General features: G+C 48.3%; 1 protein-coding gene across 1 annotated transcript; it reads left to right on the forward strand.

Moving 5' to 3' along the window:
* The first annotated feature begins 36,381 nt into the window (after positions 1-36,381).
* LOC119436391 (zinc finger protein Noc) lies at positions 36,382-54,573 on the forward strand. The gene is made up of 2 exons (XM_037703231.2): positions 36,382-36,738; positions 50,015-54,573. Exons 1-2 carry the CDS (start codon positions 36,679-36,681, stop codon positions 51,401-51,403), a joined length of 1,449 nt encoding a protein of 482 aa, XP_037559159.1. The 5' UTR covers positions 36,382-36,678; the 3' UTR covers positions 51,404-54,573.
* Positions 54,574-72,089: the final 17,516 nt, after the last annotated feature.

The raw sequence follows: 72,089 nt of genomic DNA on the forward strand, positions 1-72,089 counted from the left end.
GCGAATCGTCGAAAGCGACTTGAGCTTCAATAGTTTATATTCAGTGGCACTCGTACCAGCATGGGTAGGAGGTTCGATACGGTGCGTTTGATGCAGATTGTATTGCCATGTTCTGTGTCACAAAGGAAGCCCTTGAGCAGCTTCCTGATCCACAGGTGAATGAGCCGAAGCTCTCTATGGCGGTATTAGTATAGAAAGGTTTCTCACGAAGGGGGTTGGGGTAGAGAGGGGAGGGTGGCAGGATGTAGAACTTCATCGATAAACGCGTTTGGACTGCTGCGCTCATGCTGCGTGCTGAAATGCAATGACAGCAGCACGCGTGTGTGGGCAGCTGACGATTGTATGCACAAGATAACTGGGCATATCAGTTCCTTTTCTTTATGCGTTTCGGGCGTCTGTAGCACGTACATGCGTTATTTAAATGCGGAAATACAAGGCGTCTCATTCAAAGCCGTTTGTATGCGCGTTTCGTCGGGCACACGGGAGCCTCAAGTTGAGTGATGCAACGCCCGCTTAGCGTACAGAAATGATAATCGGGGATTAGGCGCAACGCGCCGTCACGCTGGCATTCTGAGCACCTTGACGCTGGAAACTTATACAAATCGCAGAATAGTCAGTCCTATCTACGTTCCGTCTACTTTATTTCATTGGTCTCGCGAGCACGCACGCAACCGGCTTTATAGGGAACGATCTGCAACTGATAGCGAATATACGGTGGCGGATACCTTTCTATACTATATTGTCTCCCAGCAGGCTAACCTCGATAACGTATTCCTCTCGCGTACGTACTCCACTTATAGTCTATGTGTGTGCAGGGCCCAGCGCACTGCGCACGCGATTGACATTTCTTTTTTCTTACCCTGGCTTGGTTGCCGTGGGTTGCGTCCAAACAGATATCGCTTTGTGCAGCTGCACGTGCAGTGGTACCATATAGAAGGAATCGACAAGCCAGAGTGCTCGCATGTTTGTATAGCTCAGTAAATAATGGTTCTCAACGCTCGCTTCTACAGAATATGTGCTCCGTGGAGGACGCTATATGTACAGAACACATAGGCACGGATGTGGTGATATGGTAAAATTTCAGATTTTGAATAAAAAGCTCCGAATGGTGAATGAAATACGCTTCAGACATGCCCAAAAACTATTGCTTGCCTGCCAAAAAAGCAGTGCTGATTCCGGAAAACGACAGAATTTACTGAGCAAAACAATCTCGCTCTCACTCACTTTTATATGTGACACATATTTTTAATGTGACACAAGGATTAAAGTAACAGTGAAATCTATTTACAGCTGATATTACAAGAGACAGGACAACGCAGGCAAGTCCCTAACGTTGTTGTCTTCCTACACCAGCTCGTGCCCTTCTTCTTCCACCTTGTCCCCAGCGTTGTAACATATATATATATATATATATATATATATATATATATATATATATATGCATACACAATATATATATGCATACACACGCACACACACAAACACGCACGCATGCATGCACCACACACACAGGGTTTTGCAAATGTTCCCGCATTATTCCAAAATCAATTGTAAAGAAAAGTCAGTCTTGATTATTTCGTACTGTTCTTAAATTGCTGTTTGTATATGTGCTTTCTTTTTTTCCCACTCTTGATATGCGAGGGCACATTTTTTTTGCTCTTAGTATGGCTTAGAAGATGCAAAGACCTGCTCAAACACTTGGGCAGTGCGGTATATGCCGCCGCAGCATTCTCTTCACAGACGAGAAAGGGTTCAATATCGACAGCTTTGTAAACCACCAAAACGATAGGGTATTGACAGGAAGCCTCAAAGAAACCGACGTCAGTGGAAGGATTGCCTCGAGAGTCTCTCACCCTCAATCAGTTATGGTTTTCGGGGCAATCACTTCTGATGGAAAGATGCCGCTGGTTTTCTTGTAGCAGGGAGCGAAAGTGAACAGCGCCAACTATCTGGAAGATGTCCTGAAGAAGGAGGTCCTGCCTTAGGCCGAATCACACTTCGGAAACCGTCAGTGGACGTATCAGCAGGATTCCACTCCTTCTCACAAAACGAAGGCGATGCAATAATGACGCACGGAATACTTCCCTGATTTGATTTCCACTTTAGGAAGACCCCCAATCTACCTGGATCTAAATCCTCTTGACTATTCAGTCTGGTGTGTGTTCAAAGCACAGCCCGCTCTACGTCTTACCGCAATTTGGCTTATTGTCGTCAGGCAATGGAAAAAGCATGGAGTGAATTATACGAAGACTACATCCGTGCCGCCATCGATGCATTTTCGAAGCGACATGAAGCTTGCATACGCGCTAATGGTGAGCTTTTCAAAAAGTAGATTTGGATTTATATATCTGGACTACATGGCTCATTAAGTTAACATTAAAAGTAATTTGGTTGCAGTGCATCACAACCACATTTATGGCTTTTTATTTGTGGGCGAACACCTTTGCGGCACCTAGTATATACAAGGTGTCCCAGTTATCATGCATCGCGTTTTTATTTAAAAGAGGGGCCATTCTACGCGAAGATAACCAACTGCATATTGTTCACAGTCCAGTAGAGTATCCGCCAGTAATTTTGTTGTTGATGCCACTGATTTCTTTAATTAATTACAATTAGCAATTTTTTTGAATTACTGCTCTGAATGGCGTGCTGTCAATGAAAAATTCGTAGAAAGCTGAAAGAAACTTAAAACAGGCGTGCTTTCAGCTAGATACTTCTTGCCCCTTTATTTTTTCCTGCTGATAAAGAAAGCCCGCGAGAAATGAAAAATATCGCGTGACTAACCGTCCCCTCGTATCAAAAAGCAGCGCCCTTAAACACGCTCCACAGGAGTTAGTGAGCACACTCTTTCCACGACGCATCAACCAGCAGTTATCCTCGGGCTTCCTTTTTCAGCTGGAAAAATAGACCACCAAAGTCTTACCTTGCTAAATACATTCCAGTTCGATGTTTCTTTATAACTGTTTACACCTTATTAATTAGTGGCTCGTCAATTAGGACAGTAAGTAACAAGTTAGATAATTATTTGTAATTACCTAATTGAGTATCATCAATAAAAAATTACTGGCGGCTTCTCAACGCTACTGTGAACAATATGTGCTTAGTATTGCCCGCGTCAAACGATAAATGTATTTTTTTTAGACACTCTGTCTATGTTAGCTGGGACCCCCGGTATATAGCAGACTCTATGGCGAGAGTTTCATCAGAAGCCGATTTGGGCACGACAGAAGTAACCATTCTCACTTTGAAATATTTACTGGCCTGTTGCAGCGCTTGAGAAAGGAGAAGCAGCTGCGCAAATACTGCCGCAAACATGAAATATCGCTCTACGTACAGCACAGCATCTCAAGCACAGCGTGAGCCACGACCGCTGCATTGCGAAAAGAGATGTGTTTTTGTATTCCACGTGCCAGGCCAGAAAGCTGCTTTTTTATGGTTCATGAAGTCGTAATACGATAAAAGTAAGCGCCTATGTTTTATGTTTCTTCCCTGCTACAAATAGGAGGTGAGCTTCCTTGTATTCAGCGAAATGAATCATTCTTTTCATCGAAGGTTTTGTCTGAGGAAATTCGCTTTTGTGGTTTATTTCCAGTTTAAGCATAGGACAGCCATGCCTCGATCAACTGGGGAGTCTTCGTCTTCAGTGCGAGATGCGTCATTGTTCGGAACACCTCAGGGGAACGGTAGCAGATATTTGTAATTGGCGGTCTGGCTATCACTCCAGGTGCGCGCTGTCAAAAGCCCAATTGTCTTCGTCGTCTCTCAATTAGAGCACGAGAAAAACATCACTATAAATAAAATGGCTGCCTTCCAACATGTGAAAGCTTTTTACCTTCAAGAGTCGCGCACCAGCGCAGAGGTCCCTTCCGCGTATCCGCTTATCGTTTTACTTTGGTGCTATAGCTTGCCAGTTCGCTATCACAGCTGCACACGGCGAAGGAACCCGGATGCTAGTTGGCTTTCAGCGTGCGTGTGACTACTTGCTCTGCAGTGGGCACCGATTGGAACGAAAAAAGAAGTACATTTTGGTGATGGCCACCTTGTGTGCCGGCAAATTCTTATCGTAAGCCGAATTTCGAAAAGAAACCGGAAGCGTGACTTGAGTGTCATTTGCGTGGGGAACTGCTTAAGAAGTTTAGATAATGACTTACTACCCAGGGCGCGTTGTAGAAGTGCGGTCATTTTAAAAGTCGCATTCGCATTGACGGATCTGAAGTGCAATGTTATGTTTGCCGGGCTTTCATGACTATCGGATGTCCTACAAGCTGAAAATTTGCGAGTAATTATACGTAGGCGCAATAGAGAGTTTTAGATTAAGGGGACGCAAGCTTTGGGGCCCCCTAGCGATAGGGGATACAGCACTGCGCATGCGCAGAAGTGTCAGTGCATGCGCAGTACCGTAGCCCCAAGCGCTAGCGGGCCCCAACGCTTGCGTCCCCCTATTCTAAAACACTCTAATGAATTCAGCGAACCAGGCGTTTGCGCGCATCGAGAAGTCTGAGACTAGCTGGCCCATAAAGGACAAGAGGGAGAGCGGAGCTGACCACTGCCGGGCACTGGACCTCCAGCCCTATAGTTTCACTTCGGCAGCCCTGGTTTTGTGTCGCCTAATAGGTACTCTATATTGTTTCATGAGGACATCTATCTTCCCGTTCTTTGCGGTTTTAATACATGTGGCATCAATTGGAACTCGCTCAGATCTTCTCATTACAATTATTACATACAAGTGCTGCCTGTTTGACATTCAGGCCTTGAATTCCATTCAATAGCATAATTTGACCACCAATTGCTGTGGTAACGCCTTAGACATTTGCCTGCCAAACGCTCAAGTTGTAGATGTCTCACGTTCTGATAGTTCTCTTGTGGCCTCCCGACAAGTTTCATCCGTCAGTGAAGATGACGGCCTCTATGTCGTCCCAGGAGCAGAGCTCCTGCAGGGGCATTGACAAATCGCCTCGCTTTGCTTTCAAGCGTGATGACTACGTTGGTTTGTACAGTTTATTGTCCACCATCGAGTGGTCACTGGTTACCAATAAAGCCGATGCGGATGACCAATTTCACGAAACGTATTTTTTTAGCAGTATATGCGCAAATGCATTTCTCAGTACAGGCCTAAACAATCTGAATATCTTAATTGGTTCTCATCTGAACTTATAACTGGCTTAAGGCATAAATGTAGTATACACACCGAAAAGCTAGAACTCCTGTGCCTAATGAGCGGAGCGAGAAATTCCGCTTTTTACAGCGTAAGCTGTTCTGGGCTGATTACAATAGCCGTTTCGGTTGGCCATGGTGTCCGCCACCGCCCCCGCCCAGCCGCCACCACCGCCGGTGTCCGTCGCAGCTATCGCAAGGCTCCTACCCGCTAAAGGGGATCGGCCAAGAAATGGTTGGATTGTCTTGAGGAAGAAAAACAAGATTGAGAAGATGTACAAAAATTGCTAGAATGAGAAGCATGTATGGCATACCTGATTAAATCAAGCAGGCTAGGGGACTGTTTGTCAACGCCCCATTTGAAAGGGGATGCCAATAAATCATCATCATCATCATCAACAGCATCGTATCGAGCCACGGGTCAAGGGATGCCAAATGTGTGCCGCGTTTTCTCGATACCTGTGCTTATAGGTACACTTCATAGCGCCTCTTCGCAAAGTACGAACCGCTGCTGAAGAAGCGAATCGTAGAGTAAGCGCGGCTACCACCAGGCAACTTCGGGCTTGGCAGACCGCTGTGCAGAGAGCAGCACAAGCCGTACCTCACCGTCGACGCCGGGCGGGCAATTGAAATCGTTATCGTGAAAACGACGCGAAGAGACTTCGCCGCGAAGACCCTATAGTGCGTGCTGCCGAAAATGGAACTCCTATGGAGCCGCTCCTCCAGCTTCCGCTGTGACTGTGCTGGGTGTGCCGCGCCGGCCGGCCTGTGACTTTATTGGGGAGGGGGACTCGCTGCGAGCGCCTCTGTAAGCGGGATCAAGACTCATATATATATATATATATATATCGCACTCTTAGCGAAGAACACCTATCACCGGCCGACAGACTTTTCGGAGTATATCAGCAAGCGCTCCAATAAATGCGGAAAGTGCTTTCGCCTGCTCGACTCAAGCGAAATAGCAATCCGAGCAGTTGCCGACAGTGTTGCCATTTCAGCGATATTGTCGCTAGATTATGCGACTTTCTTGTCCGTTTAACGACAAAATGTTTCTATTTGGTGGCTGGCGACATTGTTAAGCGGCATGACAGAACGATCGTCCACATTTCAGCGACTTCGAAGCATAGTTTCTTCGAAAATGACTTTCTAGTACGTATATACTTCCTTATTTAAAAAAGCTACAAATAAGCGGCATAAATCGGTTTTATGACGCGTGGGCTCTGTGACCATGACGAAGCAACGATTGTCTTCAGATCAGTGGCGTTCACATCGTCAACAAGGGAGGCGATGTGTGCTTCTTTTACATCTTCACCTAAATGAGTTCAGTGCAGAGAAACACGAGGACAAAAGATGGTACGTTGGACCATCTTTTGTTGGACCAAAGTGGGCCGAGCGGCCAGTTTCGCGGCAATTTTTTGTGAATTCGCGGGCTTCTTTCACGCTCGGAAAAACACTTTTTTGTAGCACGTATTGCGCAACAGAACACTGTATCGGGAGCTTTTCGCGTGGCTCTACAATTTTCTCATTGACGCTTTTCATCTAGTTATAATATTCGAGAAGTTGATTAATTGATTAAGGCTAATTGTGTAACTAGGTGGAATGCAAAAAAAAAATAAACTGAGCATCGCAAAGCGACGGCAAACAACATTACCTTGGTTCTGTCCAGCTACGTGATATTGGCATATTTTTAAATCTTAGTGCATGATAGTTGGGACACCCTGTATACGAAATTTTAATGAGTAAGAGCCTCATAAACGCTACTGCATTAAAATGTAGTATATATATATATATATATATATATATATATATATATATATATAGGCTACTATTAATAAATATCGGGCCCCTCGGTTCTCTTTCTTCTCGTTCCTTACATAACGAGGGCTCGAATTCGGCAACATTGATGCATTCAGGTAGCATATGTGGGTTTATTGACCAGTTGCCTTCACCCAAAAAGATCACGTACTCGTGACGCCTGCGCAGAAAGGATGTTCCACATCCGCCGTCTAGGTTTGTTAGTCGTGGCGCTGGCTAACACTCCCAGGGCTAGTTGTAGTATAGTGAAAATCATATTATAAGAAGGAAACAAACAAAGAAACCAAGAACAACATAGGGAAAATTACTTGTACATACTAAATGAATTAAAGAAACCATAGATTAATGGAAATGAAAATGGATGAAAAAACAACTTGCCGCAGGTGGGGAACGAATCCACGTCTGCGCATTACGCGTGCGATGCTCTTAGCAATTGAGCTACCGCGGAGCCGTTTTCCCATCCACTTTTTGAAGTATTTATGTGTTGCTGCTAGAACTAACCCTGGGAGTGTTAGCCAGCGCCACTATGTATATATATATAGTTCGGCAGCGGTGCACGCATTGCACGGGGCTAATTCTTGGCTCTCTGCTTTCGCAGATATACGAATCTACGCAGACGGTTCACGCACCATTGGGACATCAAGACCCATAGTGCGGAAACAACGCCACGAGTGTCGCACATTCTTGGACCGTGCCTGAGCGGGATCATCACGTGGTCGAGACGTCACCAAACTGGCGGGGCAGCAAAGGACATAAAGAGCAGCTTCGTCGTCGGACCTACCAGTTCGGCAGCGGTGCACGCATTGCACGGGGCTAATTCTTGGCTCTCTGCTTTCGCAGATATACGAATCTACGCAGACGGTTCACGCACCATTGGGACATCAAGACCCATAGTGCGGAAACAACGCCACGAGTGTCGCACATTCTTGGACCGTGCCTGAGCGGGATCATCACGTGGTCGAGACGTCACCAAACTGGCGGGGCAGCAAAGGACATAAAGAGCAGCTTCGTCGTCGGACCTACCAGTTCGGCAGCGGTGCACGCATTGCACGGGGCTAATTCTTGGCTCTCTGCTTTCGCAGGTGAGAGGCTTCGGCCTGAGTTACTGTATCAATTTTCCTGAAACTCATGTGCACTGCTGCCGAACTTGGTTCATAACATTGTGTGTATCTCGACTGCTTTGATTGTTTTGGAAATGGCGGGAAAGGATGCTGGAAAGCAAGATACAAGCTTGAAAGAACTGCGCGACTTAGCCAAAGCACTTGAGACTTTCCGGCGTGATATTAGAGCAGAGACGCGGGAGATTAAAGATGGTATTTCAGAGCTGAAGGATGGCGTGTCCTACTGCACTGATATCTGCAACGACGTGAAAGATACGGCCGCCGAGATAAAAAACTTGAGGATGGAAATGCAGCAACTGTTGAAACAAAACATGGATTTGAAGGCCGAAAACGCAAAGCTAACCCAAAGGTGCGAGGAACTCGAGCAATATCAGCGCCTAAACAATCTCGAGGTGAAAGGAGCCCCTACTGGCAGCAACCCACTGACCGTGATAAAAAAAATAGGCGAGAGCGTGGGTGAATGTGTCGAAGATGACGATATTGACAAGTGTCACTGGGTTCGCACGCCGAAACCGGGCGTCCAGAATATAATTGTGCGCTTTGTTAGAAGAAGCAAGCGCAATGCTCTGCTGTCTAAAAGTAAGAAGCAAAGGCTCAACGGCTCACTGTTTGGTATGGAAGAACGGCAACCGATCTTTGTAAATGAGCACTTGACACCTAAAAATAAAAACTTGCTTGCGGCTGCGATTCACAAAAAGAAGGAAGCGCACTGGAAATTTGTATGGACGTCTGGAGGCAGGGTGCTTGCACGAAAAAATGAGGAATCCCCTGTTATCCACATCGCTGATACGCCAGATTTGGATAAAATCCACAGCGAGTAGGAATAGTCTTGCCTTCTTTTTTTTCCATCTTTTTGTTCGTTTGTGGTATTTATATTACGCATGGCTGAACTGATCGACAACTGCAGATATTATACTGTCAATGAATTCAACAGCGAACTATCCACAAAAGAAAAAGGGTTTACAATAATACACATAAATTGCAGAAGTATAAAGAGAAAGGCAGATGATATTGCAGTTTTACTCTCGTCCATATCTTCTGATATTGACATTTTAATCTTTACGGAAACTTGGATAACAGATAAAGCACACGCACCACACTTTTCAGGCTACCGTTCAGAATACCTCTGTCGTGAAGGGAAAAGAGGTGGCGGAATAGCCATTTATTTCAAGGTTACTTTGTCTCATGAGATCCTTGAACACGTATCAGTTATGACCGCAGACACTGAGTGTCTAAGTATGCGCATTAGCAAACTGTTAATTATTGCGGTTTATCGTCCACCCCAGGGGCATAAAAATAAATTCTTAGAATTTCTGGACACATTACTTGAGACCACTAGTTCTCCTAATACTACTTGTGTCGTTATGGGTGACACCAACATAGATTTCATTTCAGCTGACCCATATGCGAAAAAGTTAGAACTTGTTTTTTCCACTTACGGCTTAACAAACTACATAACAAAACCAACCAGGATTACTACGCACAGTGCAACAGTACTAGATATTTGTGCTTCGAATGTAAACCCATGCGAATCAAAAACTGGGATTCTTTCCTGTGATTTAAGCGATCACCTCCCTGTATTTTTTGCTTCATTTTCTCCAGAAAAAAACAGCCAACCAATTAAACAGCTCACAACTGAGCGACTAATAAATGATGAAACGAGGGAAACGTTTTTTCATATAGTAAAAGAAATTGATTGGCAAGACGTCTACTGCAAAGAAAATGTAAACGATGCCTATGATACATTTATTAAGTTGCTTCGCGCTTGCTATGACGCTGCGTTTCCAGTAAAAATATCTTCTAGAAATAAGAAAAAGCGAAGGAAGCCATGGGTTACCTCAGATTTATATTACCGTATCAAAGTAAAGAATAAGTTATATTATGACTTTGTGAGCACGCGGGTACCTGATAAATTCGAACTATACAAAAAATACCGGAACGCCCTAACGTCCGATCTGAAAAAAGCAAAGCACCAATATTACGAGAAAACGTTTGAAAGAATTTACAATGACCAAAGAAAGATATGGGCCGTGGTGAACTCGCTCACTTCGAGGAAAAAAGTTACTAATGTCTGTGAGGAGCTTAGCATAAATGGAGAAACGCTGCGCGAGGAAAGATTGGCTGATGCTATGAATACTCACTTTATTAACGCCGGTTCCTATGTTTCTTCTTGTGAAACAGAATGCGATGATGGCGCTCTCGATGCAAATACAATCTTTCAATCTATCTACATGCAACCTACGGACCCGGTAGAAATATCAAACATAATAAAACAATTAAAGAATAATGTAGCGCCAGGGATCGATGAAATATGCCCAACTGAAATAAAGTTAGTTGCACCGCTAATTTGTGGGGTACTTAGTCACATCGTTAATCTTTCTCTGGAAAAAGGCATTTTCCCGAGCCAGTTAAAGACGGCGAAAGTTACTGCGATCTATAAAGGGGGTGGTGTAAACAACTTGTCGAACTATCGTCCCATATCTGTTCTTTCCACAATATCAAAAATTTTTGAAGTCGTTATTTATGAAAGACTCCTGGCATTCTTTCAAAAACATCGACTAATAGCCGAAAATCAATATGGTTTTCAAAAGCACAAATCAACTGAGCAGGCTCTAGTAAATATCAAAAACAAAATAATCGAAAATATGGAGAATAGGGAATATACGCCTGGCCTGTTTCTAGACCTCAGGAAAGCCTTTGACTCGATACAATTCGATTTATTACTAAAAAAATTATCCAGGTATGGAGTCCGAGGCATTGCTCTTGATCTTCTCAGAAGCTACTTATCTGATCGTTTTCAACTTGTAAAGAATAACGGAGCGTTTTCAACAGAAATGAAAATAAAACAAGGCGTCCCTCAGGGCTCCATACTTGGGCCACTATTATTTATCATCTTTATAAATGATATTGTTTCTATCCCTGGTACCTCTGACGTCATCATGTATGCAGACGACACAAATATATTTTTTTCTTCCCATAACCTTGAAACAGTTGAACGCGATGCCAATGCATATCTTTTTCATCTATCCAGATGGCTAAAACGGAACAAGCTGACATTAAATGCCTCCAAAACTACATACATGATATTTCGACCTACCAACAAGCCATTGTACAGAAACGTAATGCTAAAATTTGAAGAAAGCCTAATTAAACATGTTGAAGAACAAAAATTTCTCGGGGTATGGTTTCAAGACAAACTAAGTTGGACTACACATATAAATTACCTAATTTCAGATTTAGCACGTACCGTTGGATGTTTGTACAGGATAACCCACCTTATACCGCTTTGGCTAAAGCGAACTCTTTATTACTCTCTTTTCTATTCCAAACTTACATATGGTTTACTTGTCTGGGGTACCACTACAAAAACAAATTACAACAAGCTTGTTATACTTCAAAAAAAGATTTTACGGTCTTTCGAAAATTATTATGGTAAAGTGCAAGATTTAAGAACGGCTCCCTTATTTATAAAACATGGCATACTGCAAGCAGACCAGTTATATTATTTCAAGCTATTGCAACTAATACACAAAAACAAGCTCTACACAAAAGATGAAATAATTCCTAGCTATTGTCTAAGATACCAAAAACGACGCACTCCCAAAATACGAACTGAATACGGACGACAGAAAATGGAATATCAGGTAGCTGATGTATTAAATAAGGTCGAAGAAAAATTGAATTTCAGTACCACTGTAAATATTTTCAAAAATAACATAAAACATTTAATAATAATTTCTGAATTGAAATACTCTCAGCAATAATGTTTGCTATGGTTCTTTATCTACTTATAGTTTTGATTTTTTGGTGTGTGTAAAACGCGTGCAATATGTATGTCTGTATACAAATATGATCGTATGTTGTATGAATATAGTTGTGTAATAAAAAAACACGCACGTGTAACGTATGTTTAATGTATATAATTACCGCATACAGTATGTCAGTAATATAGACATGCATATACATTGATACTGTTTTTATAAAAGTGTAAAATGGTTATGTTCTGTGTTTTTTCCTTTCTCTGTATTTTTTGTGATGGAAGCGTGACTGTCATCTTTGCCTAAAACCGCTCACCAAACTGTAAAGGGTCAGAGGCCTTTGTCAGGCATTTTAAGCCTTTAGCCTCTGCCCCTCTAGCAGGCTCTGTATTAGGTCTGTTGGAAATAAAAGGAGAATTTCAAGAATTTCAATTTCAATATATATATATATATATATATATATATATATAACATTTTAATGCGGTAGCATTTATGAGGCTTTTACTAACCTTCATCGCCACCGGTTCTGTGATCTTGAAATTAAGAGAAGCTGAGGCAGCGTGAAGTAAATCCAGAAAGAACTAAGAAGCTGATATAGCGCTTTAAGCTGCAACCAAACAGAACGCATCCTCCACCGAATCGATCGCGTGGCGTCACTGACGTCGCCCAACGTCGGCGAGTCCGTTTTGCACAGTGCAAATGGCCGCACTGTAATCACGGTCGAAATGTGCTCCTCGTGATTAACGCTGAAAACCAATGCCCCAGTGTTAGCGAAGCAGCCGTCAAAATAGCACGATTATCATGCAGTACGTAATGAATGCGCGAACGCCGGGCGACTCCATGCCACGCGAAAAATACGCTGTAAGCGTGCTCCATGTAGCTGACGCTTTTGGTGACCCTTAACGGAGAGGTGCTTGATGACGTCGACCTGACGACGAGAACACCTATTGGCTTGTATATATCTCAGCTAAGTTCGGCAGCGGCAGGCCCTGCCACTCTTCCTTGCCGGTGGCGCCTATATATATGTCGATGTTTTCTGGCCATAGGCTGATCATCTTGCGGCGTGGCCTCCAAATGTCCAGTGGCCACCACGGGGCGAAGACGGCCTCATGTTTGGCGCCAGCAGAAACAAGCCATGGCCGTGAAGCCACCACCAGCAGGTAGATGTAGATGTAGAGCCTTGTGATCTACTGGCACGTATACCCACTGTGTGGTGGCGTGGATCAGAGGTAGAACACCGAGCTCTTAATCTGAAGGTCGTAAGCTCGAAGCCTCCTCCAGTCCACTATACAATTTCAGGCATGGAGTGGCGCCTGACACTGGCAATATATATATATATATTGCCGAGAGCTATATAGTGGGGCTATACTAGCCCAGGTGCAACCAAATTACGAAGGCCCCACTAAGCTTCAACAATGTCACTCCCTCACCAGAACAGGAATTGGCCTCCCTGGTGCAGTATTCGGCCACTACCTCCCTCATGACTCTTACAATTAACTCATGGCCCTGAGTCCCCAGCAGCTGCGGAGCACCTGACCAAGACGGTGGTCAGACCTTCGACGCGGCACAGGGTGCTAAGAATCTCTGGGTCCGGACAGGCCGCCACTGGAAACTGAACCTGGCAAAGTTCAACACGCGCACCCTCTCGAGTGAGGCTAGCTTAGCGGGGCTATGTGAGGAATTATCAGGCATTACCTGGGATATTATTGGCCTTAGTAGGGTGAGAAGAACTGATGAGGCTTATACAGTGCTGACTGACGGCCACGTCCTCTGCTACAGAGGTCTTCCAGATAAGAGAGAATTCGGGGTAGGATTTCTGGTCCATAGCGGACACCATTTATGAACTCTACAGTATTAATGAGAGGGCAGCAGTCGTCGTAGTAAAGCTGAATAGGAGGTATAGAATGAAGGTAGTACAAGCCTACGCCCCAACCTCCAGTCACGATGATGAAGAAATAGAATATTTTTATCAAGATGTTGAATTAGCGATGAGAAAGGTGCACACTCCGTATCCTGTAGTCATGGTCGACTTCCATGCAAATGGGGGGAAAAGCAGGCTGGTGAGCAAGCAATTGACAACTACGGCATCGATTCTAGGAACATTATAGAAGATAGATGTTGGTAGAATTCGCCGAAAGGAATAGGCTCAGAATAGTCAAATTCAAGAGATCAGATACAATTCGCTGAACCGTCAAAACTGGTCAACAAGAACGAAATAAGGGATATTCGAAATTATAACGTGAAAAGATTGAGGAAGCAGTAAAATATGGAGGCAGCATGAAATCAGTGAGAATAAAACTTGGCATACGACAAAGCAAGATGTATGCACTGAAATATCATCAGCAATTTCGATGCCATAGTAAAAGCAGCGGAAGAATTTTATACTTCGTCGTCGTCGACGGGCCGATCCTACGGTGCAACCCGCTAAAGCTGCGGCACTCCGCCAACGTCGAGCAGATCACCTGACCTTCCCCTGGTCACATTCAAGTTAGTCACAAGAAACATAACCGTCAAGCACAAGGTGCACCCACGACAAGCTTCGCTTGCCCCCATTTTCCGGTAGGGGAAAGGCTGACGATTTTTTCTTTCCTTTTTTCTGTTAATTAATATTTGTGGACGGTGCGCCCACTGCCTTTTCACTGGGGACGTATTTTGTAAGGATTCTTTTCCTTCGATCCTACTCATTTCTTATCATTCGTTCTCCCGAGTAGCCTATCCGCGTGGTAGTGGGCGCGCGGCTTTGTGCGAGCCGACAACGAATATCAAAAGAAATTGCATGGACATGAAAATAACAGTATACGAGTCATGTGTGGACGCAACAAGAACAACAACAACAATATAACAGTAAAAACTTACGCAGCTGCAAAGCTCATGTTGAAATCTGTGTGGAGCGAAGCTATCGGGAAGCAGTTAATCAAGTGGTATACCACTAAATCCGACGCGTAGAATTGCATTTATTTTCATTCTGTGTACCGTGTAATCTCGTTCAATGTTTACGCACCACACAGGCCACAACTTCTTAGCGGCCATGGTGTTGCGCTGCGAAGCACGAGGTCGCGGGATCAAATCCTGACCGTGGCGGCCGCATTTCGAAAAACGCCCGTGTCTCGTGCATTTGGGGCATGTTAAAGATCCCCTGGTGGTCAAAATTATGTGCCTCCTAATCAAATCGGGGTTATGGCCCTTAAAACCCCAGAATTCAATTCAATTCACAACTTGAATGTCGTGCGACGTTTAGATTTATGATCTACACCACTCGCAAGCATTCCGAGATGCAAACCCCAGTTCAATTAAGCGGCTGCACAATGTGAGACGTTGACGCAGCGACACGAGTACCAAGGTGACGTTTGATACTTGTCGGTGCAAGAATGGGGAAGGAAGGCGTATGTAGAGAGAACGACACGTAATACCGGTGTCACACGTACACTTCTGATCGCGATGGGGGCCCATCCGGATTAAGCTCGATCCGGATCCGTGTGCTGCTACACGGACACTGTTGGAACGTGATCGCGATCCGACGATCGGGATCCGTGAATCACGATCTTGTTTCTTGATCGCGATTCCAGGCAGACGTTTACGCCCTCTATCGCAGTATTCTGACAACGCTAAAAACAAGAAAGTGAAGGCAGCTCAATAAACAACGTTTAAAAACAATTTTACCACCAATACAGTAAGTTGTAAAATTGAAATCTTGTCCAAATTTAACCATATTTTGCAACTGTTTTTGTAGCCAAGGCATTATGCAGTTCTGATAGTTGCAGATGATCAGCAGATGATAACTCGATCCGGATCGTCGAACCGCGTAGCAGCGACCGTTCTTGATCGCGATCAAGAAATCGGATCCGGATCGGCTCCGATCGCGATCAGATCAGAAGTGTACATATATAGGTGTGACACCGGTATAAATTATACGCCCTTCTGTCACATGTAGAGAAACCAAACCAAATTTGAGGTTTATTTGAGGTTTATTTGAGGTTTCTATACACTCTTTTTTACGGTGGCACATACCTATTGGTGGATTGGCCAGGAATGCGCTCATACGCAGTGACGCACATGCAAGGGCCCGAGAATATCAGAACATTTAAAGAAGCTGTTGGAAATCATGCACTTTTCTACTAACAGGTTTGCGTACATTAGAGATACCTATGAGACGACATTACATGTACATGTTTTATGGGGTGATTTATTGTTTCATTACATATAACAGAAGGTGCGCTGACTAACACTACTTTGAAGGTCAGCGTTTAGTACTGATATACGCCGGTTTTATGGCCCATATATGTACAGTGCTCAACGATTCAAACGCGATAATAAGACCTCACGACGGCTGGAGCTTTTGACGCCACGGGTGAGCGCTGGTGTGTGTGTGTGTGTGTGTGTGTGTGTGTGTGTGTGTGTGTGTGTGTGTGTGTCATTGGCTCGCACGACATCGCACCGATGTTAACGTCACAATAAGCCATTTGGCACGACGGATGGTGGTATTACGTAAAATATAGATTCTTAGGGAGATAATACTTACAAAATACGGTCCCGGGTTCTCAATGGCGATTCAGCTGGCTCTCACTTACACCATGTCACAAACTCGGCCGCGAAATAGTCCAGGATGAGCCTCATAAAAGCTGCCACTTTAATAAAGGAAAAATACAAAAACGAAAGTGACTTGGGCAGGAGTTATCCTATACTCCTTTCACACGAATGTTCCGACTTTTCCCGCAAGTGCTTATCATCTGCATGTCCTACACCCGAACCGGATATTGGTTGAGCGCGCCTGCAACCTCCGTTTCCACTTTCACTAAAGCGTAATCCGCGATCCAACTTGCATTACGTTGCCGACGTCGTGCACTTTCCAAGTTTGCGTGCAGAAAATGAGAAAGAAGAAAAAAAGATTCCCGCTTTCGGTGTGGTAACGCCGTGGTACGCCCGACATAGAGTCGTCAGTCAGCCTTAAAGCGTTCTCCAGTTATGCCAGACAGTCGAAAAGAAAATGGTTTGATTCATTTCCCCGTACCGCGAACTTCCTATCGTGAGGGGCTCGAACTCGAATGCGGGCTATCGAGGCACCGTTGTTCGCCTCGCTTGTCGTCGAGAGACAGAGAAAGAAAAATATGCGAAGTAATCTGAGAGTGAGGGGTTGATGTCATTTGCAGCTTCCCGCGGACGGCACTCGCCACCGCGCAGCTGGCGTATCTCTACCACCGCAGCAAGGGAGATAATTAGGGCGACTCGCGCTTGTCGCGACACGACTTCCTGACGGTGGGTACGCGCTCGTATAGCGAGAGCGAATTGAAAAGTTCGCGACGGGACGGCAGCCGTGGTTCGATTGTTTTGTCGCGTACCGATCGACGTTTTCGAAAAAGCAATCAAGCGGTCATTACGCTTTTTCGGCTAATCACCGCGGGAAACGCGGGCGCACAGGAGGGAACAATAAAATGGAAGGGAGCGGGTAGCGAGAAGAAATATCGCCGTTTCCGTCGGCGCGCTCGCGCAACTCGTCAAAGCCTCTTTCCCGGTTCCGTATCTTAATTCATCCGCGACGGTCTTTCCTTCGCCCCCTCAGCGGCGGCTTCCTTTGAAAATTGGCCGCTTTGTCCTCTCGTGCCACGGCGGGCGCGACGACGCGTAGAAAGAGCAGCTGCGCGCAATAATCGTTACCGTATACGCGCCATGATAACTGAGCTGGACAGTTCACACGGCTTCACTACATTTTGGGGGGAAGGGAACGCGCGGAGCATGTACAAAACAAGTTTCTCATGCATATTCCATGAAGATTCAGGGTTTGACACAGAATTGGAAGGGTAGGGAAAACGCGCAGTCTTTGCGCTTAAACGCTGTACCACGGGTACAAGCCGATCCGCATTTGTACACAAAAAAAAAGAAAGAAAAAAAGAAAGAAACCCGAGAAACGGTGGTCAGTTCTGTTCGTTCGCTTGTTAGTTCGTTTTCACCCTTTTCTATCTCTAAGCTCTTGTCCATTGCGTTTCAGCTTCAACCACTAAAGGTCGCCTCATTTTGAGTGGCTAACGATCATTCACAGCGTCAGCGGAAAATCGGCAATGTGAGTTTATCTGCGTTAGTTGTACACTTCGCGGTGCGCAAATCTCGGGAGCACACTATAGGGTAAAACACATGCGCAAGTAACACGTGCACACTTGCTATAGCACACGCGCGTGAACGTAATGCACCAAAAGCTTAATGGTCTTGTGGACAAAGCGAGAGCTCTTTCTTCATTCTTATTTCCCACAATGTGCTATAAGCTGCAAGACATGATAATCCACTGTCGTACTTTATAGCAAATAAGTATCCGCAAGGGTGCTACACCACAGCCCTTAACCCTGCTAGAACGAGCATATAGATACATCTAAAGGGATTCTGCAATCCCTCCTGAACGCTGAAAGGATACTATACTCAGTCGCTAGATAATGCTGTTTGACGAACGCCGAACTCTACACACGGCAGGTAACCTAGAGTGTCGCTCCAAATATCGCTTGGCTAATCCTATATGGCTTTATTGAATCCTCGCTGCGCTTCAATAGCTACATGACACCACAGCTATCGGCTGAATGAGGCAGATTCTTGCTGTTGCCATGACCAACAGGTACCAGCTACTTATGAATCGCAAAAACCGATCAAAGCGGTGGCCGAAACGAAAGCCTTAAATAACAAAACCAAACAAATCCGGAGCACAAGAAAGCATAATCTTAAGAAGAGAGTGCCGCTTGCCATACCTTTTGTGCAACGTATAAGCCACACGGTTTCCTTGCGGGTGATTAATTAAATTATGAGGCTAACAAACGAGTCGTGCAATTAATAGCTTAATGACCGTGTTGAGAGTTTCAGAGCTATACGGCTCCTTAGATAACACCGCAATTAAATGTTTATCGTCTAAGCGCTGTTCTACCTTTAGGTCTGATGAAGAGGTGGCGTTCACATGTGCGTTTTATGTCATAAATAATTATGTGTGCAAATATCTTGTGCCAGAGCATCATTAATCACAAAAGATATGTCCTGACCCTGCTAAAAAAAAGGTAATTATGGTGTCGAGCTACGGTTGCAATCTATGAAAAGTCTTGCGGCCGCAAATGAGGCAGGTTTTTATGAGCGATAAAACTTCCGACACTTTTTAACACTGCCTACCTGCACTTCTATGGATATTACGCGCCGTTCGTCTCAGTCATAACCAACCTCATATGATCAATAATTTTCTTGAGCAGCTCACATCATGATTCATTACCCACACAAAGCTTTTGGCCTCCATCTTAATTATCCATAATTTATTGTTACTATAATATATACAGCTCGTCTAAAGACTGTTACGTAAAAAAGTAATTGTATCGGGTCAAAAAGCTTATATTGTGGAAACTGCTTCACATCATGGATCCTAAGGTCAGTCAGTGATCCACAGAGGTCAAACAAGGAATGTCACTGGAGCCAAAGTTTCAACAAAGAGACTTGCCCTGGCGAAGACAGGTGCCCTTGTCGACATGTTAACTGCAGAGCTATCCCTTGTTCAACCATTGTTGATCACTTCAGGCCTACATCTTCCTGTGTAGCTTGCTCTTGTTAAGGTTAATCAGTATTATAAGACACGTATAACTCGACAGCCCCTGTCCTTTACGTCGCTCGTAAATGCACAATGGGCGTGTAGTGTCCACTGGGGGAGATAAAAATAAAATCCTCTTTTTGTCACTATGCTCGCGTAACATCGTGCACCATTCGATTTAACGCGTGCATGCTCTGTGCATTCAGCATGTAGCGCATCATGAAAGCGTACTAGCACATGTAGTCACGAAAAACGTATGTGAAAGACACCGCGTCATGCATAATTAGATGGAAATTTTGGGAAAGGAGAGAGGTTGTTAGGGGCTCCAGAAAAGGAGGCTGTTTATTGCTCTTCCAAACAAGGGTGGCGGGCAGGTGACTTTTCGTCTATAGCTTGTTTTCTTCCCTGTGATATGTGATGATGGTGCTTGGCTTCTTAGCTTCTTCTTCGTTAATAACGGCTCGCTAACCAAGCCTCACATTCTGCGTTAATTTACGAATACTCGGCAAAATAGAACACCGAGTAGTAGCCAGCTCTGCTGTCGAACTTTTATGTGTGTTTGCCTTTTATTTTATTTATTTATTTATTATTATTATTTTTTCATATCGTGCAGAGAAAGAAGCTTACTTATGAGAAATATAGGAGGGTTGGTCGGAGGAGCACATTTCTGGTCTGCTACTCCACATCTGGGTTAGAGGGTTTAGGATAGACAGGGAAATGAAGAGAAATACTGAAGTGGTGTTGAAATATTTCAGTGAGGGCTAGCCATCCGTTGTGTGTATGGTACGCCCGCTGTACAGTGCTTGCAGCGGCACGACACGCCCTGTTATCAGCACATGGGAGGCTACAGATATTCGGTAGATAAATCACACACAAATGTTCCGCACATTGATCAGGCTCACTTCTGGCGGGTAACGGAAAATCCGCATTTAGGTCCTGTTTGATTAACTCACAGACTTCGAGCGTGATGTTGAAATGCCATGTGTAAAGTAGCTCTCGTACGTATGTAGATGATGTATAGTTGTTGCTTGCTTTAAAGGGGCCCTGAACCACCCCTCGGGCTTGGTGAAAGAATTGGGTACCGGTCCGCGGGACAGTGGCCTCAATTGGTGGCCTTGGTAAGCTCGGCGGTAATGCAGTTCCACTCAACGTGAAAGCTGGGGACGTGCGAAGCAGGAATTCGCCGGTGTTTACCTTGTGCTTTCCTGGCGTTTATCTTGTTTTATCCTATGTTTATCTTGTGTTTAGCAATCCATCATCCGTTTTGACACCTGTGCTAACGCACAACTGGTGCGAAACCGCCACGCACATGTAACCAAACCAACACGCACATGACCACGACGACATGAGATCCCATTACAACATTTTCACGATTTTCACAAGTTTCTGTTAATTGATGCGCTTAATTCTTGATTGTTCCTTTCTCTTACATTATTCCGAATTATGTTAAGATATTTTGTACCAGTTTTGATCAATTCTGCGTGTGCTTCGACCCTGTTTTTTCTTGTGACCACGACGACATGAGATCACATTACAAGATTTTCACGATTTCCATGAGTTTCTGCTAATTAATGCGCTTAATGCTTGATCATTCCTATCGTTTACATTATTCTGAATCATGTTAGTTTATTTTGAACCGGTTTTGATAAATTCTGCACTTGTTCTCACCCTGTTGTTGCACGTGACTATGACGACATGAGATCACATTACACGGCGACAGCCCAGGCCCATAAAGTGCTTCGCACTTAAAAACATAGTCCGCGGATAGCATACACGGCTGTAAACCTCTCAGCCAAGTTTTGCAGTGGAGCGTGGCGCGTGTAGCTCGAAAGCGGAGCGCGAAGTCACATTTTTCTCAAAAGTTCTCTTTTCAACGGAAGCCTGCTCCTCACTCTTTTCTGGACACTTTATTTCGTAATAAAGCGCGCAGAAAACGCGGCTGCTATTGGCCAATAGCTCACGTCAATCAAGAAGGGTGTTTGGATCAGTGCGCTTCTTCCTTCTGTTACCGTGTATATTTATTTACGAAGTTTAATAACCAGATACCACGGCCGCCGCGGGGTGCCGCGACGTGTCCACTGGCTAAGCGCTCTGAGGACAACCGCGCCTTACGTTTAGCGCGTCGTAGGCGTAAAAATCGGAAGTAGAGGCGTCTACGTTATATTCCACAATCAAATGTTAACTGTGCGCGACGGCGACGTTCAGTAGGTGGATCGTTGTGGGTACGTCCCGCTCTGCCGTAGCCGTCGCATTGCTAATCATTGAAGAAGGAGTGGAAGCACCGCGAAGGTCGTGTTTGATTGCCAATAACTCCGCTTCTGCAGAACGCACTGAAGTACTTTTTTCAGCAAAGTATTTCTGAAATAGCCTATTTTAGCTTGAAATACATTTCTCCACTTTGATTAAAACTGGTTCAGGGCCCCTTTAGTCTTTTCAGTACAATATGAACCAAGTCGCCCAGCAAAGAGTAACCTTATGCTATGCGTGTATTTAAGTATATATAGGAAATGCAGGCGAGCCTACGTCAAAACTTTGCGCGCGTCGAGCGCCGCGTGCACATGCTATACTGGTGGCAAAAGACGAAGAAGCTGAGCAGCCGGGCTCGCACCCACGGGCTCACGCATAGCTCGCGCATTCCATCGGCACCGGGCATCGGCTCAGAAGGCGGTTCGAGGTTTGACGTCGCTGCTCGGCGCCAGTCCTCACCGCAGCCAAGTACCAGAGGCCAGCCGCCGCCGCCACCCTGCCACCGCCGACGTAGCCAGAGGACATAGACGGTGCGCCTCTCCTGGTCACTGTCGAGGGCAGCATGTCTCGCTGCAGCTCGTCCACCATGGTGGAGCGAGTTCCCGGCGCGTTTCCCGTCGCCGAGCGTGTGCATCGTGGGCAGCGCCGAGCCGCCGCCTCCCTCGCCGACCGTGTGCATCGAGATCGAGGGCGCCATCGCCCAGCGTGTGCATCGTGAAAGAAGAGCGCCGGGCGACCGGCTTCTGCGTCGGAAGCGGCAAGCGCTCCTCGTATCCCACCATGGGGTGAGCGAGGGCGAGCAGCCGCGAAGGCCCGCCCGGTCGCCGAACGTTTGCACCGTGACGACGTCCCCGCCGCCGCGGCCGCGGACGCCCGACGTGTGCATTGTGACGGGCCCCCCTCGCCCAGCGTGTGCCTCGTCACCGAGACGCGCAGGTCGCCTTCCTCGACACGGGTGGAGGTCATCGAGACACCCAAGAGGTCGTCGTCAACCATCATCATCCGGGAGAAGACGCTGCGGCCTGCACACCGCCGGCCCCCCGCGCCGGTGGGCTGCCTCGGGATCGCGACTCGTCGCAGAGCGCACTTGCCGGCAAGTGAAACCTACGGGTGGTTGCGCAGTTCCAGACTTCATGCAACTGCATCCAGTCCAGCTATGGAAAGTGGGCACCTACCTTGATGGCAGAGTGCGACGTGGCGCGCGCATCTAGACGGGGCACACGAAGGAACCGAGGCGGCTGCCGCCAAATTTTCTTATCCACTGTGAGGTGTGGCGTAAGGAGAAAAGCCACCCATGCGATTCTCCGCAAGACCGTTTAATGAGCGCTGTGTTTCGCGACCGGTCCTGTCATTGGGCCGACTACTGAAACATTTTAAAACTGTTGTTGCTTCGAAGCTCCATTGATTGAGAATGTGAAAAATAGTACATGAATGTCTGTACTAACTTTGGAACGCCAGGAAGCCTACAGATGCCTTGCAACAGAGGCCAGTGGCAGACTTAAGCTGAATTGAGGTGGCTGCGAAACATTTAACGAAGACTCTGTGTACTTAAGCATGTACCACGTGCGTCGATAGAGAAATAAACATTTTCTAGAATGTGTGCGCGCCAGCCTTCAACAATCTACATTATATTGCATCATGCACGTCTCCGCCCCGCAAAATATGTCGGGGCGAGAAAAATGCAAAAACTCATGTGTCCCGTGCATTGGGGGCACGTTAAAGATCCCCTGGTGGTCAAAATTAATCCGGAGTCCCCCACTGGGGTGTGCTTCATAATAAAATAGCGGTTTTGGCACGTCAAATCCCGGAATTCAATTCACAAGGGGTAAGCACAAAATGAGTAAAAAGAGGGAAATAGGGAGCGAGTGAACACTGCGGCCACGTAGAAGGATGCACAGGCAAACTATAAACGGTCACTGAGGCTGGTGGCGGTGGTAAAATTTAAGTCCGGAAGAATCTTCACCCCGTTTTTAGAGGCGCAAGACTGAGGCTGTGCACTTCAACAACTGCAGTACCTCAATAAGGCTTTTACAAGCGAAGCTTGTTTATGTCTAGCCTGAACGTTCGTGTCTGTTCGCAGAAGCTATCGTCATCAGCAATGGCTCGAGCGTCGTCGTCTTCTTCCACAGCAGGCACGTTGGCGCCCCTCGGCGTAACCGCGCGGACGCGCTCGTGCGCTGCTCCCGCGTTCGTCGTCGTCTACTTCCGCAGCTGGCTCCGTTGTCGCTAATCATTCCAGCGTATAGAATTTCACTTCTCTTCTGTCGTCGCAATGGGGAGGCCGCCTTTACGGGGGTATGAGCCATTCATTGTCTTACGTGATGGACAGATTTAATTTTGAAGCAATTTCATTTTGAAGAATCGCAAGTGGCAATGGCGAGCGGATGCTGCTAAGCACGCCGCCGAGCAATCTCGAGACATAGAATGCAAGCGTTTGTGGTTCGACAACAACTTGTCCCCCATCAGTGTGATCCGCTCCGACGAACAGTGACACAACGCCTTGGAAGTGTTGAGTGGACATTACGCTACTGGTGGAAAAGACTTTGGTGAATCGTAGAGTTTGCGGTACGTGTAAGGAATCTTTAGTCAAGGGAAAACTACCTGCGTTCAGCACTGTGAACGGGTTCGTATACCCTCCATTTGCTGTGATGGTGATTAGATCCATCTTCACGGAGTGGAAGGGCCGACAAAGCTTTTTGTGCCAGTGACTGATCCCCGAATTTTTACCACGGTCCACCAATTTTTGTCTCCGTTACTGTTCTAGAACCCAGCCGGAAAAGTGGGCGGTCTGTATAGAGGTATGCGCTGAACGTCGTATTGAGGACAGCTTCACAACAGGTGCTCAATGGTTTCTTCTGATCACCATTAGTCGCACGTTGGTCTATCGACCATTCCAATATTGTAAGAATAAACGTTTGCAAATGTCACTCCGAGCCATAGGTGGTAGAATAAAGTTGCACTGCCGCGGGAGAGGCTATAGTTGGCCCTTGCAGGTGTATCAAGGATACAGGGTACGCATGCGGTACTCCTGGAGATACGCTCGTAAAACTCCAGAAATCATGTGTTGGCTTACTTAAGCAAGCAAACGATGTTTGTTCTCTTGCAACGTAATAACAGTCCTCGCCAAAGGAAACAAAAGTGTCTCGGTGCATTCGTGAACAAACCAGGCAGCCTTGCCAGCGATGCCGTTGCCGGCAGTGCCACAATGATCATGGAAGCCACTGAATTATGATAGCTTGCCCTTTTTCTAGAGCATGGCGCTTTATTTTTCTTTTGACGGCTATCAATCTGCTCGTACGTACTGTGACGTAAAGCAGATTAGAGGCTCAGAAGAGCTGCTTTTTATCACGACCCATTTTTGTGCTCGTTGATCGGTGACACGCGGCGACACGAAGAGCTGCAAGTTCTATCGCTTTGCATTTCGTTATGTGTGACACGTTGAATTTCATTGTGACTTGTTACCATTGAATGAATACAATAGCTGCTGAGCTGGTAGGCGAGTTCGAACCATCAATATGCATGCGGTCTCCGTATGTTTCGCGCAATTATAACTGCGTCAGCTGCTCCAAAGCCAGGGACGAATGATCGGCTTGTTTACTATAATTCTGTGAATAATCATGTACAATTCAGGTTGTCGAAGGCACTAAGGGAGAAGAAGGTGCTGCCGGTGATGTATAAGTGGACGGTATGCTCTCGTGGTGGGCGGTGATAAGACTAACAAACGTAGCTCGATGTCGCTGTCCCGGCAGGCAAATAAAGTGACGGTCGGGGATCCTTGAATGATGGCGAATGTGTGGTCTGAGGGAGTCGAATGCTACCTGCGTGAGTTGGAAGTATAGATGGTGTCTGGCAATCGCTATTTTTTATGACGTTATGGTGCATAGAGGTAAATGTTTCAAACCAGCGCATGGCCTTCCAAACCAGTGCGTGTGGCTTGACTGTATTCTCTACAGAGTGCGAATATTGGTCTTGCATATATTTGATAAGACTGGCAGACTGTTGCGTAGGGGTCACAGCAACAGTGCTTTGTACAGCTGCAACATAGATTGCAGAAATGCATGCAAAGCTTTCCCACAGACGAATTTCGATACCTAAGGCATGGCCTCCGAGGCTGCGCGCTCTCGCAGGAGGTTTCGCTCCGGCCCTCCGATTCGCCGCGCTCCCCCAGTAAAAACATTTAATGCGGCGCGCGCGCCCGGACACCCCTGAATGGCGCTGTTAGCCGAGGGGTCAGGCGCACGCGAAGGCGGCCGTAGAGGGAAGACTGCGCAAGATCTCAACGTTCGCATTGCCTCTTTTTTCACGTTTTGCAGAAAATTTCACAGGATATATCTCAGGCAATTCTTCAGCTCTGCCTCGAACATTTTGACGTCTCGATCAACCATCTAGTTCCAGTGCCTTTATTGTTTGGACGGACGGACGGACGGACGGACGGACGGACGGACGGACGGACGGACGGACGGACGGACGGACGGACGGACGGACGGATGGATGGATGGATGGATGGATGGATGGATGGATGGATAACTTTAATGAACGTCCTGAGGTGCGCGACTCAGTGCGCAGCGGACCGCTCCCACGTTGGGACAGTCAGGCCATGCCCGACCGCCACATCGTGCATGGGCCCTCTGGACAGCCCATAGTTGCGCCCGGCATCGGGGCTCTTGATAGCGGAGAGCCACTTGTCCTCGTGTATTTGTTCCGTGCCTCGTAATGAGGGGCAACGCCAGAGCATATGGTATAAGCTAGCGAAGTCATTGCAGTGCCTGCAAGAACTACTGGCATAAGTGTCGGGATAAAGCTTGTGTAATAAAGCCGGGCTGGGATACGAGCCTCTGCAATAATCTGAGGGTCAATGCCTGCGCTCTATTTAACTTTTTGTGAGGAAGGGGAAAGTCTCTCCTGCCGAGATAAAAGTGCTGCGTAATTTCATTATATGTTGTCGGTTGATCTCTGTTCTCCACCACTGCTGGCCGGCCGGGGAGTTCTCCATTGTCGCGGAAAGCGAGACCTCGCGCCTTGGAGTGGGCCAGCTCGTTGAGGTTTGTGGGGCCTACCATGATGGATTGCATGTGAGCGGGGGACCACGTGAGTGTGGGTGGCGATGCTCTTGCCGTCGAGGATGCGACAGGCTTCCTTACACACGGCGCCAACGCTGAAAGCGCGGATGGCTGCCCTGGAGTCGCTGAAGATGTTGGCATGTTTCTCGTCCAGGAGGGCCAAGGCAATGGCCACTTGCTCTGCCGCACATGACGACGTGCTTCGTACCGAAGCTGCGTTAACGGTCGAACCCCTGTGGTTGATGGAAGGTTGATGGGTGATTGAGGAGGAGGAGAAATAAACTTTTATTGTAGAACCAGCACGGAGTAATTTTTTTGCCACTTGAATTGCGGAGATTCAGCGATTGATATCGCCATTGTCGCGCTGTGTGCTGACCCTCTTAGTGCGATTATATTCGTGTAATATTTACTTGTATCTTACCGTGCGTACTTTTTTCTGTTTTTAGTTTTCATTTCAACGGTAATTTTTGAATTGACAGTGAAGACCTTGCACGCTATTACGTTGTGCGAATAAAGCTTTTGTTACGTTGATGCTATTTTTGCCGTGTTGCATAACACTTGTTTACGTTGATGTAACCGTACCTTTCCCCTTACCCAATGCCTTCCTGAAGGTCTGTAAGGTATTCATAAATAACTACATTTTCTTCAAGTAAATGAAGTAAACATGCTATAAGCAGACACGCGAATGAGATGAAACGTGGATTCTTGTGCTCGGTGTAATTAACATTTCAATTATACTATTCATAATTATGACAATGCCTGCTTGGGAGGCAACTGTAGTTAACTAATAAACCTGTAAATAATTCCATAATTTATCTATTCACGCTTCGCACAACTCACTTGAAGCGGCGTCCACGCAACAGGCAATGACACGCAAACATACGTATAGCAGAACACGCGGATTTTCTTTAATCCGCAATGAAACCTTTCCTAAAGCTTGCTGCGCCTTAGCTGAAACGTTCATTGTGTGTTTGCAGTTTCAGTGACACTTCGCCTACAATATTTGCCTTTGAACTGGCACACTTATTCCTGTGAGCTAGGTTTGTTCGTTCGCTAACAAAGCCAACGCTAGATACGTAGTTCAAAAGATCAAATATATAACACACCGAATTATTGTGTTGCCTGTAGATTCGAAACCACGTTGAAGATCACTATGCATGCTTTCTGCTTGGTTGGGTTAGATTCGTTTGTGATGAAGAGTTGGTGGAGCATCTTTATCTTGTCTTTATTTGTTGGTACTTGTGAGGAAGGGATGCGTGAAATGTAGCTCTATTGGGTACGGTGGATGATATGAGCTGTTATGCCTTTTTGAATCAGAGTGGCCAGTGCCGAATGATAGCTGAACGTCACATGTATAGCCTGCGTAGCATGAGGGCGTGGTTGGTTTGTCGCTTGTTGTAGAGGGATGTACTACGGGAGGAGGCCCCGTTTGTGAGTAAACCCACTACGTTTCCGCTTCCACATCACTGACGGCTTGATGGGTCCAAGATTTGACTGGACCTCTCTGGAGCGCAGTAAAAGCAAGGAACAGCGGTTTTAAAACGGCGCTATGGACGTTGCGCTATGGCAATTAAGCTTTTTGTACGATGATGTGTGCCTGATGCGCAGGGCGTATAAAATAGCCGGCCAATTGAAATAAACGCTAGTTGGAAGTTCAGTGGCCGTCCTGTCGTTTGTGTACTTTTCGTCCTCATCCATCGCGCTGTTTTAAGAACAGTGTAAGCAAGGACACCAAGAAGCAATCGCACGCAATCTCACACGACGCGAAAGTGCACGAAAACAGCAGCCGAAAGGGATCGTCTGATTCTTTAGCAAAAAAGGAAGAAGTGTTTGTACATCTGTATATTAAGTGTTGTTCTCGCGCTTAGTGAAAGAACGACTGACATATCGTGGCAGCTTGAATCCGGACTTGTTGTAAGCGTCGATGCGGTTGTGTGACGACAAAGTTGCTGGCAAGTGCCCGTGTCCGGTGTAATGATGATGATGAAGATGATGACGAAAATATGAACGAATTCCTCTTAGAAACTGGGGGGTGGCATCTGCCGCTACACTCCAGGATATACTATTTAGGTTCGTAAGCAATTTTACTATCGCTAGGAACGTTTTAATTATAACTCTCTGATGTCTAATAAATGAATGACATCATTCTGAGACTATATACCTACTTTTATTCGACATTACTCAGGGTCATCTCTACCTATGCGCCATGTATATTCCAAACATCGTTGCTTTTGTTTACTGCGCTAATGTTTACACGTTCATTACTGTCCTTAAACCCAAGGACTTCAAGGAGACTGACCACATTTTTACCTAATTTTATGTATATTCTGGCATTCCAACAATATATGTGTAATTGTCTCCGCTACATTTTTGCATGCTACACACAGATAATCTTCTTGAGTAAACCTTCTTTTTTAAATTAGCGTTCTTAGGCAGTCTGACCTAGCCTCAAAAAGAAGTGCACTGCCCATCGTGTTGTCGTGGAAAATTTCTTTGTTGATCTATTTGTCCCCTATTTTATGTAGTTTCCCATTGCTGTACCATCTTTCATCTTCTCTAGCTATTACACTCCGCCCGTATAAGCTTCATTCGCTTTTTTGTCTCAGTGCCTGTACTGCGGCCTGCATGCTTGCCGCCCAGTTTTCTAGTCCTTTCCCGGAATGCACATTTTATCTGTACAAATACGTAAACACTCTTTCGTCCCATTCGCTGTCCTACATATGTCTCAGTCGGGTCCCATAAAATATTTTACTACGTAACCTCGAAAGATGCCCATCCCATGTCTTCTTGCATGTACCGCTTCATTTGTAGTTTTTGCGTGCCCTCCTATAGTGCTAATTTATACTCAATGCTGTTTGGTTTACTTCAAGCCCTGACTGTATTTCTGACGTTAAACATAGCTACTATTTCCGAATGTAATCACAGGTACCATTATCCCTTTCGGCAACATTCTGACTATAATTCGTACTTGTTATACCCCCATAATGATCTGTGCTTCATTACAGCTGCGTTTCGTTTGCATTTTGCTTTATATGCATATTCGTGCATTGCTCCCTCTATACACACTCCCGAATAATTGACAATCCAGAATTGAGACACCCTGTCCTGCATTGCCATTAAAAAAACATGAGACCCGATTTTTGTACGGTTAACGTGAATCCTAGCTTCTCACTCTCATGTCCACAGATATTAGCAAGCTCTTGAGTATCACTCTGGTCTTGACCAAAACATGCACTGGTATAACACAACAGTGAAGTAACAGCTAATCGCCGTAAATACGTATATGTTTTTGGATGGTTGTACCCTATCGGTGTTGCTGAACGAAAGTTGTTGAAAATTGTTTCCTTGTTTGAAATACAATTGTCGAAAATGCTGCCCATTAAGTTACGCTGATACATTGCGGTGAAGCACGACAGAAGGCCGAAGGGGACAATGTCCAGAATTCCTGGGCATGGATGCAGGATTTATTTTCTATGTGCTTTTGAATATATTATGACAATTCCATTTCTCCCAAGTGCTTCCCTCCTCATATTTCCTTCTATCTAGGCCTTTCGGGCCGGCTCTGGCATTTCCGAATGTGATTGTCTGCGTAGGTCTATCATATCGTGATCTGTGCTATATGAACATTTTGACAAAATTGTCAGTGAAGCTCATGGTCCGCTGAGATGCTTGATCTAGAGATTGTTATATTTTATCGTTCCTGTTCCATCTTTGGTAAGTCTGGGCAAGTTAGAGCAATTGGAGGAAGCCCGTCATCAAGGAAATCGACGAATCATATAGGGGAGGCCATAGCTGTCTTTGAAGCAACTATAGCGCAGGCTGACTGCGCCATGCAGTCATATTCCAGCGGTCTAAAAACCACGTGGCCAACGCAACCGACAGTCTGTGGTTTTTATTGTTTTGTTTTGTTTTTGGGACCCGTCGTGGTGGCGTAGTGGATACGCCATTGCGATACTAAGCCCGAGGGCGCGGGATCGAATCCCGGGTTTCACCCCCATTTCAATGGGGGTGAAATGCAAAAACACCCGTGTACCGTAAAGTGGGTGCACGTTAACGAACCGCAGGTGGTAAAAATTAATCCGGAGTCCCTCACTATGGCGTGCCTCATAATCAAATCGTGCACGCGTTTTGGCACTTAAAACCCCAGAATTTAATTCAATTTTAATTGTGTTTGTGGCTTCGTATTGTGTATGAACACATTCTCTAAGTTTTGGCCAACACTGTTGTAAAAAAAAATATATCACAGTCCCGCCATAAGGGTGAAGCAATGAATTCGATAGCGACATGTTAGAATATTACACGAAGTGTATATAAGACTTGTAGCTGTAGTGTCAGTATGAATTGAAGTAAACGTAAGCTGACCAAGTGAAAATGAGCTGTTGCACTAGGAGCCCTCTGTCTGAATCCTGCCATCGGACAATTTCATTTATGTTTATTAATTAAAGTAAAGCTCTTTCCGAGCGACGTTACCACCCCTTTTCCGTATCGGGTATGTTCCATGCAAACCGGTTTCCTGGGCCGATCCCGGTAGTGCACAGCCACGCCAATTAAACTACATCATTCTCAGATTTGAGCTCTGCTATTGTTGCGTGCTTTTAATATTAAAGTGTGAGAAAATTTAAGATAAAAGGCATGCGCTGTTGGTGTTTTTTTTTCATGACATTTGTTTGTGGGCTGCCATTCTCAAAATTCAAAGGAATAATTTTGTCAAGAATGTATGACCTGGTATGAGCAACTTTAGTGATAGAATGGTGTGGAAATATAACCCGCATATACCGCATATCATATAGCATGGCATGGCTTGTAGCATACATATACCTAAATATATACGGAACCTCACGGCGACGGCTACGACGGCGGCAGAAATTCCCTTGTAGTGTGGAGTGTGTATATAATTGCTATCGAAATAATATGAACGATAATAAGTCACTGGTGGGCGGTAAACTCGCCGCGTTGGCTCAGTATAGATAACGCGTTTTGTCCGAGGTCGCAAGCTCAACGTGGGAGCATTGTAATATAGGCGGAAAGCATACATGTCGGTATGCATGGTTTCGAACGTCCTTAAAGGGCGCCTTACCAGGCCCCGTCAGAAATTTCGGTTTATTCTGGCTAAACATTGGCGAGATATTGGCGTTATCAGGTCTGCGAGAAACAGCATCTCATAAACGCGCCTCTTGACAAAGGTACCAGCAAGTTCCGCGAGTGAGGTTTTACATCGGTATCTGTTCCCTGACTTCGCTACGGTGTCGTATAATGTTCGTTAAAAATCGCCAAAGCGCTTTAACGAGTGTTCCGCTTGTTAAATTCGACCTCAACCGTTTATTGGCCATCTCGCTCAAGGACCTAGATGGTTTGTTGACAGTTGTAGAGAGCGCGGCAGCAACTTTACAGCCGCTGCCACCTCCGCGTCCTCACAAACACACACAAAAAAAAAAGGTTAAAAGAAAAAACGGTGGGAGGTGCGTTGTAAACGAACGTCGTCGGCGCTCGTTCGTACACCGGAAAGGCACGAGAGAACATCCGAGAGGATGGGAGGAAGTAAAAAGGCGTAAGCAAGGGAAATAAACCCATCCGATTTGCGAGAGCTCCTTTCGCATTTCGAAGTCTGCTCATATCCGAGAGCCGGAGAAGACGAAAAAAACAAGAGGCCGGAGATAAAGCAGGGGAAAAGAGCGCGGCCCCGGGCCCCGCTCGAGCACCAAGAAGACCTTTACGGCGCCATTATTTTGGACGCCATAATTCCTTATCCGACAAATGTTTAAAACAGGGCGTTCGCCGCGGCCGGCTCGACGCGCGTTAAAAAAACGCGCGCCGAGTGGGACGACGCGCCTATATATGCGGCGAACGCGCGCTCGCAAGAGCCTGAATCGCGTAGCAGACAGTTCGCTCGCCAGCCGAGAGCAGACGACAACACGTCCCGGTGGAGCGCCATAACGACGGCACTTTTACGACCCGGGGTTATAAAATGTCCCTCCCGCCCTGCGCGTATATATCCGTACGCACATATATATTTCATCCTCCGGTATCTATCGGCCGCAGCAGCATACGGTGCATATGTTTCCAAGTTATAAACAGGGCCGTTTGCCAAAACTCACGCTACAACCTCGGGCGAACCAGTAGGCACCCCCGCTCGCTTTCTGCTGCCGCCGCACCTGGCATGGAGAGGGAGAAAGAACGCGCGCGCGGAACCGTTTCGAGCGGCGGCCCCTAGATGGCGGGACGCGTCCTGGGCCGCGAGCAAAACGACACTCGGCGGCGCCATTACGCGGCGGCGTCGCTGCAACGTACTCTCCGTAGCGGCGGCGTGCGGACTCTTAATTCGAGATTTATAACCGTGTTCTCACCAATCGCGGCGGCTTTGATGCCCGCGCTGCTCCGGCAGCGCGCCCTCTCCTCGCTCTTCATGGCGCCATAAATTACGGCATTCCCGGGCTGCAGATATGACTTACATCGAAACCCCTAAGTTGTATATATCGCTGATAATAATCCCTGCCTCGGTGCGGCAATAAAGCGCCAGATTTATGTCTCCATTATATTTCACTCTCGTTTCCTTTTCTCGCGCGCCCGCCCGTATGTGTTCCATAAAAGGGAGGAGGGCTGGCCGTGTCTGGCTTGTTTTTGAGCATCGCTGCCTTTGTGGACTTCTCTCGGGGCGACGGACGCCGTGGTGCGAGCAGCCCAAGACGTTATGTGGACGTGCCCTCTGGGTCCCCGCGGACATACGCCGTTTTCGCGCGCTCTCTCCCCTTTACGGCCGGCATAAACTGCGCCGGCGACGGGCAAGCACGCATTTACATAACAGTCGGCGGGCAAGGTATACTGGACGAGTTTATGTTACGGCGTCGCCTTTCCGGTGAGAAAAACAGGCGCGCTCGCTGTCAGTGCTGGACGGCCGTTAAAGTCTGCGCCACTGCTGCTGCAATCTATCGTCGCGTTACTGTGCCTCCATCCTCGCCCTTCAAATCCGGCGCAATGTCAATAGTGTCTTGTTTCGCCAGCGCTCCTCTCGTGATTACGCCATTGGTGCCGTATACATTGAGGAGGACTGACACGCCAGCGCAGGCGGGCCAGCAGAGTGGGCAGGACAAAAAAAGGACGTAGTAACTCAGTCTTTGTAAATATGAATGTGGGACACGCTTTTGTAATGTACAATGTGTGAAACATGTATTGTCGTAAGTTAACATAAAAAAGGGGGGAGGGGGGGGGGAAGAGGATGCACGAATTAAACCTACTAGTGCCGTGCTCCCCGAAGTACAAGGCGATTGAACGAACGAAAAGGTTCTTATAGCAGAAAGCGATATTTCGGGATACCGTGCTTAGTCCTGCGCACTACTAATAGATCGAAAAAAAAAAATGCATTAATGCATCCGGGCATTTATGCATTTACCAACCATAGGCCTTGTTTACGTTCCTTGGTGTTAGCGATCTACGTTCGAATAATAATAATAATAATAATAATAATAATAATAATAATAATAATAATAATAATAATAATAATATAATAATATATATATTATTATTATTAGTAGTAGTAGTAGTAGTAGTAGTAGTAGTACCATTACGACCACTGCGTCTGAAATCGGCTTCATTGTAATAAATACCGCCGCCTCGCTTGTACGGGCCAATAAATGCGCATTGCATTAACAGCTAGCGTGATAAAAAAGGTGCACGTCAGCAATCTGCGCTTAAGGGGCGGGGCTGATTTCAGTTTGCGTGTATAAAAAAAAAAAAAGTGCAGGTCAGCAATGTGCGCTGAAGGGATTGGGCTGATTTCAGTTTTCGTGTATTTCTCATCCATATACAGCGCAGCAGATCAGTTACTGCCATTGGTTTCAAGCGTATTGGGCAAGGCTATAAGTCGGTTCTACCTGCGACATAGCCGCACGTTCAACGACCTTAAAAACTTTTGGCGTGTGCGTCAGCAAGGTAGGAATGTCTTCAGCTTCTGAAAAACAGAGAGAGTCACCAGAGAGGCTTTTAGCAAGCTATACGCTTTAGCCTTTGACGTATGTCGAACGACGCATGCGTTGGCGCGCTGAGCTCGCATAGCGTTCCCATGCTGGGGACGGAAGTTTGCGAAAGAAAACTATACGGGCTGCCGCGTCATTCCTGACGCGGCAGCCCGTAGGTTCCTTAGGTTCACGCATCGCATAATGCCTTAGCCAAAATGGCGCTTCAGCATCTGAGCAAACCGTGTTCTCCACAGTATACTATATCATTTCGGTAACAGTTGCCTTGCTGTTTATCGAAAATTCGCTCCTTCATTTTCGAATGATTTCGCACACATTATCTTACTTTTATACACTGCGATGTTCCAGCCATTGTCACTGAAATGTTGCCCCACTGTTCCGGAACGTGCTAAATAGCAAAATAACGAAATGGAGCCCCACTTGCGTTCTTATTTCGCTATTATTATTATTATTATTATTATTATTATTATTATTATTATTATTATTATTATTATTATTATTCGCCCATTCAACATGATTCAATCGCTCAGTGGCGCCACAACATTCGTGTGATTCAGATATTTGCTTAGGTTTGAGAACGAACAGTTCCAAACGAAGTTTGATATCTAAAATTAAAGGTTTCCCGTCTCAGGTGGAAGAGTATCTTAAAGGTAGGCCTTACATTACACATAGAATACACACATGAATACATAAACAATACACATCTTAATCTCGGGCGTGAAACTATCTCACCAATTGTTGAGAATACTCTGTTTCCTTCATCGTAGTTTAAAGCCGCCGCTAATCTGTTGCGGAACAAAAGGTTTCCGTGCCGGGTGGTCGCAGTCAACAGACGGGGGGGGGGGGGGGGGGGGCGACTAGCGGCCGGCCGGGCTCGGCCCATTGTCACAAGGACAACGATCACACGCACCGCGGGTGATCCCCCGGATCACGGGACCGACGCAGGAAGATCTGCTTATCCCGCTAATCCGCGACTAACCACCGCGTCCGGCGGGGCCCGAAAAGCGCGCGCGCGGTCATTAGGCGCGCGCACAAAGGACACCTTGCCGGCGCGCGCGCGAGACAGCGCCGCGTGCTCAAAGGAGACGGGTGGATCGTCTCCGGTGGTCCGGCGCGTCGCGCCCATCCAGCGAGGGTCACCCTTCGCTTCGGAGCAGCGGTGCGCCTTCTTTTCCTCCGGCCACTCGATCGTCGCCATGACAGTCGCGTCTGGTTCTTTCTTCTCCGGCGCGAATGATGCGATTCTGAAAGATTAGCGTGACCGAAGAGGAATACCCGGAGAGCGGACAACTCTCTTTCTCAATTCGACGCATTCATCCGCGAAAGAGAGAAGCCGCCGCGGCGGCTGTGGGCACTCTCCGCCTCGCCTCCGAGAAGAGGGAGAAAGAAAAGCTCTCCCCTCCTCTGCCGCAACTCGCCAAAGAAAGACCGCCCCGGCTCTGACAACAAAAGCTGACATAAATCATGCCTGATTGGCAGCTCTGACAACGGGCTGATGGATAGCGTTGTAAAAGTTGACAGCTGGCCCGACGCCAGATCATTAGCTCGACCGGGCTTCCATTGGCCGCGCCGACCGCGAGGAACCACGGGGGGAAAGGAGAAACCGGAAATTGATGGGCGTGACGTCACGCGTTGGCTCCTCCTTCGGCACACCGGATGTTGGGGCTCCGCGCGCACGTGACGTCCCCGCCCGGAGAGGCGCGATCCGGCGAACGCGTCGCACGCGCAGAACTCGCCGCGACTCGCTGGTGAACGGAGCGTACTGAACTTCGCTGTGCGACTCCGCGACTCCGCGATCTCGCAGCGCTCGCGTCGTTTCTTGCTCAGCTGAGGCGGAACGTACCGGGCGTCTCTTCTGACTGAGGCACCGCTCGCCAGGACACTTGCCTCCGCGGAGGCTGGATTATTTGACGTTACACCCGCGGATTACTCAACGCCGTCAGCAACCGCTCCGGTCATCGCGTGCGACCCAAGTTGCTCATCGCCTTCATCTGGGTTCCATGACCCATCACCATGCTGACCTCAAGTAATCAGTACCTGAGGCCAGAGTTCCTGTCTCCACTTCCGACAACGGTGAGTGACATTCCTAAATTACGAAGCGTATTTCCTTGATAGCCGATCTTTTGTGGGCCAGTCTCTGTGTGGCAACATCATCAGGTATACCGACCCGATGACGTTGACACCATCCGTGTTGCTTACATCGTCTGTGACAGTCAGATAATTGAAAACTACGAACACAGTCGCGCTTTTTCGCTGTATCATTACGTTGCTTGTTATGTGTCTTAACTCGAGTTTTCCAAAGGATCACTCGAATTATGACCGTACGAAACACGTCCCCAGCTGCTTTCGTTGATAGCCCTGTGTCTTCGCGATGCTCTCTGTGAAAGGCATATGTTGGTTTCGGCGCTCCTGTTGTGACTGGAGCTGGTGTCAGGTACATATTTAACTATCATCGCATACACATTCTCTCTAAAATGGACCAACGAGGCGACGGCACGCCGGCGTTTGCGAAGATCGCGCCGTGCCCGTCCGGTGGCGCCGTCGTGCGGTGGAAAATCGTACTGGCCTACGTTCTTCCGCTGCGTGTGCGTGCCATGTGTTTTTGGCTTATTTGTCTGCCATATCATGATTCATCAATGTAAGATAGACGGCACCGCCACCTGCGCTGAACGCTGTGTTAATGTGTTCAGAACTATTTGTAGTGAATAAAAAGAATGCTCAATTGGCAAAGAGTTAATGGTGCGGTTCGGCTACGCCGACACCGTTTACACGTTTAGTGACGATACAGATAATAATCTAGAATAGTGATAATAATTTTTTCCGCTTGCTGGCACGCGGTTACAGGCATGATACTAATAATAGCAGCTGCCCAGAATTGACGCGACCGCTTTGAGATCGTGCTGGACGTAAACTACTTGCAACGATGTTGTAACTTACACGGAGAGAATTGCATATGCTCTGGTTATCGCTGAGGGTTGACACAACTGTTATTTAGTTAAAAGGGGAAGAAAAAAATATCTATATGCATGGCTGATCGAAATGCGTCCGTGTGAGCTGCGCGCTTGCCACCTTGTGAAAGTCCGAATTCGGCTTAAAGAAGTGAGGCTTCACCGAGACATGCTTTTTGCCACCTCGGCTTCACATGCAGTACTGTTGTTACCAGGTTGGCTCGTTCGTTTAATGCCTGCAAACTGGTATAAACTATAACGGCCGCAACTTCGAAATACGCACGGCGTTTGTGAGGCGCCCACCGTGTAGGAACCCTGTATCACAATTGAGACTAGTAACCTTCATTTAATAATGTTGTGCAACACAAGTTGTACCAGTGATAGCATAACTGCACCACATTCCTAATGGCGGCGTCATAATGTTACTTTTACGCACCGAAAAATTCGTGCGTGGTCCTGTTGCAGTCGTAGCTTTGCACTGTTTTTAACCGTGTGGTCATCACGGTTCCCAGCAGTCTTCGTCAAACTCGGCACTATCCGGGAGCGTTTGCACTTGCGCAAAATCCCTTAGCGACTGCGCATGAATCAAGCGGTCGCGTGTGTTATTGGGCCACGTACCAAGGCATGCCGTGTCTGCCGCAGTTATTACTTCCCATTTTATCCCTTAGGTTTGCGTATATAGTCATAACAACTACGACCATGTACGTACTCACGAGGCGACGCGTCTTTCATTGGTTATTTGCAAGTGGCCCTCATTTAAGGTTTTGTTACCTGTCAGCGTCGTTATGCTAGCCATTTTTTTTTTTTTAATGGGTAACCAACATTGCCCGGCGAGTACGGATATCTGTAATAGCCGCAGGAAATATAAGCCATCTGTCCCGTTCGCAAAACGGCGGGTAAGTGTCACAACTGAGGCATCGGCGGTTGGCTGTGTTCCCCTGGTGCGCAAGTACTCTCCCAGAGTCGTTCGGACGGCATCTCCAACAATTTCGGCAGTTTGTCGTTCATGACGGCGTCGAGCCCGTTGACGTCATGCGCGTTGACGAGGTTGGGCATTTTTCGCCGGTCGACGTCCGATTATGCCGCGCTCAGTCGGCGCGCACGAACCTGTCGGGGGTGAATTACTGCCGGCTGCGGAGCCAGCAGGCACGAAAGGTGAGCAGCGCCTTTTCGCGAGCCGTCTGTAACGACGCCTTTTGATGGCGCCTGTTATTAATGTCCTCCGTATGCGTGTGGGACCAAATAGGCGAAGTTCTATGGAAGATCGCGCGTGCCCGTGCTCGTCCACTGAATGCTCATCCAGGTGTGATGAGAAAGAAGGGTGAAAAAAAAAAAAAAAATTGATCCCCCAATGCCGTCAACCACACTTGCTATTGACTCGCCAAACGCGCTGTTCGCCGAGCACACGCAGTATCCTAGGTGGGCGTATATGTCTGCAAACAGGCGCATGAATTCATTTTACAGCTTTGCCTCACACCTCGTTAGTGCACGACTGCGACTATCACACTGGCGCACACTCGAATTTCAGAACAGCCAGTAACGCGTACCGCCGCTATTGCTCTATACGGCCTGCTGCTGGATTTCCTAGCTTTCCTTGGTATTTCTGGGAGTGAAGAGCGCTGTTGAAGAAGTAAACGGGGAACAGTAAGCTGGACTAGAGAGACTATGTCGTCTTACGTATAAATGTTGAGACGTTATCAAAAATATATTGTCTGCACTGTATAATGCGTGTAATGGGGTACTTTCCGCAAGTTAACTGGTGCTGCAGTTGTCGGCCTTCATTTTTGGTTGTTTGTATACGCAGTGCTTATAGTTCCTACACGATGTCTCAACTTAATCGAGTCTGTAAAGCTGCCTTGGTATCTATACCATGATTAGGAAGTCATTTTACTTCGTGAAGTGGCCAGTGTAACGATTACAGTTGCTTCTTATAGTGCCTATCGCCGTTTAAAGATGGATATCGTTCCTTTTCTACCGACTAGGCCAGTGATGCCTTCCAGAGTGCCATATTGAAACGGCCACAAATCAGGACACAGACCATTTGCGTTCGAGGTTTCAACGCAAATGGCAAATGATCTGTGAGGGCATACATGCCACATCCTTAGAAGTTGTCAACATGAAAGTGGCAGTGGCTGCTGCCTTGTGCGTCCGTGTCACATTTGAACTTAGCTGTTATTTTGTGTCTAAAACAGCGTTTTCACATCTGTACAGCTCATATACAACCACGTTCCTAAGTGCCTCCCACGCAAGAGCGCTCATCCATTGAGACACACGGTCACCCTATACGTGAGCATCTGAGCGCGCGGCACTCAAGTGCTTGACATTTACGGACGCTATTTCGTCGATCGAAAAGCGGAGGTTTGTGACTTCATAAATGGATCGTCTCATGTCTAAATTAGACGCCTAGATGTCGCATGAGAATGACACGTAGCTTTGTGACCGCGCGGGGTAACGAATGAGACGATCAAAGTTAATGCGTTCAGAAAAGTACGTGTGGCGTTTTGTCTCCGTTTCCGAGAGTGAGACCGTACATCACGTTATACTCGAAAGGACGAACAACGGAACTATGGGCGTCTCGACCATATACCTTGTCATGTTATTCGGTTGTTGCAATGCTCGCGAATCCTAACCGCTTACGCGTAAAACCACCGCTCTTATACCGCAAGATACTGGGGCACTCGTTACCCTTATGTCGCGCAGCCTGTGCCAACTGTCGCGTGAAATTCGATGTGTCTTAGCGAAGATCAGGAAGTTTTCTTAGGATATCTAACGCATGCCTGTAGCGCATGACACAAAATTTGAGGACCGTCGAGTGCGCGCTACAATTTCCCGATCTCCTCGAGGCGCGCGTGAGCGCTTTTCGCACGCGCGAAAGACGCGGGTGTTCTGTGCATGCATCGCGAATGCGGCATGCTGAGTGTGGTGCGCAATATGTGCCTCGTAGGCATCACTTACCATTTGCAGGAAGGAACACTGGTTGTGCGAGTAAATGACGAAGTCCTGGAGCGGCAAGTGGTGCATCCATATTTCGGAACGACGAAAGCCCTGCATGTGATCAGTATACAACATGCACGGCCGTAGAACCTCGGCTGCGGCATTATATGCCGTTGTGAGCTTCCATCGTGGCCTGCAGTGGTAGTTTCCGGAATCGACTCTTACGTATGTAAGGAAGCTATGAATTCTACGAGGCGTCTTGTGTTCTAGATGGCCACATGTGTGACAATTAACTCCATCGCGAACAAGAAAAGAAACGTGTCGCTGTTAAGTTTCTTTCGCCGTACGCTCTGTGCCACTTTCAGTCCGTATTTTCTTTTGGTTCTTTCGTCCCGCGAAACGCCCCGGCCGTGTTTGGCACAGCAATAGCAACGCTCTTCGGGCTCCTTCGCACATATGACAAGCACATATGACCAGGCGGCCATCGCGGTGAACGCAAATAGCCACGTCGTGGCTGAGGTCGCCGACGGCGATGGGAAGAGCGAAGTGTTGTGGGGACAAGGGAAGGAACTGTAGTATAAAAAGCGAACGCATCGTCGAGCCCAGGACGATTAAGCCGCGCGCTCGAGGGCGTCGCGCAAATTAATCGGGGGGCCCCCGCTGTCCTCTTCTGCCTGTTCTTCCCGCAGCCGGGGTCCGCGCTTTGAATAAATGGCCGCTGCTTGGCGCCACTCGATTTTTCTTGCCGGCGCGCTTGCGTTGTCGACGCGCGGTCCGAGGAAGCCCACCGCCCGACCGCGCTCGGAGCGCCTCAGGCCGCCGGGCTGTGAGTGAAAAAAAAAAAAAAAAAGAGCGTGAGGGCATACCGCGTGTTACCACGTCACCCAATGGGGTCATCCGCCCGTGTTAATTCCTTTAACGTTGAAACTCCCCTCTCCAGATTCTGACGCCCGAACACTCCGGGACTACCTCATTCCTTATGGAGTAGCTGTGCGTCGGATCTACGAGAATTCAACGTAACCGAGTCGAGCGGTCTCTTACTTATTCATTTATTTTGTCGTTTGTTCATTTCATTGCTTCATTCATTCGCTCCTTGGTGTCTTATAAGCTGCGACCATTTCTTTTGTAATGGAATCGTGTATGTTTCGCGTTTATACAGTACAGACAGTTGAGGACGGACTGCCGCAGTTCGTCTATACGGGCGCGGGCCAGGCAATGGAACGCCGAGGTGGAGATGGAGAGCAAGCGACAGGACGTCGAGGAGTACCGCGTACTTGAACTCCTGGACCCAGACGTGGTTCAGCTCCATAACCGCCTCGAACTGGGCGAACCATACCCCGACGTAGCGGGACGAGAACGGCGGCAGTGGTGGGTCGAACTGTGGCTCCGGCCAGATGGCCATGGCAGCGTGTCGCTCGGTGCAAGGCGCGTTCTCCCGGGTCGCCACTCCCGGGACCATTCAGTCCCGTTTGCAAGACCGCCTGGTAATGCGCATTGAGCCCGTTTGTCGAGCAACTCTCGTTCGCGGAAATTAGCGGCAAGTTTACAGGCCGTACAGGCGTGAGCAGAAGTATACGGATCGCAGGCTCGCCGAAACAACTGAATTCAGTGGTAATTCAGACGCGCAAACCGAAATTAATCGAATGTACTGAAAAGTTCGCAGTGGGAAGTTTGGACTGCAGTCCTTAATTTCAAGTTACATTCATAGGTGCAGCGGAAAGTCGGTATTATCGCGGAATGTGTGGTCGATATACTCTTACTCAGAAGAGTATCTTATAAGTTAGCCGCTTTCCGTGTGGTCCTTGCCTGATCTAGCGGACAGCCTTAAAGGACGCTTGTCCTGCAGAGAAACAGCACGTTGCATGTTCGCTGTAACGTGTCCTTGTTGTGTGGGTCGACCCGCACGACGAGGCGCGGTACGGGCAGCGGGCATACTGCGCGGGGTGACCATGCCTGGAGAGTGAATGCTTCGATGGTAGTTATATTCACTAAATACCTGCCCGGCGTCCTACGCTGCTGACGAGCAAATTTTGCAAGTCACCGTTGGACTCCCACGAGCTGCGCGCGCCATCTCACCGCCTGGCAAGAGATGGCGCTCGCGCCTCGGGCGAGCTATATAGGGACTTCAGGGCGAGCGAAGCCGTGGGCTGCTGTAGGACACAGTGCGCGCGCTGTGACGATGCAAATGATTATTGGTCGCACACATGTCCCCATCTGTTCACTGCGTTCGTCAGATATGAGTGGATTCTGGAATGCACGAATTTGATTTTTAAAAATATATTTATAATAATAACCAATTTCAGGCGCATACATTGTAGGTGTTTTTTACAGAACTTTTTTTATTGTGCTCGCGTACTTAGGCTATTCAACTCTCAAATTGAAAAAAATAAAGTTCATCTGTCTGTCTGTCTGTTTCGTTATTGACGAAAGCTGTGGTTCCCTTAATGTCGTTTTATCGTGTCCCCACGATGGCTGACGCGAGTAGATAGCGATCAGTCTTTGCATGTCCGCTTTATCTGTTTGGAAAGCTCACGCGCTGTTATCGCTTCTTTTCACTATTTTTCAATTATCTCACCGTAGCACCTGTTAAGTTGCTATGATTGCGGCACAGTACCAATATGCCGCTGCAGCGAAAATATATTGCCCGCTGTTTTACTGGAGTTAACGCTACGCGTGACTAAAGCTTTCGCAACACCCCGTCATGACACGCAAAGCTTTCGAACAGAAGCTTAACAGCGCGCGCTGGAATTGGTCTCTACTGTGTTATTGTTCGCGAAAAGGTTCCTGAAACTATGCGGTGGCAGCTCGCACCTGCTGTTCCTAGCTGTTCCCGGTAAAAACAGAACAGCCGTCATACACACGTATGTGTGCGCGCGATCGAACAAAGCAAGGGAAGAATGACCAGCAGGTCATCCTTTTTATAAAGCTTAGCGAATCCGCTGCCGCCTGTATATTATCACCGTTATCACGATCATCCGCCGGCGTTTCTTTAAAAAAAAAAAAAAAAAAAGGTTGTGATCGGGCTGAGGTACGGAACAGAACTAAAACTTGAATCATGTATTGATGCTGTCGTCAGAAAGATGCGAGGTTTATTGTCATACTGATTATTTTCAATTGGAAGAGGGAAGGCGGGTTATTATGAAAAATCACATCATGCGATATAGACCTTATGATGCCGTTCCTTTGCAAAGTTTGAGGGCTTTGGACGGTAAATATAGGAGCGAGGGTGTTATTTGTTTGTTTGTTTCTATTAACTACGGAAATGCTTCGTACAATGACTTTTTTCTTTTGCGCGTACGTCTTTATTAATTATTCGAGTTAGCGTCTTCCAAGTTGCTTTTATAAAGACGAAACTGATCCTTAACTACCTCACCTATGCGTCGCAGCGAGGGATATAGCTCGCGGTTTCCGCACGCTTTTGCTCTTCTAAATCTATATTGTGCGCTTCCATAATTTCGTTAATTTGTGCAATAATGTGCAGAGAGGCGCGGAGACAACGGCAATCGCAACGCGCAAGACCATGGGCCGCCAAAAGCGAATAGCCGCATTTCTCTATTTCCTTTTTTTTTTTTTTTTTTGACCCCGCCTTTATAGGCTGTAGCTTTGCGCTGCTATTTCTCCAGCACGCGTGTATCAAGGCGTGTTTGGCCCGTGACGGATTGGCGTATTGTAGCACTGCTGCAGACAAATGGCAACCCAAGAAGCTTCTTTGGTTAGACGTAAAGAAGATCAAATGTGTGTGCGTCAGTAATCGATCTTTACTCGATTGATGTGTTGCCAATTCGTTCGCTTGTTAAAGTCAGGCATGCAGCGGGCATTTGTATCGGTGCCATGACTGTTTCGGCGCTTGAAGCAACAGGAAGAGCTGAGACAGCTGAATGCTGACACGTAGGTGTGGAAGCCAGCAGGCACCTTTACATTTCGTTTTGAACGATGATGAAAATTAATGAAATGATGACGACAGCGCTACCAGCAGCGTTGGTAGCGACATCTTGTGGCGGTTTGTGCAGCAGCGGACCGCGATAACCGTTCTTTTTTTTTTCACGCTGATGTCGAAGTACAGTGAAAAGCCGCTATTTATGATTATGTTGTTACCAACGCGTTTGCATCAGCAACTCTGGGGAGCTCATAGCCCGTCAGTGCACTGCATTTTTATGCGCTCTGGTTGAACTCGGCGTCACCAGACGGTGCCACAGCTGAATAACATGGGCTTGAAGCGATTGAAGCCTGCTCCGCACACAGCACCCTATGCTCGTCTTGGCTCTTATCCCGCCGCCCGCTTAGTATGCGCATGCCTGTGAGGTGACGTAAGCCTGCGAGTAGAGTGTCACGCTGCACTGCATTAAGGCCCAACCACAAGGAACCAATTTTTCGACGGATTTTCGGCGTCGACGCTCAGCGAGTTTCATTGACGGCTCTCAACCACAAGATACTCTCGACTTCGACGTACTTCAAGCGTGGTGCAACTTGGCCAGATCCTTCCTTCTTAAAGGCCCCGAATTTAGCAGGCCGATTTTGCGAAGTTTTGCGCTAACACGGCACTTGTTTTTACTTCATAATGTCTTGTAGTTTTGAAACTTCATAAAAATGGTTTTTAGTTTTACCACAAGTATGTACAGTATTTCGCTTCTTGCCTGTACTGAAACACGTAGCACCAATGGCCTAGCATCATCAGCAGCAACCGTGCTCGCTAGTGTGCAACGCCGGAAGCTTGGTCTGTGAATGGACTCTGAGCTCGCTCATATGGCGCGTCACACCGTCTCGGAGGCCATAGTTTGTTTGCCTCTTGCTTCGACCGCCACTTCCGCCGCCGCCGCCGCTGCAATCTGGCTTGCTCTTAAGTTTTCAAGGTAGCTTTCCTGCTTGCTTCCTCCTCCCCGTTACTGTACGGAAGCGCCCCCAAGAAAGGTCGGAACTATTCAAGGCATGCAGAAGAAGGAGCATGGAGGAGCATTATTTCACACAGAGTAACTATTCGTTTGGTTTATAGTAAGTACACTGTACATTATATAAAGTAGCATAATGTGGGCAGCCTAACTGCCAACTCTTCGCAGGTTTCGCATGCGCCCGCTTCGATCCAAATTCACGCTTGTTACTTGGTCTCCACCCCGACGGCAAGATATAAATGGTGAAATCAGCCATTGCTTAGTCTTATCTCATGCTAAGAGCAGGGCATTATGTAGGTTTTGTCGTTGTTGTTGATATCAGCCAGTTAGTTGTTCGACGCTGTTAAGCCTACACAGACGATGCCGAGAGGTAAAAGTGGTTTGATTTTAATTTAGCAGATGGCACCACCGTCTTAGCGCAGGTGATGCGTTGACGATGCGGTACGCTTTAAAAGCAAACCCCATGGAACTGCTGAGAAAAAGTGCGCTGCAAATGAAACAAAGCCCCAGCATTCAAGTAATACGGCCTATAGTAACAGCGCCGGAACATTTTTTGCTGTGACGTATAACCGACGCCGGCGCCCGGCTGCGTGTTCGCACCGACGACCTGGTCGTACAGCCGTTTCGGGGTGGGCTGCGTATCGCTGTCGTTCACTGAAGTTGCCTTGCTTGACTAATGCTCTGTCTCATAAGCAGCGCATAGCAGAGCCAAGGCCGCAAGGTATGGGAACGCAGGTGCTTGCGCAAGGTGAACATAATTCGCATGTCTGCTCGTACGCCACATTTGCGTAGCATTGCGCAACGACGCACGCTGTGGACCCTTCGAATGCTACATGCGTCGGTAGGAGGCGACAAAACGTGGACGAAAACATTTTGATGTGAATAAGGATCAGCGTCATCATCAGTGCACACTTCTTATAGTTCTGTTTTCCTGTTGCTTTCTCGAACGCGTTGCTGTACTCCCCCGATGGGTCTAGGTTCGTATCGGCCGGGTGCTTGACATCGCCGCTTTGGAACGCGTAACTGCGGTCGCACACACGAGACCTTCCGTCTGTGGCAGGGCCTTATCATCGCGCCTTATTGTAGGTTCATGAGCAAGTTAAAAGATGCAGGTAAAAAGCAAGGAGGCCAGCTAGTAATGGTTCAGGTTGATTGATCTGCCCGAAGTTCTAAACAAGAATATTATGTTCTAGGGCTGTGGTCAGAGCAGAACACTGTGAAGAAAGGCTGCGAACTCGCACTGCTTAAGAACAAACGAGCAAAAATGACAGGCTGCATAATAGTAGCGCTATATACGTGTATACGCTTGGCTCAATGTGCTCTGCATTCTTCGTGTCTGCGTTGCCCCATTATTTATTTATATCCCTTTTACCGCATCCGTTTAAGCTGCAGTTTTCTGTGCATAATGTCAATCGCTCCGCCTTCACGCAAGTAGTAAGCGCTATGATGGACGCTATACGTCGAGACATTTGATTTTCCGGTGGATGGGTAAGGGGTCGGCGCTGGAAATCACGGACGGCATTCACGCAGTTATGGCGTTTATAGCGCGCCTTTGCGTGCTTGCTGGCTGGTGGTGCTCGTTGTATGCGTTTCTCACTGCCGTCCAGGTGTTACGTTTTTAACAGACGGGACGATTGGATTTTGCGATGTCTCTGGCAGAGACAAACATATCGCTTAAATCAATTTGTAGGAGGTCCACTTATCTTGGGGGCTGCGCAGCCGCTTGCGACCGTTACGCGCGCCTTTGTGTGTATACGTGCAGTTACCTGGCGCATTGTGTGACGAAGCAGTACGCTGAGTGTGCGGCAGAGGCGCGCGCAATCTTATATTGTTCCACATATATCACGGCCATGCGTCATGAATCGCAGGCGCTGTCTATTCAGGTCTATTTTGTGATCTAAAATTCTAAGAACGAAATCTGCGCGCCGCCCCTCGCAATAGAGGCGCGCGGCGTTGTGGGCACGAACCGTGTCGTCCTTGTCGCAATGCGCGCGGTAATTCAGAACTGCGAGGAACACAATGAGAGGCCTCTGACAGCAAGAAGACTTCTGGCGAAGAGGCAGCGACAACGTGAAGAAAAAGAAATGGCGTCGCGCCGTTAACAGTTTAACGTTCTGCCCATTGCTGTCGCGTGCAAGGTTGAAGGGACAAAGCGGCACAATATGACGGACGGCTTCCGAGAATCGAACGCATCCTTCGCGCGTCGGGTGATGGAGTGTCTTCTGTTTTCCTTTCGGAGCCGCGGACGTGCACCTCGCCCGATTCCTGCCTTGCGCGAGCCCAAAAAACAGCGGTCTAGTTTTGCAGTGCACTTCCACCTTTGTCGTCGCCTCATCCCTCGGAGACAACGACGCTCGATGACAAGACGTGGTACACAATGGGCACTCGTTGGCTGTTGGGTTTCATTGAAGTTGCCCTCTACTGGGTCTGCATTCATTCAAGGTGTCCTCGCTCGTTCTCTGCGACTTTTTCCGACTTGTCTCATACGAGAGCGATCTACAATAAATATGCACTGCGACGTGTGCTCCTTTTTATGTCTCTCCTTGTAGACTTTGTTGAAAGGTGCGTTGACAGTCGCCGGCACTATATCTAACCGCATAAGGTGTTCGCCTTTACTTTTCATGAGCTTCAGGTTCTGCATTATTATTATTATTATTATTATTATTATTATTATTATTATTATTATTATTATTATTATTATTATTATTTTTTTTTATTGTGACGCACAAATATACTTAGCAAGACAAGAACAGGCTGGCAACAGCCCCCCCCCCCTCCCCCCCTCTCAAAGCGAAATAATGGCCTGTAGAATGTAAAGATTCCTTGCGTTCGACTCTATTCCTTTCTTATCGTCCACCATTCACAGCCGGCCGATCCCAGTGAGGTAGGCGGAGCGCCACACAGACCTCTGACGACACGCGAAAAGCAGCATAATTATAACTGAATCGTTACATTATCTCAGCAGTATATCCGCTTTCGAATCACTATATAATAATATAGCTGTAGATCTTACGAAACACTGTAAGATGTCCTGGTAGTCGGCGTGCATCTAAGGTTTCGCTATTTCTGTTTCGACACGGTGGCGCTGCGAGTCAGTCAGGTTTTAGCCGTATGCGTCAACGGTGACTGAAGGCCTATTGTCTTTCTTCTCAATAGCTTGAGAGGGTTACGAACAAGTGATCGAGGGGATTTAGCTTTGCCATGTCGCTCACAAGGAGGACGCAGTTGGCCTGAATTGATTTTCTTACTAAAGCTTTTATGTGGTTCTTTGGATAGAGGGGAGCGCATCTGCGGGGGAGTATCCGGAAATATCTAGTTCGATGATTGCCATAGTCTGCGGGGCGATTGGCCTTTGTAAACTCATTGAACGGACAGTGCAGTGATTCCCACCGCGCGCAGTGGGAAACGGTCACTGTTTCTCATTTGCATCGCATGGAAGAACGCGGATTTAAATCCAAATGATATAATACACCAATGAAAAGAGAAGACCTGGCGGCGATAAATCGGACAGTTGTTTTTTTCGGATATTCATGACTTACACCCGGCCATTGTCTCAGGTGCTGTTTTTCGTGGCTATCGAACGCAGCGACATATCAGGCCTGACGCCTAAAGAAACGAAGGCTCCGGATGGGTGCATTGTCGAGTACGTGCACTTCATTGTCTCGTGAGGTGCGCACTAAGACTCACGACGCGGCGAGTGACAGGAGCGGGACATTTCTGCGGCCGAGACAAAGGTTTCGCGCCGAGGCGGCGCACATGTGTTACAAAGCGCGCGCAAATATTGCCCGCTTCCGAGAAGCCAATGATGGATTGGAGAGTCCGGTTGTTTTGCGCTCTTATTATTCGCGCCTTCACAAGGGCAAGCCAGTCGAGGCGCTCGTCTGCTCCTAGCGCTCAGATCATGTGCGACAGACGAGCTCTTTCGGTTTGCGCACGCTGCTTATAGTCTTTGGCGTCACACTGCTTTCACTCATCTGATCGGAATTTCTTCCTTGGCCCTCGTGTACTGTCGTGTTATGTTGACGGCAAGGCTGAGTGAAGTTGATTAGCGCTTAGGGAAAGGAGAAACTGCTCCACTCGACATCTAGAAAGATAGCTAGCCTGCAGGTATTGTACTTCATTGTGCTGCGCACTTTGTGTGTGTTCTCTTATTCATTTTGACGGACTGTCTGTAATAATCACGTCGAGCGCTACGTGCGAGCTACCCAGTCACGTGCACGGCAACTTGCTCGTGTAGCCGCAGCCGTGGAATCGCTCGTTTTCAATCTACCTCCACACTCGCTCACTCCTTTGACTCTCCCTCGAGAATTTCCTTTCGTGGCGCAGCATCAAAACCAGAGACTGGGCTGATTTTAAACAAGGGCGCAAGCTAAAGCTCAATCCCTCTTGCTTTGTCCTGCGTCTTTAATACAGTCTGACATAGCACTAGCCAGCAGGGGCGTAGCGTTTTATCCTGTAGCTTGCTCGACTCGGCTGTGTTCGGCAGTTTTATTATATTGCTAACTGTTAGACACCGACAAGCCATTGGCGCCATGATTTATGTTTTCTTTTCTTTTTTCTTTTCTTTTCACCTTCTCGCAGCTGGACGCCAAGAAGAGCCCTCTGGCATTGCTGGCGCAGACATGCAGCAACATTGGCGCCGACAACCCCAACATCAAGCCCATTATTCCGCCGCTGGAGAAGCCCAAGGACCAAGACAAGAGCAAGGGCAAGTCATCGTCGCTCTCTTCTTCTTCGACGTCCTCATCGAGCCAGCTGGACGACAAGCCGTCCTTCAAGCCCTACGAGTCGGCGAAGAAGGAGGACTCCGCCTCCAATGGTGACGTGGGCGGCGGCAAGAAGTCCCCTTCCTCATCGTCCAAATCCCCGCCGCGGGTCGCCAGCTCGTCGCCCGCTGCGTCCATTGCCTCCAGCGGCAAGGCCTCGCCTACGGCTTCCGAAGGCGGTCACTCCAAGTCGGATGCTTCTTCATGTTCAGCGACGGCCATCACGACGACTACCTCCTCGTCATCGTCGACGCCTTCGTCACAGAACACGCTGAGCGGCCTTGGCTACGGCGGTGCCGCGGCCCTTGGCTTAGACCTGGCGCGCGACAAGGACGCGCTGTCGCAGTTGACCTCTCTGAGCGCGGCCTACAAGGGGCTGAACCCGCTGGCTAACTGCTGCTCGCCGCTGCTGGCGGGCCATCTGCCGGGAAGCGTGGACGGATCGTTCCCCGGCGCGGCGCTGGCGAGCCAAGCACTCAAATTGGGCGGCTACCCCGTCGGCTCGCCCCTGTCGCCGTACGTGGGCTACGCACGTGTGAAGACAGCCGGCGGCGGCACCTCGCTGGTGCCCGTTTGCCGCGACCCGTTCTGCACCAACTGCCAGATGAGCATGCAGAGCGCCCAGCTGGGGGTCTGTCCCAGCGGGTGCACCCAGTGCTCGCACGACCGGCTGGGTCAGAGTCTGGGCCTGAACCCGGGGCTGGTGCCCCCTGGCATGGGCTCCGGCGGCCTCGGCTCGCCCCTATACCCAGGCGCGGCCGCCGCGCACTCAATGCTGACGCGACCAAACGTCTGTAGCTGGATGGTGGGCGACACGTACTGCGGCAAGCGGTTCTCCACCTCCGAGGAACTGCTACAGCACCTGCGCACCCACACCAACCTGTCGGTGACGGACTCTAGCGCGCTGCCGCTGCTGTCGCCGAGCCTGTCGGTGCCGTCGGTCAGCCTGAGTGCAGCAGCCGCCGCCTGCCACCTGCACTACAGCACGGCACCATCGCTGACCACGCCGGCTGGCCTGCGCAGGACCTACCCGACCAGCCTGAGCCCCGTCGGTTCGCTCTCGGCGCGCTACCACCCGTACAAGCCGCCAATACCGACCTTCCCAGGCACGCCATTCGCGCCGCTACCTCACCCTTCTCTCGGCATGTACTACTCGCCCTACGGACTCTATGGACAGAGGCTAGGACCCCCTGTGCACCCCTGAACACGCTCTCTTTCGTGGCCTGTGGACACTCGCCAGTGCAGTGCCATTAACCCTCTCCCACCTGCCCTCTCTCTACACGGCTGCTCACTTGTAAGAAAGTTCTTCACGTGGACTCTTGTGTGCGCGCATGCGTTGAAGCTCACTTGGACTCTGAGCGGCTTTCTTCTCATCCCGAGCGTAGTTTGTAACGATCTCTGTCGAGCCTTTTGTGCCCCGCGTTGCTCGGCAGTGTTTGTCTTTCGTTGGTCTCCCTTTTTCATTTTTTTTAACGTGTTGTTTAGGCCCCAATAGAAGTTTGTTCGAAAGACATCGCAACGGAAATACTTACCGATAGGCCTCGTTGTGCCGGTAACATATGCAAGCAATATGCAGTTCTTCCTCTTTGGTGAATTTGCTGCTATAGAGTGAACCGGAAATGCACGGGCATGCATCTGACGGGCTGTTCTGGATCTATTTAAGCACGGTCGTTCGCAATAATGTCACGCCTGTAGGATTTATGCACTCGAAAGCGTCGTGTGATTTTGGAAATGTAGTCCACGTCACTTGCACGTTGTCACAGTTTTTCTTTCTTTTTTTTCCGCGACTGTACTTTGCACACTTTTACGATTCCACACTCGTCACTTGTGGGGCTGGACTTCACCGGAATGGCTCAACTAAAGAAATAACAGATGTGAAACACTTGTCTTTTGTCACGCGCCTGTCAATACGTCAGTGGACATCCGCTGTATCCGCCGACCTTTGTCTCCCTTGTCAACCTTTCTCTGTCGGCGGCATGCTACTACAGGTGGCGCACCGATTATCATTCACGCCGTGACGTCTTCAAAGGATGGGAGATATTAAGTCAATATGAATGCAGGATCTTATTGCCTTTGGCATATTTGAATTAACCGCTCTGATGCAATCGGGATTCGCACTGGCCATCAACGCCACCTGCTCGTTGGAAGCCACGTCACAAAATGAACGACAAGGACGAGGACCGTTGTCCTTCTCACGAAAGGCGCAAACTACTCACTTGTTCGTCGTCCACGGCCTGTGCCCGCACAGTCGGGCACCAGTTTTCTCACGTCGGCTCTACCTTAACGACATTTGTGCGCCGCTTCTCGCTTGCTTTTTTTTTTTTTTCGTTTATTTTTCAGCGTATTCACTTTCGGTCTCGTTGTCTCCACAGCGGGCCGCGCTGCCTATCGAGGCTACATCTATTTTAGCTGGTGTCCTGTTCGTTTCCACTCAAGAAGAAGAAGAAAAAAAAAAAAACTATTGGTGATGCACGTTTGCGGGCAGTGTCGCCGCAGGCATGCTCACTCTTCACAGGCTGCACCAAATTTGCACGAATTTATATCGACGCTACGTAAAAGCCTTCAGGCGCTCAATTCATATACTTGTTCACTGCCATCGCTGGCGTCACTTCTAAATGTGTCACATTTTGTCTCGTTATACCAGCGCTAATGTTATTCTCCGGTCACCGACTCATCCCAGCGTGGCGGTGATTTCGTGCATGTTCCGAACGGCGTACATGCAGGTCTGGAGAGTGCAAACTCTGGGAGGGTAAATGGTGGTAGAAAACTGAAAAAAAAAGGAAGAAAAAAGAGCAATGCTTTCAGTTTGGTACATGTCTCAACACATAAAAAAGGAAAGAAGCAACACATAAAAAAAGGAAAGAAGCAACGAGGAGCATCTTCGTGATTGCCCCATCGATCAGGTTGACGAATGGTGCCTAGCTCGGCGCGACGCGACGGCCTTGCTAATCTAAATGTAGCGTTTCTTTGAAAAGGGGAGGGGATTAGCATACGCGAAGGAATCGCGTGATGCGAATGGCAGATTGTGTGCCAGCCGAGCGCTGCAGGCGCGCGATTTATAAATATTCGTCGTGCCGCTGCGTTTTACGACTCGCTGGGAGTTCGGCCTCTTTTCTCCGTGTGGCCGCTCTCGATGCTTATCTTGAGCGATGAGCCCGCGGCTGTGAGTGCGCGCCCCCTACGTAGTGGTTGCACAGCGGCACCGCGCGGCGCACACCGTTACGACAAAGCGGCAAGGGCCGTCCATTGGTTGACCGCTCTCCGATCCGGTGTCGTTTCCTCACTAAATATTTTTCTGAAACATTTACAGTGGCACGTGCGGCCCCTCGTATCGCGTGTACTAAGGAAGACGCCGCACTGCGACGCTTAGGATATGCCACGAAAGCAAGACAAAAAAAAAAAAAAAAAATTGTGTTGGGGGGGGTTAGGTGGACACTGACCAGTTAGTTTGTTAACCATCGTAGCTCGTGAAGGGGGCCCGCCACATTCCTCTGGTTTTGCGATGTGTCCTTGTCGGGCCGGGGTAATTTACGGCTGAGCGTCAACGGCTAGCTCCATATTCACAAGAAAATCGAATCCCACTGTGTGTCCTCTGACGGTGACCTAAACATGAGGAACGAGTACATCGCCATAGAACCGAAACAAAACTAACTCCAGTGCTGCGTTTTTATAACTTAAGCAGTTGCCTCAGTAGTTCTGGCTTGTTCTGGCTATGCCTGTAGCCAAAAAAGGCGCCTAAACCCCTGCCGGAATACCGGTGCGCCTGTCGATCAACAGGAAAAAGCTATACACACGCAGCCAGTTCGTGTTCGGTGCCGCACATCACGCACACAAAGATACAACGGTTAGTCGTCGTTGCTTGAGAATGTTGAAATTGGAGCGTAATGTTTTCATCTCCTTTGGGGTTGAACGGGGAAGCGTTTTCCAATGGAGAATGCGTGCTCGACCTGCACTATAGCATGCCTAAACGCGGTGTGATCTCTCCTGACGTCAAATGCTAAGTCAAGGGTGTCCAAAGCGTGTTGCCAAAATAACACTCAGTCTTCTTTTATTTTATTTTTCTTTTGAGACGTGTTTCAATTGCGCCGTCTCGTCTTTATTCTTGTGGGAGGATTGTAACATACATACTGTACAGAAATATGTCCGTTCGCGTTTTCGTCTTGTGTGTTGCGTAATTTCTTGGAAAGTTCGTGGCTACTTTTCATTGTTTTCGCTTGTGTGAGATGATCGAGTCGTGTACATTAATAATATATTTGAAGTCGGCGCGTGCGGAATGCGCACGCGATAGTCTTTGTTTGTATTATTTTGTTTATTGTTGTACATATTCCTTGATGCCGATGATCCTGCAAATACATGACACTGATGAAACCTGGACTATTGTCGTCTCTCTCTTATCGTGTCCTCGCTTCTTGGCCGTAAGCGAGAAAGTGCGGTACACCCCCCCCCCCCCCCTTCCCCCGCATGTGCCTACACGGCGACGTGGATGGAGCATTGCCTATAGAATGGGCATTTGGTCTACAATGACCAACTGTTTCTGCAAGGTGCGAGGCTTTCCATGGCGGTCTAAAACGAGGATCTCAAACACCCGACTGGTCAGGCCCGTGTTTTAATAGTGTGGCTGTCCGTCTGCCGCTGCTGCTAATCGAGATACTAATCACGTATTGGTAAGACGTGACAAACATCTTTAAGCGCACAATCAGACGAGGACAATGAAATACGGGTGACACACTTGCGCTAACTTGCAACAATTTATTGAGACCCGCGGAGCGGAATATAGAGGCACTTCGTGGGCCAAATGGCCTTGCGGGTCTCAATAATTTGTTACAAGTTAGCGCAAGTGTGTCGCCCGTATTCTTTCCCCGTCCTCGTCTGACTAAGCGCTTTTTTTCTCTCTCAAATTTTTTGCCCTTGTTTTAGTTTTCACCCCCTACGCCCATCTTCCAAAGTTGCCCTAATTACCCTTAACGCTTCCTCCATATCGAAAGGTCGCAGCGCGTTCAGCGTATGACCACGTGTTATCTATGTGACCTAACTCATAACTTGATTTACGGATCTTTAATGGACTGCAAGCTATAACACGACAGCATATGTTACCCATAATATGACGCAGTTTCTCCACAAGCATACTGGCCTTTTGATAGGAAATTTGTTAGTAAGATAGCTCACTCGCTCAGAGCATAGCGCTGAGCATCCTTACTCTGATCAAGTAATGACGCTCAGTTCGCTGAACGTTCTCTAGGGCGAGTGTTAGGGCTGGTGGGATTGGGACGGCGATAGCTGTGCAACACTTTCAACTCATTTGTCCTAAGTGGCATTGCTCGTCTTTGAAACCCAAGAACGTTTTCTACCGGCAACATTGTAGCATGCTTGCTGCAATGCTCATGCATGCAGTACAGCTCTAATGCACCCAGGGCATATCGTCAGAAAACTGTCAGCATTACTTCACGACACAATACGGAAGTGTCAGTGGTGCGCATCAAGTGCCACTCACTGAGGCACTTTCGAAATGCCCGAAAAGGTGAGTGGCCATTATTTGTAGAAATTGAATGACCGCAGCGGGGGCAACCCAACGCAACAATATAGGTACTTGTGGTTCGACAACGAATATTTAATGTTTTAGAGCGCAGCTCTTATGCGCCAGTTCCTGCGTTGAGCTTCGGCGTCCCTCGGCGTAACCGAGCGAACGAGCACAGCGTAGGATGGAAGAGCGAACGCGGAGCGCAGCGGGGGATGAAAGACAGCGAAGAGAGTGCGAGGAGGAGGCTACAGTGAAAGCATGAGGCGGACGGAGGAGGTGAGTATGGCGAAAGGCTGAGGAGGAAAGCAGAGCGCCGCACGAAAAGTGCTCCACGGCGGGGACCAGGCATGCGGCGAGCGCGTCCACCGATACCATATATGGAAACAAAGCACCGGCATTGGCTTCGGACCCACTGCGCATGCGCTCCTGCGTCGCTTTCTTTCTGAATAATGAGCGACGCAACAAGTGGAAATGCTTCGTCTGCCGCTGCTGCTAATCGAGATACCCCGAGCAGAGGCTCAGCGCCGCCGCCGAGAGGACGCTGTCGTTCAGAATCAAATTATTTGCCACAATATATATATATATATATATATATATATATATATATATATATATATATATCGCGAATTCACAACACCGAAACAGCTGCGCTCAAAATTCGCATTAGGGACTATCGTCGGTGATTTTTAAAATAAATATAAGCAAATATTTGCCCACTGTTTTCGCCAGGGAGAGAAATGGAACGAAGGAAAAGCAAGCAGGCAAGCTACACTTTTTAAAGTTGACCATTTACCCTACACGTAGGGAGGAAGTTGAGTGAGCGAAAGAAAGAAGAGGCAAGAGTTCCGATTGATCACGCGCACTAAATAATGTGCAGTGTTTGTATAGTCGCATGCCCAAGAAAGGGAGAGAGATGCAGACTTTAATTAAAAGTAGGAAATGCTTGCATGGCTGACGATCCGGGAAGGTACTTCAGGTGTTCGGCGAATCCGCAGCCGTCAGGCACTACAGAATCGCTCGTGTGGTTTTTCTGGACAGAGGGGGGCTGATGCCAGGTTCGCAGGACTCAACTACGCTAAAGGGCCGATCGTTCAGTGTGCTCAAGGCAGGCGCGGATCCAGGGGGGATGTCCGGATGTCCTGACCCCCCCTCAGATTTCTGCATCGCCCCCTCGCTGACAGGGGGATGGCCCTGTCGCAAAAAAAAAAAATATGGCCACCAGCATTCTTCAAAAGTATTTTTCGCGAGTACCAGTGGTATCAGCCATGTAGAAGTAAAGCTAGCTCGCTCACAAGCTTAGTTGTATTCCGTAGGAGTGTGGTGTCGCGAAGTTGCCGTAGTTATTTTTTCTCATGAACACCTTGGACCTCCTGGCGCCTGCCGTGCCTTACTCGTCCCGTCGGTGGCGTCAAATGAACGAGGGGACGTCCCTTTTGCCAAAGATGCCGAGGTCCGCTCGAGCGCCTTCGCGCCTGATTAACTTAGTTTCCCCTTGGGGTGTCAACGGTTGCCTCATTGGCTGTCATCGGTTCCGCGACCCACCTGCTTAATGAAAGAGATCTCTTGCTGAAGTGTTTATATATAAATAATAACTAACAGCTAAACTAAGAACTACGCATAGGCAACTTTTTTTAACTGTAGCACTCATTGTGATCACAGTTACACGTTGACAATATCCAGTACGAGCACAGTACCGTTCGTACGCTACAAGTTTTTCATTGTAACTTCGCAGTTTTATTGTCGTACATTAAGCATAGGAGGCTCAAGCCCACCGGATCCGTTTACCTGATTGAGCGTTCTCGCGGAGCGAGGCGAAGCCTCGAGTCGTTGCTGCGAAGTGGGGGAGCGTGACGTCAGCGGCCAACGCCAGCGCACGGGCCTAGGATGGCGTCGCGTGGTTAGAGAAACGGTAGCAGATGCGCGCCTTGTATAAAAGGATGACGTCGCGTGGGAAACAAAACATGAAGACGCTGGCTCGCGCTCTCGCCTACTACGCCACATCGTTATTCTTGTATAGGTGGCGTCGTGAGTCTTTATACGCGGTGATTCGCATATCGTAAACAACCAGCGTAGTGGTTGCTGGGTTGGAGAGGACCGTTACGCCCGTATTCAAGAACTTTCCTCTAGTCAACACACCACCACGACTCAAGAGAGAAGATGGCACCGCCATCCCTCCACAGAAGTGGTCACTGAGCTTCATGATCATTCACGGGAATTCATGAGAATTGTCGCGTCTTTATCCTCGGTTATTCTGCGCAGTACGACAAGTGAAATTTGGAGTCTGATATCTCGGAGCACGGACACGCTAGAATATTTCTTCCGACTGATACTGTGTAGAAACTCGACTGTCTGTAAGTGTTCAATACAAACATACCCACTTACTGCAGTCACCAAAAAATAATTGTTCAATTTTAGTTAATTGGGCTGCTCACAGCGATAATTATCATCTCACTTTGTGCCCCCTTAGCCACATAACTTATCTACACAGGTGGTCTTCACATGCCTCCCAGTGCCTAACTTTAAGAAAACCATAAAGCTTAGTTTTGAACACCCTGTATTATCAGGCGCAGCCGCCAAGCACATGGCTGTATTGGGTAACGTCCTTTTCCTATAAGCTCGGAGAAACCGATACCGGGCTTCGCTACAGGTCTTCCTCTTTCTGTGGTTTTACGTGCCAAAACCAGTTCTGATTATGAGGCACGCCGTAGTGGAAGGCTCCGGATTAATTTTGACCACCTGGGGTTCTTTAACCTGCACTACAACGCAAGAACACGGGCGTTTTTGCATTTCGCCTCCATCGAAATGCGGCCGCCGCGGCCGGTATTTGATCCCGCGATCTCGTGCTCAACGCCTGAGCTGACTGAGCCACCACGGAGGGCTACAGGTGTCGCTTTAGCCCTATAAATGCGGGTTTGCCGTGAGGAAAAACGGTAAATTTCGGTAAATAAGAAAGGCTACTATCATCATCATCATCAACATTGACAGAAGCTGACCCCCCCCCCCCCCCCCCCTCAGAAAAAACCTGGATCCGCCCCTGGCTCAAGGCACAGCGGAGAGTCTGGCGTCAGCGGAGTGACCTTAAAGGGGCAGATATACTCCGACGTAGCGTGCGCGCGCGGCACGGCGACGTTACGTCGGCTGAAGCGCCACCCTCTACAGTCCGACGGCTCCCGACCGCCGACGTGACCGGCGGCTCCTGACGCGCTTGGACGTCGTCCGGCTCCGAATAGATCCGCCTGCATTTCGCGCCGACTGCGCCGAACACGTCAGCACCGAGCGCCCTCTCTCGTCGCTGTAGCTACTCACCGCCAGTACAAAATGGCCGCTTCACACGAAAACGCGCGCGAAATCCGCACTACAGTTACTACAGTGCCTAGAATATATATTCTAGGCACTGTATCCGCACGAAACGAGGGAGACACTCCACAGGCACAGGTCTGAGTGGCGAATGGAATTGTTTCGCGGGTTCACGACAGATGGCGCGACGTTCTGCGCATTAACTGCGCATGCGCTTCTCCAGCTGTGGCCGCTGCGCCGCGTCGGAAGTGGTTGCACTGTAGAGAGCCGGACGTGTGCCTGGCGCGGTGTCGCCGACGTGACGTATCCGACCGCAACCGCCGCCCGCCCGCGCGCCGAGAACGTCGGAGTATAACAGAGTCTTAGGAGATCCGTGGTGCATTCCAGCGTGCCAACGGGCTAAAACACGCATGCTGGCACTTCGCTTGGGCAATATCGGCACTCCGACGTGAGCAGATCGGGCAGCGTCATCGGTTAAGTGATTATTAACGATGCTGCGATGACTCTGCAGAGCAAGGAGAAGGCAGGGAGGTGAGCCAGTGTATAGACCAGCTGGCCACATTGTGCTGGGGTATGGTTATTAAGGGAACTAAACGTGGTAGAAGGAAAGACGAGCTAAATTGGAATATATATATATATATATATATATATATATATATATATTGTGAAGAAGAAGACGCGCCTCCGTCCAGCGGCATCGCAACGCTCGGCCCGCTCTGCTCGCGCTGTTGGTTGCTGGCGTTTTTGGAGACGGTGCTCCACGCTGCCTCGCCGTTCTTGGAACTTGTAGCGTCCTTGAAGGACCGCCAATAAACCTCTTCTGAATACATACATACATACATACATACATACATACATACACACATACATACTGTGAGCTTCAGCTCTAAACATAGCTGTATTCAGAAACTAGGTCAAGCAACCCTGAGAGCCGTTGGACGTTTTGCGAGACGAGAGCGGAGAGCCGGGGTTTTTCAGCCTCAAACAATGTGAACGCAGTTTGTAATTCTGCCAATTAAACATTTTCCACCCTTTACGCCCGCTTCCTCCGCTCACAATACAAACATACGAACAAAAAATACGGCACAAAAGTGCGATGTAGCGCACAATTCTCAAGCGCCTAGAAGGGAACCCTCCACCGCACACAGAGACTGAACAAATCGCCCCCTGCCGGAAAAAAAGTCCTCTTTGTTGCGCTTCTTGAGGACATTCTGAGTGATTGGCTCTGCAGCAACTGCAAAATTAAGGCCTCCATTAGCGTGTTCAAATCAGTAATTTGACACTGCATAAGGGCATGTCGCTTTCAAAGACCGACGGCGACTAGTCTGGCCTAGTAGTACCAGGAGCGATCGTAAGTGGCGGCAACTTGACAGTGATGAGCGGCTGCCGACAGGACTAATTTCGCGCAAGCAGCTGCGTTTAGGGTCTTTCATTATCGCACTTGAGTGCAGCTTCTCCTACGCGTGCGCATTCCGTTTGCCATCACAATACTTGGGTTGGCGGAGGTGGCCTGTGAATGCGCCGTAACTTGCCTATTGTTGATTGCACAGCTGCGACCTTCACTGTACAGAGAGGGGCAGAGAAAATAATGTTGGTATTAAGGAAGTACCAGTTCAACTTAAAAAAAAAATAGCGTAGCTTGCACAGGAGGCGCAATGCTAAAGAGACAGCCGAGCAGATGGGCACCTAGCTACTCCTGGCTTTTGGGCTAAGCTAAGCACTACCAAGTCATCCCCAGCATTTCCCGGAATTTATCGCGAAGCGCGGCCTCTTCGGGAGTACGAACTACCTTTGAGCTTCCCATGGCTTCAACTGATCGAGCGCCGCCGCGCAAACGCTTACATAGCTGTTGCCTCAAGGTCAGCGCATGCGCAGATCCAATCGTTATCACGGAGCATGCGCAGATCTCGACGCGGCGGCTGAAACCGGTTGCGCGCAGTGTCTTCCTGCCGACGACGCCCGCGTTTCCCAGCGCGAACGCGGGAAACCCGTTTGCTGTCGGCTCATGCGCAGTACACAGGCGGTGGGTTGCGCTATGTGTTCTAGCAGTTGCGGCTAGACGTCGCTGGTTGACATGGCCGTAGAGTAGCAGTCTGGGTCAGTTGGTACATACTGAATAGTAAAAACCAGTCAAAAGACGAAGGACAGAGAAATAGACGTGGCACACACGACGACTGGATGCATTGCAGTAGAGTAGCAGTCTGGGTCAGTTGGTACATACTGAATAGGAAAAACCAGTCAAAAGACGACGGACAGAGAAATAGACGTGGCACACACGACGAGTGGCCATGACATGGCCACGGCGCGGCTGGCTTTCTCTGAAACACCATGCTTTTTACGGCTAGCCTAAACAGCTTCCCTGTTAAAACATTGTAACAAAAATGCAACTTCTGAAGAGAGTTCTAAATATAGCAAATGCTTCTAAAGCTACAGTTAGAAAAAGGGGGGGGGGGGGGGTGACGGCGATGTTTTGTACTTCGGAGAAGCTACTGGCAATGATGTGAGCGGCTATTTATGCCAGCAATGTGCCATGTCTACATGGAGTCGGTGTCCTTGGTGAGTTTTGCACACTTGTCCATATATATATATATATATATATATATATATATATATATATATAGTGTACCCTTTCGGGTCTCCCCAGCATAAGGTACCCGAATGAACTATTTCTGGCTAACTTCCTTACATTTAACTTGCCACTTCTTTCGTTCTCTTGCTCTTATCGGTCACCTTTGCCTTCCCCTTCCACAGCAGGTCGAAAATTTTGCCATCTGTCTTCATTTCACTTACACTCCTTCGTCCCACCTCATTGGTTTCCTTGTACCAATGGAGTAAATCGCAACTTCCCTCTTAGCCCTCGTCTCTTCTTAACACGTGGACACAACCTCTATTTATTCCGTACTTACTGCCTGCTAATCAGTCTGCGCTCGACATGGATTTACTGGCTACTCAAGTGTCAGCACACAGGGGTCTATCCATCGCGGGTGGCGCAATGTGACCGCGGTCTGGGGCATCGAATCGGCAACAACGGTAAGCACAGCGGCGCGGCGCTCCGAGTCCCTGCAAGATGAGCGGGAAAACAGCGGTACAACCACTGGCGGCGCCTAGAGACGCGTTCGCCACGGGACAAGAGGAGCAGAACATAGGTGGAGAGACACGCCTGTCAAAGCGCGGACGGGCTCTAGCGGGGGGAAAATGACACCGGGAAGCGATCAGCGGACGCGCGCGCGCTCAGGCAGGGGACACACGGTCGCCAGAGGAGACCTGACAGCCGGGGCCAGGACTCCTGCGAACATCTCTCGGTCGTCGCCGTAACGACAGGGCTCGCCGCGACCAGACAATGGGCCTTTTGCGCCGCGTGACTGACAGGCCCGGGTCTGCTGGCCGACGCAGCGCTTCCAGGTGCCTTTTGTTTGACCCGGAGACGAGAACGAAAGAAAGGGAAAAAGAAAAAAAAAAAAAAGCGGGAGCCCGACAGACAGTGACGGGCGCCACAGAAGAAGCAAAAAAAAAAAAAAAAAATATGGCACACACGACACGGACAGTTTTCCGTCGAACACAGGAGCAATGTGCGCGCGGCGACCCCCGTCGCATGGTTGGCTTTGCGTGAGCGCGCGCGCCCGCTCGCGCTTCTCGTTGTTACATTCGCTGGGTGTCCTTCCTCCTCTTGTTGCCTGTCTTCCCGTAGCCTACCCGCCGCCACTCTTGTATACGCCGCCGCGCAAAAGCCGTGTTTGCGAATGACAACAAGCGGAAAGTAATTCCGCCCTGAATGGCCGCCGCCATATTGAGAGCGCTTCCGTCGCGTCCGCGTCGTCGCAGTGTTCCGTTTTTCTCTTTTGTGAGCACGGCCGCCGCTTTCCAATTCCACCTTGTCTTTTATTCCTTTCTTCGCCAACCGTGGCGGCAGAGAGAGCGGCTTCTCTGTGGCTCACCACTACCTACTCCCGGGAACAGGGCGACGAGCGCGCATGATACGGTCACGCAATGTGGACTTAACGAGGCTGACGTGGGAGCGACTCCTTGGCCGCTCTTTTCCTGCCCTCCCTCCGATCTTCGCAATCGTGCGTGTACTGCTGCCGCGGGAATAACTCCGTTGTTCGACCCAAGAAGAGCGGCGGGCGCCGCGAGCGAGATTGACAAGCGGCGCCCACTGCTTCTCTTTTCTTTTCCCTCGCCGCTTTGTAGCGTCATTTTCGGCGGCGCGCGGGCGTTTTTCGTTCTGCCAACCGGCCTTGATTGTCAGATGAAGAGCCGCTCGACTCGACTGTGACGCGGTGTATGCGTGCTAAGCACACTCGGCGAACGATCGGCGCAGATCCAACCCCCTGGTTCCCCTCTGCCTGCCACCCCCCTTTCCTTGCTATCCGGAACCAGGAGGCGTCGACAGCGGTGCGACTTTGACGTGTTTCCGAAACGAGTCCCGCCAACTGCACCAAGTGACAGCCGTCTGTCTGGCGTGAATTTCCTGTCCGTCACGTTATCAAAGTTCTCGACTGACTGTCGAGAGCAGAGGAAAAGCAGGAAGGTCTCTCACAAAAACCATGCTCGAGAACTCGGCTGTGGTATATGGCTCAGAGCAAGCGGAGTTTATCACGGCCATTGTTGCAGCTTTCCCAAGCGGTCCGGAAGAGCTATGCACAAAGGAAGACGTTCGTACCGGCCATCGAGGAACATGGCAGCGCGTTCAGCATGTAAGGTTTTTTGGTTCGTTTTCGTTTAAGATCGTCGACCTTTATGATCTTGTTTTCTTTTCCGTTTCCTTTTTCTTCGATCATTATAGCTCGTCATTTTAGATTAGGAGCACTTTTGTTTTTTGTTTTCATTTCTGTTATTCAGTTCGTAACTGCACTTCTTCCGCGCACATGATGGGTCACTCACAGCAATAATGAAGCGTAAACATAAACTTGTGGTATTAAATAAGCTGGTAATAGCGTCTGTTATCTAAGTTTGCGTGAGCTTCCTTAATATTTGAATTGCCTTTTTAGGTAAGCGCTGCGAAAGCTGTGTTCACGAAATAATGTATGCATGAGCATAATGGCTGTGCTAAAATGTTATCCTTGAAGAGCAAGTATCAGTCGTGTAGAAATATTATATTGCGCTTTAGGAATTGTTGGATGACTCAGAGGGAGAGCAAAATGATGATTATGCAAAAATAATCGCCGCCGGTATACGGACTACAGCGCGCAAGGTTCGTAATATCTGTTGGACGCGGTGACACAACAATAATTTGTGATCGCGTAGTGCAGGAAAAGGAGGGGGGGGGGGGTGGTGTTCACCAGTAGCCTGTTGATAATATCGCATTCGATTGTATCAGTGTCACCCACGATCTTTCCATTTCAACCACAATCTCATCAACATGTTTGTTTAATTGTCTGCCCCTTTAAAGGCGAATAAACTTGTCTTTATACTACTTTGTAATATTGCAGCACGTGGACTTCACCCTGCAAAGATACTTGTGCTTTGGGCCTGGAGTGTGGACACATTTTTCGCTTGTACAGTGATGATGGGATCAAATCATTCCGAATTTTCGCCTGTGGTACAATCACCAGTGAGCGGGTTGTTTTCGTTGTTCTTATAACCTTGGCGTCTACATTGCTACTTCTTCTCTCTTTAATGTGTGTTTTGCCGCCCACAAGCGCAATTTACCGTCGACATCTCGAGCAACTGCATATCGGTGGCGCGATGCGCTCCCGCTGCTGACAGTAGTTCCATGTATTCGCCGTCCCGTTCGAAAAGTCCGGCTACTACAGAACCGGGGTGTTTGGTAAGTAAAAAAAGTTGGGAATCGCGACAAAGATCGCCCGCAGGCGTCCTTTCTGTCTGTGCCATATGAAACAGCCCGCTTCTGGAACGTGATCAGACACCTGTATGTGCTACGCTGATGGTTCTCGGTTTGTTTGTGCACGGCCGGACTGGACTACGCGTGCGGCCACAAACGCGCGCGACCACAGACCACGGCCGGACTGGAGTCCGGCCGTGGTTTGTAGTATCACTCGGAGCTTATCGTGTCATCATCGTCAGGCCACCGCTCCTCATCCTCGCTTTTCGGTGAAGAACCACAAAACTGCCCAACAACACTACAGGGATTCGAACTCATGTCATTGTGGCAATGTGCAGTTGCGAGATAAACACAGTAACCACTGTGCTATCGCACAGTTTTGGAGTCCGAATCTGAAAGTGGACACCTGTGTCCGATTTTCGGAGGCCACGACGATGACGTTGAGTGCACATGGAAGAAGTTGTTCTTGCGAAGATGGCAGTGTGCGCTTTGAGAGAGTGTTGGTGTGACTATAAAGGAGTTCAGAGCCGTAGCAGTTGCTGGAGCCCGCTGATATTTACTTTTTTTTTTTTTTTGGAGCAGAGCGAACTATCCTTTTGTTGGCCTGCGGCAGCGCAGAACAATCCACCGAGATACCATGTCGTCGCATTCAACATTGTAGTTTGCCTTGGCGAAGGTATATAATGGAAATATGCGTAGATTTATTTCGGGTCTTTACGGCGTGGGCGTGTGTTACGGCGTGGGCGTGTGTCACGGCGTTTCAGTGAAGAGCGATGAAGAATTTGTTCGTTCATACGCTTCCAAGTATCGGCACAGATGGCATTGGCTTACGCTAGCAGGTTGTCGCAATTGTTTGATCGCGTCAATAAAAATGTATTTATCTTAACTCGCGCGCTTTGCAGATTCTGCTTCCAGGAAAAGCCCCATGAATACAACAGCTCTCGGTCCGTTATTTCAACCATGTATGCAGACGCAATGACCCGTTTTTGCGCGGATCGGAGTCGTGAAAGAGTCGAGCCGCTTTAACAAACACATGTCGTCCTCTTGTAATTCGCGCTGAATGTGCCACTAACCAGCGAACTCGGCCGTTTTCACCGGAAAACTGTCGGCGGGAAACAGTACCGAATGGTGACGTGGGAACACATTCAAAGACACATACCAAGCAAGACAGGCTCAAACGTCCACGGCCGTCTCCGTGCGTCGGAAGTTGTGTGTCACGCCAAGTCTCTTCCTGCCATCGCGCGCGCGATGACCGGGTTGCTCAATTATACATGCCGAGTTGGGACAGTTGCTGTGCGCTTTACGCTCGAGAATACATAAAAAAGGGGGAATAAATGTGGCGGTTGCGGAGAGCTGGTGTGTCTGCAGTAACTTTCATTGCCTTTTCGGAAAACAAGCAGCTATCTATATTGCAGCTGTAGAGAAGACAACATATCCTTGCAATTCCTCCTTGCAATTGCAGTCGCAGTTGAGCGCTGCCATGTTTCATGCATTGTACACCCCCGCAGAATGAATTAGCTAAGTCTTTTTTTCTTCCCCTATTTTTTAACAGTCTACAGCAGTCTCCCCGAACGTACTAAGCATGCGTAGCATAAATGTCTTTGCATGCTATAGTTATTGTTCTCTTACTTTTATTGATCACAGCGAACTCTTCCTTACATATTTCACTTGAGTGAACTTTCACTATAGCAAACATATTTCTGAGGTTCCCATATGTTTGTTCCAGGGAGATTCTACAGTATATACGTCATCAGCAAAGGTGAAGTGAACTGGTGCAGGATACAATTTATTCCGCCCGTCATACCACTCCGTTTGTCTGCGGACGTTCGAAAGCAGTCAATTCTCGCGATAGCATGTGCTGATATGAGGCATTACGATTTTAACGGCGGCGGTGGCTTCGTGGACTCGGCCTTTCAACAAGCACAGCAGCACAAATGCATACGCCAAAGGCTTTTCAATAACAATGCGTATTGTTAATCGCTAGCTGGATCGTGTTATTTATTATAACTTTTTCAGCTCTTGCGTGGGTTTCTTTTACTCTAGTATATATTGTGTAAATTTTGTGTTAAGCCCCTTTCGGAATCACTGGCTTTGGAGTACAGTTGGCACACTTCAAAATCACGTGCACTAAAAACGCCCATGAGAGAGTGACGGGTGCATATGTTGGAATTTGGGAATAAACAACAAGCGCCACCAGCGACCACAAGTCGCGATTCCATTGAAGGGCATGCGCTTTCTCTAACATCTAATTACCGAAGCAGCAAAGTGGAACACGATCCGGGAAAGAACACGCTTAGTAACCCACTATGCAGATGTACTGCTTTTTGTGTACCCAACCCCATCCCCCTTTTTTTTTTCTTTCGTGGTGTGCAAAAACTAAAGAGAATTTAACTATAATAGTTTGTAGAAATTACCACAATTTATTTAGGAAAAAAAAAGAATATGCAAGGAATATACCGCATGAATTGTAATTTAGCAGTGGCTGTACATATAGAAAATGGGTGATCATCATCATCAGCCTATGTTTATGTCCACTGATGGACGAAGGCCTCTCCCTATACGATCTCCAATTACCCCTGTCTTGCGCTAGCTGACTCCAACTTGCGCCTGCAAATTTTCTAACTTCACACCACCTAGTTTTCTGCCGTCCTCGACTGCGCTTCCCTTCTCTTGGTATCCATTCTATAACTGCAATGGTCCACCGGTTATCCATCCTACGCATTACGTGACCCGCCCAGTGCCATTTTTCTTCGCAATTGTGGTAATGTCAATTAGAACATCGGCTATCCCCCTTTATTCTCTGATCGACACCGCTATGTTCCTGTCTCTTAGGTGGAGTTAGGTGGAGCCTAACATTTTTCGTTCCATCGCTCTTCGTGCGGTCCTTAACTTGTGCTCGATCTGCTTTGTACATTATATATATATATATATATATATATATATATATATATATATATATATATATATACACTGACGAAGACTCTGACGAATGCTGGCTTACCAGCCGAAACGCAGCTGACAACATGCACTGGTTAGCAGACAGCAGCAAATGACAAGGGCAGTTAATGATGCCTCATATAACTCGCCGCGGTGGAGCAGTGGCTATGGCATACTGTTGCTAAGCACGAGCTAGCTGTTTCGACTCCCGCCCGCGGAGGCCGAATTTCGATGCCGAAAAAAAAAAAAACCACTTGTGTACTTTTAGCTGCACGTTAACGAAACCGAGCTAGGAAAATATATTCCGGAGCCCTCCATGGAGTACGGCGTCTCTCATAGCCCCAAGGTTGCTGTGGGACGTGAAACCCCATGAATAGATCAATGATACGTGCCTCCCACATATATGCTATTTGTAGATGCGCAGTGCACATACACCTCCGCTTCCGATCCTTTAGCCGTGCGGGAGTTCTGTGTGACTGTCATCATTACAGTGTATACAGAGACGATCGCTCGCTCCCGCGCGCTGGCTCCCGTTGATCACAGACAACTCTCAGAACAAAACGTTATAAAATTCCAGCCGCATAATCCACCGCAGCAGAGGGCGACGAAGGCAGTGTTGCAATTCTTGAAGGACGGCAAACATGCACAAATGACTGTACCGTAAGTGGTGTCCATTCTGCGGCGCGTGAACCAGTGCTTTGATCGTGTCCGTGGTGATCAGGTGCCTCTGCCATATTATATATATATATATATATATATATATATATATATATATATATATATATATATATATATATATATATATATATATATATATATATAATATTTCTGTCAACTCATATGAATGCACCGGCCCCGCAGTGAAGGGTGGCGCGCCCGATTTTCTACTCTCGGTAAGCTCCCGGTCTTTCTCATTTCCTTCGCATCTCTCTCTCTCGACGAGCAGCACAGAAATAAATCTGCGTTTGTAGTATTAGCACCACAAAGCGCACCAATCAGCTCAATATGAATCTTTTCTAGGACCGACTGTATTGACAGGACTTCGCTGCGTAAGAACAATATCTACAACAGAACTTTATTTTATGATTTACTTTTCGCTGTACGCGCGCTGGTTTCACCGTGGAAAAGTTGTAACTACCATTATAGACAATAAGTACGCCGCAAGTGGCTGCAGGAAACAGAAACATGCGGAACTATACTTGATACCACATTTCAACTAATGTGAGAACAGCAGTAACCCGCAAATAGCCAGCGAAGACTCGGTGGAAGTTACATAAGAGGAGAGAGTACACGGGCTATGGGCGTCTTGCGCTGGAGTTTGAGGTATAGTAGCGGCGCCTGGTGGGTCGAGAAAAGTTATCTGGGTAGTACCAGCTTGGGTAGTACTGAGCCCTGGCTGTGACGAAGCACGTTTCTAGCCCGAGTTTTGCGTCGATTCGCACTTTTTTCTGCCCTGTTGCGAGTGCGAAAATCTCGTCACTTCTCCTAGACCACGGCGACCACGCTGCGAGCTGGCCGTAGCCAATAGTTTAACGAAAACGGACTCTCCGTGTGCCGTGGGACGTAATGCTGGAAGCAGAAGACATCGGCGACGCCGATCCGGAGAGACCTAGCTGCTCGTCGTGGGCTGCCATGAACAAGAAGGCCTGAATCCCAACATCAGATTCTACCGTTTTCTTTCAAGGCCTCACGAAGCGGAGCGTTGGGCGCGCTGGATAACTGCAGTTCGTCGCGCTGGGTGGAGTGGTGAACTAACCAGGTGTGTGCAAATGACCACAAATGGTCGGGCTGATTCGGTGACAATTCACTAACCCACTACAAGCAGCACAGGTTAGAGAGTTAAATGTGCTCATTCTTGACCTCAAGCCAGCACGTTTAGGCAGCGCCAGCAAGGTAGTATTGGTTACAGCACATCGATGTTCGAGTGCTGTCATTAAAAGCTACATCAAGTGAGCAGCGCACGAGCTCGCGCTGCAGCGCGATTCGCACGTACGTTACTGCGAGCTCATATGCATTGCATCAGTTATTTATCAGTTGCTAAAGGGACAGATGGCCGCTACTACAGCGCAGGCATAATTACTTGTCTAGCGGCATGCAGTCAACAAAGATTGCAGGAGGCCCGTCGTTTCGCGGCATGCTGAAAGACCGCTGCCGTCGCGGCGCGTATACCGCCGTGCGCTCGAACAGTTCCGTACACATGATGTCTGCTTACCGCTGCTGTGAATTCATTTATAGCCAGCATTTCCTCGCGTTTGTGCACCTGAATCTAGCAGCGTGCAAACCTTACCTGAAGTTCAACTTCGTACGTGACTCGCTTCACTTGCGATTGACACCGCGCTAAAACTTCGCCGCTTATTTCTTGAACGGCTTACATGTATTCGGCGTTGCATAATTTCTTGACTTTGCGCAGTGTACCACCCCTGGGAAAATCTTCGGCGCCCGATATTCGCTGCAAGCCGTGGTACAACACAACCGAAAGTGGCGGGTCCATATTGTAAACATGCTTTCTCAAGCAGACGAGCGAACTTGGTACTACCCAGTTTAGGACTGAGGGCGCTTTTTAGCACCATTTTCGCAGCGCCCCCTGGGCAACGCAGGAGCCCCATAAGAGCGCGCACGTGCTCTGGGGAAAACAACAAACCCGACCGCGGCTTTGGACGCCGAGCGAATAATGCCCGATGCGTGACGCGTATGCATGCACCGCAGAGGCTGGTGCAGCCTTCCGCTCCGGTCGGACACTCGCGGGCTCTGTGTGGGTGAGTGCGCGAGCAGGGGGGGCACCCTGCGAGACGACGCGCCCCTACAAGCTCTCATCGAGCTTGAGCCGTCGACAGGCGGCTGACAAGGGAACGGCAGGGGCTGGCGAGTTCCGCTTCACGTGGGGGCCGCCGGACAGCGGCGGCGACATGCGCGGCGAATCGCTTTGTTCCGGAGGCCCCGCGCCGACAGGCCGCCGATGGCGCCGCGACTGCCGACGGGTAGCGCACAAGTGCGGCACACACTGGCGCTGCACGGGGACAGCGTGAACCACAGACCACACGTAACGGCAGCCGATTTGCCTCATTAGTTCAATCGCGAGGGGCAGGCAGTTTAACTCCGAGTTTGTAAGCATTATAGCTCAGTTCATGGACGGGACAGATCTCGAGAGGATTTTTCGGCAGGCAGGCTGCTTCTTTAAAGCCACGCATCTGTACAGCCAGTTGTTAAAGAAAGCAAACGGCGGTGCAACCCGATATATTAAAGTGCTTTGTGTTGTACGACGTTTAAAGAAGAAAACGTGTTCTCCAGGCATCGGCGAACCACTAAAGCATTTATACAAAGTATTTCTTTTCATACTTATACTACTGTGGAACATTACTCTTAACAACACATAGCTCCGCTATAAAAAAACTATATATAGCAAGACGGGTCTCCTGATCTGGTTAACGTATATATGGTAAAAAGAAGGAAAAAGAAATGCACAGAAAACAGCATGGCGCGAGGTGCAAAAGGTTGACGAATTGAAGGAAACATGATATCACGTGGCACCCCTTCCGGGCAATTTCAAGAACGCGAACGATGTTCGGAATAATGGTGAATCGCATTATATTGCTATGCCGGGCCTGTTGGTTTTTTTCTTCTGTGTATTCATGCCAAAAGCGACCGTCTATATCAAAGCGCTTTTTTGTTAGGTTTAACGTATCCACAAATACCACTAAGTAACGCTTTCCCAAGCATACGGCAATCGAAAAAAAAAAAAATCGGTTAGGCTGTATCACAAACGCAGCCGCAGTGGGGCACGTGAAACGTCTTGTGCGTGCTGCTGAGGGTGGCCCTAGGGCACAGACATGAAGCAACCAAATAAGAAGTGACATTTATTCACGCATGAGAAATATTACATGGTTAATTTATGATAGAGCTAGTAGGGCTCTCACGGTGTAATGGATGGATGGATGATGGATGGATGGATGGATGGATGGATGGATGGATGGATGGATGGATGGATGGATGGATGGATGGATGGATGGATGGATGGATGGATGGATGGATGGATGGATGGATGGATGGATGGATGGATGGATGGATGGATGGATGGATGGATGGATGGATGGATGGATGGATGGATGGATGGATGGATGGATGGATGGATGGATGGATGGATGGATGGATGGATGGATGGATGGATGGATGGATGGATGGATGGATGGATGGATGGATGGATGGATGGATGGATGGATGGATGGATGGATGGATGGATGGATGGATGGATGGATGGATGGATGGATGGATGGATGGATGGATGGATGGATGGATGGATGGATGGATGGATGGATGGATGGATGGATGGATGGATGGATGGATGGATGGATGGATGGA

The sequence above is a fragment of the Dermacentor silvarum genome, chromosome 1, assembly GCF_013339745.2.
Source record: "Dermacentor silvarum isolate Dsil-2018 chromosome 1, BIME_Dsil_1.4, whole genome shotgun sequence".
NCBI lineage: Eukaryota > Metazoa > Arthropoda > Arachnida > Ixodida > Ixodidae > Dermacentor > Dermacentor silvarum.

What these genes read in the sequence shown, in the direction of transcription:
- LOC119436391 (XM_037703231.2), top strand. Translation starts at nt 36,679, where the DNA reads ATGCTGACCTCAAGTAATCAGTACCTGAGGCCAGAGTTCCTGTCTCCA. An exon ending in TGTCTCCACTTCCGACAACG is followed by an intron (nt 36,739 to 50,014) that starts GTGAGTGACATT and finishes ACCTTCTCGCAG; the next exon opens with CTGGACGCCAAGAAGAGCCC.